Raw genomic sequence first — 72,089 nt, 5'->3', positions numbered from 1 at the left:
TTGTCAGAGCAGGAGTCTCTCTAGAGACTCCAGGTGCTGGCAGAGAGAAGTCTTTGCTGTCCCTGAGACTTCAAACAACAGGAGGCAAGCTCTAAATCAAGCCCTTGGAGATTTCTTCACAACATGGAAGGCACACAAAGTCCAGTCTTTGCCCTCTTACTCTGGCAGAAGCAGCAACTGCAGGATAGCTCCACAAAGCACAGTCACAGGCAGGGCAGCACTTCTCCTCAGCTCTTCAGCTCTTCTCCAGGCAGAGGTTCCTCTTGATGTCCAGAAGTGATCTAAAGTCTGTGGTTTTGGGTGCCCTTCTTATACCCAGTTTCTCCTTTGAATTAGGCCTACTTCAAAGTAAAGTCTCTTTGGAGTGTGAAATCCTGCCTTGCCCAGGCCAGGCCCCAGACACTCACCAGAGGGTTAAAGACTGCATTGTGTGAGGGCAGGCACAGCCCTTTCAGGTGCGAGTGACCACTCCTCCCCTCCCTCCTAGCACAGAAGGCTCATCAGGATATGCAGGCTACACCCCAACTCCCTTTGTGTCACTGTCTAGTGTGAGGTGCAACCAGCCCAACTGTCAAACTGACCCAGACAGGGAATCCACAACCGGGCAGAGTCACAGAAATGGTATAAGCAAGAAAATGCTCACTTTCTAAAAGTGGCATTTTCAAACACACAATCTTAAAATCAACTTTAATAAAAGATGTATTTTTAAATTGTCAGCTCAGAGACCCCAAACTCCACATGGCCACCCGCTCCCAAAGGGAATCTACACTTTAATCAGATTTAAAGGTAGCCCCCATGTTAACCTATGAGCGGGACAGGCCTTGCAACAGTGAAAAACAAATTTAGCAATATTTCACTGTCAGGACATATAAAACACATTACTATGGGGGTGATTCTTACCTGGCGGGCGGCGGAGGTTGCCCGCCAAAGTACCCCCGCCAGAACACCGCACCGCGGTCGTCAGACCGCTGCGGTGATTCTGGGTTTTCCACTGGGCTGGCGGGCGACCGCCAAAAGGCCGCCCGCCAGCCCAGTGGAAAACAACCTTCCCACGAGGACGCCGGCTCTGAATGGAGCCGGCGGAGTGGGAAGGTGCGACGGGTGCACTTGCACCCGTCGCGAATTTCACTGTCTGGAATGCAGACAGTGAAATTCAAAGTGGGGCCCTCTTATGGGGGCCCCTGCAGTGCCCATGCCATTGGCATGGGCACTGCAGGGGCCCCCAGGGGCCCCACGACACCCCATACCGCCATCCTGTTCCTGGCGGCAGAGCCGCCAGGAACAGGATGGCGGTATGGGGTGTCAGAATCCCCATGGCGGATGGAGGATTCTTTTGGCCAGCGGAAAACCGGCGGGAGACCGCCGGTTTTCCACTTCTGACCGCGGCCAAACCGCCACGGTCAGAATGCCCTGCGGGGCACCGCCAGCCTGTTGGCGGTGCTCCCGCCAACCCTGGCCCCGGCGGTCCATGACCGCCGGGGTCAGAATGACCCCCTATATGTCCTACCTCAACCATAGACTGCACCCTGCCCTTGGGGCTACCTAGGGCCTACCTTAGGGGTGCCTTACATGTAAGAAAAGGGTAGGTTTATGCCTGGCAAGTGGGTACACTAGCCAAGTCGAATCTACAGTTAAAACTGCACACACAGACACTGCAATGGCAGGTCTGAGACATGATTACAGAGCTACTTAGTAGCATTTGATTTACAGGCCCTGTCACCTCTAGTGCACTTTACTAGGGACTTACTAGTAATTCAAATATGCCAATCATGGATAAACCAATTACATACAATTTTACCCTGAGAGCATATGCACTTTAGCGCTGGTTAGCAGTGGTAAAGTGCTCACAGTTCAAAAGCCAACAGACACAGGTCAGAAAAAATCGGAGGCAGGAGGCAAAAAGATTGGGGATGACCCTGCATAAGCAAAAAAAGTCCAACGGTGATGCAATTTTATTTGTGTATATAAATGTATTGCTGTGTGCATCAACTTCGATTAATCTAGTGTTAACCATATACCATATTAAAAATGTATGGCTCAAGTAAAAGGAATTCCACTTAGACACCAATAAAAGTAAGAAAGAGAAGTTCTGAATGTTATTATATAAATGAATGGAAAGAAAGGGAAAGCAAAAATGATAAAGTGCATCTATAAAATAATAGAGTGAACAAAGGAACACAATTCCCAACATATCATCAATAAATATAGTATTATCATAAAAATAACATGAATGTTGGTCCTTTAATGCAGTAAAATGAAAGCATGTGCAAAATAATGTAAAATTGTTCATCGATATCAATTAAATAAAATACTATAATATGAAACTGTTGAAAGAGTATTGATGGCAATTACTAGCTACAAAGATATCACATAATATCAGCCTCTGTACTGTTATAAACAATAATGTGTCATATCTGGATGTGTGAACAGTGGCGATTGGTGGCAAATTACACTGGAGTGGCACAAAACACATACACAAAAAACTACACATAACATACACAATAACAAACATACCAATATAAATAAAAAAAAAATCACTTACTTTAGTCGATGTTCTGCAGCATGTCCTCCGAGGGCAAAGCCTACAGCCAACTACCTCATCCAATCAAAACGCTGTTTCATTGCAGCTAAGCAGCATGAAAAAATGTTTCTTGTTGAGTCCTCAGAACTCAAAATTGTATTGTCATGAAATTTCAGAACAAGGGCTAGAGTGCTACCTTTAGGTGGTATCGTTATCATCTTCACTTCGTTCAGGAGCAGACCTGCTATCAAATAATTATTAGGTTGCAGCTAAGCAGACCTACCAGATGCCAACCTAAGTAAGGGCTGTGGTTTCGATTTCCCTATTTTAACACGTCTCAGCCATCAGACCCATTTTAGAGGGTAATCAAATGTCCTCATTAGGCTCATTAGGCTCCTGAATATATTCAAACCAATGGTAGCATTGTGTACCTCCTGAGGCAAAAGTTAAGATCTGAAAGTAAGGTGGATGCACAAACAATACTCAGATAACAGTATATCTTGGCCAGTTCAATAACATCTGTCCAAATATTCCAGCTGAGAGTGCACTTCACAATTTCAAATTTTTGGTTTTATTTGTGATGAGGGCTAAATAGTAAATGGTATTTAGGAGGACAAAGGGTGTACCAGCAGCTGAAATCCAAGTGTAGTTTCACTTAAAAGTAAAAGAGCCAGTAAACATTAGTAGAGAGAGGTGAAATTCAGCCAAATTTGCAGGAAATTATGTGTTTCTTCTGCGCTGCACGGAAGAGCTGTTAACCTGTCGGCAGTCAAGGACATAACGGTTACGTCCTTGGCTGCGGCGCTCAGGCGCCAAGGACGTAACCTTTACGTCCATTGACTGGCTCATGGGGGGAGCGCCCCCAGGGCAGAGATGGAAGGGAAATTGTTTACCCTTCCACCCCTCCTGACCTCCTGTGGCATCGGATGATGTCAGCTCCACTCAGAGGCCTGCCCCTCAGATCGGAGGAGAAATGCAAAAGCATTTCTACTCAGATCACATGGAGGGGCCAAGAGTGGCATCAAAGGAAAGGAAAGGCCTTTCCTTTCCATTGATGTCTTTCGCAGCATTTCTGCCGCCCGATCGCATCCACTAGACACCAGGTAGGTTTTTTTGGGGGCGTTTATGCATAAGGGGAGTGGCCCCTTGGGCAAGTTTCACTCTCCTGGGGGCAAAATTAAATCTAGGAGGTTTCTGCCCCCCTTCGGGGCAGATCACCTATTTTTATTAGGCCAATCTACCACCAAGGGGGCAGAAACAACTGGACACCAGGGATTCTTTTTTTGTTATTGTCAGTTTCACGTGAGGGGAGCGACCCATTAGGCAAGGGTCACTCCACTGGGGGGTGGGAATGGGATTTATTTTAGGCCATTTCTGCTCCCCTTGGGGGCAGATCAGCCTATTTCTATTAGGCTTCTCTGCCCTCCGCGGGGGCAGAAACCACTTTGGCACCAGGGATTGGTGTGCGTATATGTGTGTGTTTTGTTGGGGGGGCAGTCCCTTGGTCAAGGGTCGTTCCCCATGGGGACTCATTACTGTTGTCCATATCTGCCCACTTTGGGGGGAGATCGGCGTATTTTTGGAAGGCCCATCTGCCTCTAAGGGGGTGGGGGCAAAAAGCCCACCAGAAACCAGGGAAAATTTGTTTTTCAAAATAAGAGTGTGCCCCCACTCCAAATAAATGGGCCAAAGTTATTCTGCCCACCAGTGGACAAATGGGGCAATTACCCCTGATCCACACCTGGGGGGGGGGTCAGAAAGTCTACTAGATGCCAGGGATCTAAATAAAATATAGTGTGGTGGTGGCTACCAACCAGTATAGGAATGGTTATGCCCCCACTCCAGCTGAAGGGGGTAACAGTCTTTCAGCTCTCTCCTACACACTAAAACATCTTAGCCCATGACAAGCAAGAGAACATTTGATTATTTGGGGTTTTGGTTTTACATTTGGGCCACGAGAGCCTGGCTAACTCTCAAAATCGTTCCACTTGGCATGGTGGGGGCTGCACTTTTTGGACTTTGGGTCGCTGCCATGTAGAAAAATCCACAAGACCTAGACACATCTGAAAATTAAACATCTGGGTGAGTCCAGGGCGGTGAGCTCCACATGCACCACGCACCATTTTCTTACCCACAATGCCCTGCAAACCTCCAACTTTGCTGGAAATCACAAATTTTGTCCCCATTTTTTGGATAGAACCGTCCAGAATCTGCAGGAATCCACAAAATTCCTCCCACCCAGTATTGTCTCATCTATACTGATAAAAATTCTGCCCCACTTGTCAGCCTAAAAATGTTTTTTTTTCAAACTGCCCTTTTGGACCCGCTTTGGTTCCCCCTCAATTTCTACATGTTTTTGGCTCTTCCCTGCCACATGCACTTGGCCCACCTACAGAAGTGAGGTATAATTTTTACAGGGTGACCGAGGGGAATATTGGGTGGTAGGAAATTTGTCCCGGTGCAATGATCCCACACAGAAATGTGGGAAAAAAGTGATTTTTTTTAGCTAAATTTGAGGTTTGCTGAGGATTGTGGGTAAGAAAACACTGGGGGATTCACGCAAGTCACACCTCCCTGGACTCCCTCGGGTGTCTAGTTTTCAGAAATGTCTGGGTTTGGTAGGTTTCCCTGATGGCTGCTGAGCCCAGGATCAAAAACGCAGGTGCCCCCGCAAAAACAGGTAGTTTTGTATTTGATAATTTTGATGTGTCCAGATAGTGTTTTGGGGCATTTCCTTTTGCAGGCAGTAGGTCTACCCACACAAGAGAGGTGCCATTTTTATCAGGAGACTTTGGGAAACGCTTGGTGGAAGGACATTTGTGGCTCCTCTCAGATTCCAGAACTTTCTGTCACCAAAATGTGAGGAAAAAGTGTTTGTTTGGCCAAAGTTTGAGGTTTGCAAAGGATTCTGGGTAACAGAACCTGGCGAGAGCCCCACAAGTCACCCCATCTTGGATTGCCCTAGGTGTCTAGTTTTAAAAATGCATAGGTTTGGTAGGTTTCCCTAGGTGTTGGCTGAGCTAGAGGCCAAAATCTACAGCTAGTCACTTTGCAAAGAACACGTCAGATTTCAATGTAAAAATAGGATGTGTCCATGTTGCGTTTTCCTGTCGCGAGCATTAGGCCTACCCATGCAAGTGAGGTACAATTTTTATCGGGAGACTTGGGGGAACACTGAATTGCAAAACATGTGTTATTGCCCCTTGTCTTTCTCCACATTTTTTCCTTCCAAATGTAAGACAGTGTGTAAAAAAGACGTCTATCTGAGAAATGCCGTGTAATTCACATGCTAGTATGGGCACCCCAGAATTTGGAGATTTGCAAATATCCACTACTTCTCAACACCTTGTCTTGCGCTCATTTTGGAAATACAACGATTTTCTTGATACCTATTTTTAACTTTATAATTCAGCAAATTAATTGCTGTATACCCGGTATAGAATGAAAACCCATTGCAAGGTGCAGTTCATTTATTGGCTCTGGGTACCTAGGGTTCTTGATGAACCTACAAGCCCTATTTATACCAGCAACCAGAAGAGTCCAACAGATGTAACGGTATATTGCTTTAAAAAATCTGACATTGCAGGAAAAAGATACAGACTAAAACGTGGCGAAAAAGGTCTGTTTTTTTCACCTCAATTTCAATATTTTTTTATTTCAGCTGTTATTTTCTGTAGGAAAACCTTATAGGCTCTACACAAATTATCCCTTGGTGCATTCATAATTTTGCCTACTTTTCAGAAATGTTTAGCTTTCTGGAATCCAGCATTGGTTTCACACCCATTTCTGTCACTAACTGGAAGGAGGCTGAAAGCACAAAAATAGTAAAAATGGGGTATGTACCAGTAAAATGCCAAAATTGTGTTGAAAAATTGGTTTTTCTGATTCAAGTCTGCCTGTTCCTGAAAGCTGGGAAGATGGTTATTTTAGCACCGCAAATGCTTTGTTAATGCCTTTTTCCAGGGAAAAAAAACACAAGCCTTCTTCTGCTGCACTTTTTGTTCTCATTTTTTTTAAAAACAAACTGAATTTTCGCTGTATTTTGGCTAATTTCTTGGTCTCCTTCAGGGGAACCCACAAACTCTGGGGACCGCTAGAATCCATATCATGTTGGGAAAAAGGGATGCAAATTTGGCGTGGGTAGATTATGTGGGCAAAATGTTATGAGGGCCTAAGCGCAAACTGCCCCAAATAGCAAAAAAAAAGGCCTGGCACCTGAGGGGGAAAAGGCCTGGCAGCGAAGGGGTTAAGTACATATTGAACAATGTGGGCTCAAGCACACAACCTTGTGTCAATCACTCTACTGTCATATTTCGTTCTGTGCTAGTGCCTGTTTTACCTATTCCAACTGGCACTGACGTTTCCTCATTGAATCTCTGAATTAGCCTAAGGTAACCTCCCTCAATACCCATGCCTGCTAGCGGTCTTACTTTATCAACATCACAAAAGTAATACATTAAGCAACACTAATATTTTTCCCACTTGGATGTACTCTGAAAGTAAAGAGCACAGATTTGTGGTATTATCCACAGCAATCTACAACCTGCCTGTTCCAGTGGTAATATGGCCATGCTGTTGACCAAAATCAACAGATGTTTCCAAATTATTTTGGCAAATAGCTCACCTTCCCCAATAAGAAGTGATTTAATTTGAAAATATGACCTTATCTGCCTTTTATGAATGGCAGCATGATGGTTCCCTTACCACAACACACAAAGGGTTATTAGCCAAACACTGGGTTTAATTTCAACACAGAAGCAGGAATTCTATTTAGTCCATGAACTCCAGAGGTTTTATTAGACTTAATTAGCTCAACAATTTCTTTTTGCATAAGTATTAGGGATATATTTAAACACATCAGTAGGACGATTTTGATTTAAAAAATGATCATTTCCACAGAGGTCATTAAAAAGCTTAATCCGTTGTTGACACATAATGGAACAGCCTAGTTCAGATTTGAGCCTTTCATGCCATGTAAAACAAGTGACCACATTTCCCTATCATTCTTAGATTTGAAGGTCAAAATCATATTCACCCAGAGCTTAACTCTATAGTTATACTCCAGCTTAGCTTTTGCTATACACTACATACTGTAGGCCTGCCTTAGATGGTTAAAGGCTCCTTTCAGAGGTATATTGTATTTTCTTTTAAACACCCTTTTGCAAGTTGACTAGTTCTCCTGTACATCCTTGAACAATCGTTATTAACCCACCTCTTGGATGAATAAGAATGGTAGGAACAGGAATCAATACCCAAGACCCTGTCTTCTTAGGGGATACATCTGATGTGGATTGACTACGCCCCCCTAATTCCTGCAAATTTAGCGTTCCATACTTGTCACCTCAAAGACCTTTAATCAGCTTGGGTGGTCCCACTTTAAGTGTTTCACCCTGCATTCCTAAAGCAATTCCTAATCTAGCTCTGGATGTTGATTCTGGCACGCCTACTTGTAGTATTCCACCTGCTTCAGGGAACTTATTGTCCCGGAACGTGGCAGGCATCAAGAGCAAACTGTTTGACTCTGAGTGGGGGGCTTATGTTGAATCCTACTCCATCTGCATGTTCCAGGAAATAGACAAGGCTATTGTGTGTATAGACAAGGCTATTGTTCATTTACTAAAAAGGCAATTCAATCTCCTAGGGGAAGGGCGATCGGGGGCCTATGTACTTGGGTCAAGCTGCCTGAGATGAGTAGGGTAAAGGAAATTGCTGTTGACTCCTGTGACATTTTAGCCATACGAATACGGCCAAACTCTGGTACTCCTGTGTTATGCATTAATATCTATAACAGACCAGGCCCTTCTAACCAACAGTCTGACACTATCCATCTGTTGCATAATTTTTTATCTGAAACTCATTCTAAATATCGTGTTATCATCGCAGGCGACCTAATGTCCAAATTGAACTTGACTCAGCCTTTGTTGAGTCCACTCAGGCTGAAGATGTAGTGTGGAATGTCCCCCCGCTTCCAATTCAATCTATGCCACTCATTTCCTCCCCCAGGGCATCACAGATAATAGACCTTGTACTTACATACGGCCTTCATTTTGGAAATGGCTGATTTCCAAACGATAACCCTGCTAGGCCCACCTTTTTCAGAGGATGCTATAGCAGTTTTCTGGATTACATTATTTTAGATCTACGAGTTTGGCATCTTATAACTAATGTAGAGGTGGGTCTTCCCCGTACTAGTGACCATGCCCCTTTACAAATTGCATACAACACAGCTCTAGTTTCTGAGCACGCTCTGTCTACTGTTTTGGTTGATCCCAATGATTTGTTGGAACTGTCCACTAATAGGCGTGTGGTAAAGTGGCCCTCGTTTTTTAAATCTAATCTGCTTAACAATAAGCTTTGCGCCATGGTGTCTTGTCACCAGCTCATTGAGGTTTCCACCGCATTATCTTCCTCAGAAATTATGTCTTCCCATGTAGCTTTTTTTGCGGAACTCAAGGAGCTTTTTACTAAATCTTCTAAAACCCAATTGAAATCCTCTGCACCTAAGTGCAAATGGTTCGACAAAAAGTGTCGGGTGGCCAAGAATCTTCTGTCCAAAGCTTTAAAGTTAAAGAACCGGGATGCCATTATACATGCGAGAAGAAACTATGTGTCCACCCGCAAGTTATCGAAACTCAAATATGAGGAAAATTTATGGGAGCATCTGGCAGAGGCGGCCAGTGCTCGCGATGCCAAACTCTTTTGGACCTTGGTTTAGTGTAGTGATCCTGCCCTGTCATTTACTCCTGAATGTCATATTGATTCAGAAACTTGGTTCTCCTATTTTGGGGAATTGTACGGCTCTCGGTTGGATTCTGACAATATCTCTACAGATTTTGCACTGTGCCAGCCTGATGCGCCGCCCTTTACTCTAAAAGAAACAGAGATGGCAATCTATGCTCAAAGATCTGGTAGGGCCCCTGGCCCAGATGGTATTCCCTCGGACCTGTACAAATCAGATCTATCTGTATGGACCCTGTACATCAATAGGGTATTGAATACTGCCATGGCAACTCGATCCTATCCGGTTTCGTGGAAGATGGCAATTATTGTCCCCATTCACAAAAAAGGAGACAAGAGCTCCCCAGGGAACTATAGACCTATTAGTTTATTAGATAACTTTCAGAAAATATTTTCGTTCCAGTTGTTATCTAGATTAAAACGCTGGATAACGCAAAATCAGGTCTTGAGTCATCTTCAGGCGGGATTTAGGGACAAGGTCAGTACCATCGATCAGATCTTCCGATTTACCACCATCAAGTGGAAGATCGTAGACGCAGATCAAGGCCACTTATTTGTGGCCTTTGTTGACTTGAAATCTGAGTTTGACCTTGTCCCGTGCGCCAAGCTCTGGGAGGTCCTCAGCACTACTGGTGTTCCGGGTTCTATGATTAATATTATCAAGGATCTTTATTCTGACAACTGTGCCAAAGTTTGCTGGGGTGTGACTGGCGATCTGACTCCAGCTTTTCCAACAGCACGTGGTGTGAAGCAGGGGTGCGTTCTGGCGCCCACCCTGTTCCTTTTGTTTATTAATGCTTGTTTGCCATACCTTTCAGATTGCCAAAGTGATGCCCCTAGCTTGGGTGGGCATAAGTTCCCTTGTCTTTTGTTTGCGGACGATACTCTGCTACTTTCGCGTACTGCTATGGGCCTTTCTAGACTGCTCTCCAGATTTATGGAGTTTTGTATCGACCATGGGCTGTCAATTAATTCATCAAAAACAAAATACATGGTCTTTGGGGACACTAGGCACAAAATGAAGAGGCCTGTATATTTAGAAGGTGTTCCCTTGGAAAGAGTGGGCACCTTTGATTATTTAGGTATTAAAGTGGAAGACTCACATCTCTGGCATGCTCATCACCAAAAATCTCTATTGTGCCTGAAGCAAAGGGCAGGCGGCATTGCAAGATTTGCCTCTAGATATCCCAAATTTGCAATATCCCCTGCCCTCGAAATATACAAATCTCAAGCTAGGGGGGGCGCCCTATATGGCGCTGAACTTTGGGGCCACTGCAATTTGGTGAACTTGGCAAGGGCAGAAAACCAGTTTTTAAAAATGCTGCTAAAGGTCCCCTCTAGCACACCATCTCTGCCCATCCGAATGGACCTAAACCTTTTTTCAATTTCGCAGATTGCTGCTTTAAGGCCTCTGCTGTTTTGGATTCAGCTATGGACAACAGATGCCTTAATTCCCTTTCGCTGTGGGCTTCTTAATTTGGTGGGCCGTGATTCTACTATCAGAATTAAATGGTGTGTTTTTGTTGAACGATCTTTCACCCAGCTCGGCCTAGGGTCCTATTGGCAGGATCCTATCTCCATTCCTAAAAATGCTGCACAGCTGTTAAAGGGCGCTTTCTGGCATAATGTCCAGATTGGCCAATTTGCCAGTTCTGTTCCGCTGTCTATGTCTGACAATTTCTTATCTGTCATATGCCATTACGAATTTGAGCCTTTCATGGACGCAGTGTTATCTCCATTTGCTCGTGCCCTTTTTATTAGGTACAGAATTGGGTCTCTCCCTTTGTGCTCCTTAACGTATAAATGGTCCAGTTCCATTAATAGATCTAAATTCTGCCCAATGGGTTGCAAAAGTGAAGAGTCTGTTTCACATGTTTTTTTTCATTGTCATGCATATTACAAACAAAGAGCTCTTTGGCTCATCCAGCTTTGTAAACAAATAGGGGTCACATCTTGTTCTCATGCTGAGAGAATTTTAAAATGTGATTCATCCGTCCAGATAGTTTTATCAGTGGCAACATTTCTCGAATCAATCTGGCGGTTGAGATTAGCAATCTTAAGGAACAAGACTGGGTAATTAATTCTTAGCCTTATTTTTGTATATTTATTGAATTTGGATGAATGATTTTAGTTTTTACCTTGTAGGACAAAGACATTGGTGCACTATATTATTGATTATTTACTGATCTATGGAACCTGTCTTTTGTTTTTATGTTGAGAGGTTTTAAAAATGTGATTCATCCGTCCAGACAGTTTTATCAGTAGCAAAATTTCTCGAATTAATCTGGCGGTTGAGATTAGCACTTTTAAGGAACAAGACTGGGTAGCCAATTCTTGATTTATTTATGTATATTTATTGAATTGGATGCATGATTTTAGCTTCTACCTTGCAGGATATAGATACTGGTTTGCTATATTATTAATTATCTATGGAATCGGTTTTTTGTCGACTGGACTTTTTCATTACTAAGAGGTGTTCATCCTGTTGTTCATTTTGCTTGACTTTTAAACTTTTCTTATTTTCTCTTAAATTCCTTAGTGTGCTTTTATTTACAGTGCTCTCTTGCTTTTAAAAAGAAAAAATCTTTGATGTGTATTGTACTTTTATGGTATATTTTTACTTACTGAAATAAAGTTAAATGAATGAATGAGGAACCAATATCTCTTCTGAGTAGACCATTTTCTTTCAAGTATTTCCAAAAGTGACCAGTTTGAGCATTCCAGAAGGATTTGTGGTCAGCACCATCCTCTATCACTTTGAGAAGGTGCTGTTATCCATCTTTGATGAAAAAGTAATTCCAAGGTTCCAATAATAAACTAATCAGGCAGAACAATTGATTAATTTTCCATGTTATAGCTTAAGCAGACTACCGACCCTTATATGCTCACTTTACCTAGGCCACATATATAAATTATTTAGACATAGAGATCACTCTCTATGTTTACTTCAATATGAGCATCAGTTATAGATGGAAATGTGCATAAAGGTGTAGAAAATAGGAAATATTGGTATCATTGGACCAAACTGGCTATTGTCTTTACTTCTAATAAAAATGCTTAAAAACAATACTGAGTGAAGGGCACCTTTCTTCTCTAGCAAGGTTTACCTTCTTCTGGAACACTGGATTGCATACTACATGTTTTTCATTACCAGCCATACAGTCAGATGGGTAAGACAACACTTCAGTAATATGGAATTGACATCCCTAGCTGCTAAATAGAGAGTCAGCATATAAGTTTCACAAAGACCCTAAACCACCTATACATTTTCCAATTTATCAGAATTACTTAAAGTAATCAGAGTTATCCATCAATTCAAAATTGCCAACAGAGTATCAATAGCAAAGACTAGCAAAGACATAAAGATTCCCAGGTCAGTTTCAATTGCATAACCAGAACACCCTTGGTACAGGGTGGGGGCAAGGAATGGTCTGACTCATACACTGTAAATTCATATCAGGACTGTGAGAAGTTTGGTTATGGGTTGAGGGGGTGAACCTCTACTCAAGCAACAACCACAATCTTTTGTCAAGGTGAACCACCAAAAGTCACCAAATTAACCCCTGCTTAACCTTCTGGTAGCTTGCCACAAAAGGAGTCAGGCTTAACGTATAAGCAATGTGTTAAGTACTTATACACAACTCAAATCGTAACCAAGTGAACACACAACACGAGAGAAATCACATACCAATCCATAAGATAGAGTAAACTTTATTTTAAAGAATGAGACCATAATGACAAAAACTCAATCTGTAGAACCATAAGTATGTAATTTCAAAGATTTCTGAGAAAGTAGCGCTCAAAAGCAAATAGTCTCAATCATGGTTATCTGTACATGCTAGACTGGGACAAAGTCACAAGTTGAGTCTGACTGTGATGGAGCACGTGCCGGACACAGGATCAAGTTTGGCCCACTGAGAAGGTAACTTGTGTTCTTGAATTTACTATGCGAAGTCTGTGTCGACTTGTGCTGTACCACATAGAGGATATAGAACAAAAGGTGTTCTATGAGAAATTATTAATACAAACATTAATCGCATTCCATTTTGGTCAACATAATGATCCAAATGAAAGCATATCAGAACAATTTTGACACAGGATCAAGTTTGGCCCACTGAAAAGGTAACCTGTGTTCTTGGATTCAAGATGTGAAGTCTGTGTCAGCTTGTGCTGTACTGTATGGAGAATACATAGTACAAAAGGTCTTCCAGAAAAAAGTATTTATATAAACATTATTAGCATTCAGTATAGGTCAACATAATGATCCAGTTGAAAGCGTATCAGAACAATTTGCAAACAAACAATCTGGATGAAGAAATCCACAAGAAAAAATGAATTGATAGCGTATTGTTATAAATGCAAACAAACATCTATTTATGTACAAAAAATATAAATAAGTTCACATTCTTACACAAGTAGTTTCTTCACCGTCTTTTTCACAAACTAGCCAACATATACAGTAATATAAAGGAATGTAGCACTGGTGCTGGCTCAGTTACAATACCTATATATACAACTTAGGGATCTGCTGAAGTGTAAAGTCCTCCTCACCATCAGAGATAATAATCACGAGTTCAAGGTGGTTTTATGCTGAATTAACTGTAGTTAGAAAGGACCCATGGTCGAAGTTTGGGTCACACTTGGCCATAGGGTCCACGAAACCATCATCAGGGCTCAGTGTCAAAAAGGCAGCATCAAACCACAATGCCTCCGACTGCTCAGTCTCTAATATCCCTTGTATTCCTATTACCGCAATGACAAAGAAAACTTAGGAGAACAAATAACAAACATTAACAAAATTATGTGAACGAAAATGGGAATATACAGTTTATTACATTATATCACATAATCCTTCAATTTGGAAGACATTTTTCAGTATCATATACTTTTCCTAATTCCTAGCATACTGTTATTGGAACAATTGCCTTGTTTTCTGAACATTCAGCAACTTTGTTTATGGTCTCAGTAGTGTTCTGATTAGGTTCTCACAACACATGTCTGTATCATTTGCTCTAAACACAGGTATATTACTATCATCTCTGCTGCATTTAGCCTTTCCGTCAGGCTCCGCTTCATTATTTGGGTGCTGCTGCTTCCTAAACTAATCACTACGCATGGATACTCTTTTGAGAGTCCACACTGTTCCACCTTGTTCTCTAACAGGCCTCTGTCACAACTGTAGGGTCAGACCACTCTTCAGTATCATTTCCAGTATCAAGTATTTGTTTCAATCTGACAAAATCTCTTATCTTTACACAATAAATACTCATTCTTTTTCCCCTTTATTTTCATTGAGGTTTTCATCCTATGTTGATACATATCCACAGCATTTCTAATTTCATTGCAGTTAACCTCAATGTCTTTCCTCACTTAGGGCCAGATGTAGCAAGGGTTTTGCGAGTCGCAAACGGCGAAAATCGCCGTTTGCGACTCGCAAAAGCCTCCATGCTATGTAGAAATGCATTTTGCGAATCGGATCCGACTCGCAAAATGCATTTCCGACTCGCAAATAGGAAGGGGTGTTCCCTTCCTATTTGCGAGTCGCAATGCAATTCATTTTCATTTGCGACCGCAATTGCGGTCGCAAATGAAAGCGCAGTTACCATCCACTTGAAGTGGATGGTAACCCAGGCGCAAACGGGAAGGGGTCCCCATGGGACCCCTTCCCCTTTGTGTCTGGATAAAAAAAAAAAAAATCAGGGCAGGCGGTGGTCCAATGGACCACTACCTGCCCTGAAAAATACCGAAACTAAAGGTTTCGGGTTTTTTTTCAAAGTGCAGCTCGTTTTCCTTTAAGGAAAACGGGTTGCACTTTGAAAAAAAAAAAACTGCTCTATTTAAAAGCAGTCACGGACATGGTGGTCCGCTGTCTCCAGCAGGCCACCATCCCCGTGAGTGCCCTGAATCTCTATGGGGTCGCAAATTGCGACCCACCTCATTAATATTAATGAGGTGGGTCTTTGCGACCCCATAGCGAGTCGCAGACGGTGTCTGAGACACCGTTCTGCATAGCAAATTGCGAGTTGCAATTTGCGAGTCGGAAGGACTCGCAAATTGCAACTCGCAATTTGCCACCTACCTACATCTGGCCCTTATTCTTTAACCACCAAGGCACATGTTGGAAACCCACTTTGTCTCACCCTCAAAAGCTCAATGGGGTAAGCAAAGTTACAAAAGTGGATGTAGATCTGTTAGTGAGCAAAGTGGCTTAAAAAATAATTTAGTCCATTTTTTCTACTGCCTCTACAAAAAATTTCAAAACAAGCACATGAGACCACAAAAACAGAGATTGGTATGTTATCAACTCACACTATACATAATAGAAACCTCCTAGTTATGTAGGTCCACGCTCTAAGTTACATTGGTACCAATGGTAAAATCCCAGCTCCATATCTTCCTCTTCATCACCAAATCAAGGCATGATTTCATTCTTGGCGGTAAGGATACTCCCCTTAAGCACAAGCTTCGGCCTACTCTGCCTCCACTGTGATTAATCCCCTATGAATCCCCTTCGGAGCAAAGGCTATCAGAGGCTGACCTTTCAGTACACCCATCTATTTTAGATGGGAATAATGACAGGTCAGTTTTCTTTTTTCTTCTTTTTTTTTTTTCTTTTTCTGCAAGGTGCGTTCGAAGTGTCGATGATCACCAATATTGAAGTCTAAGAATTCCTTTAGCCGCACACTCATGTGCTGTATATACAAAGGATTATTCAGCAAACCACGCTCAAATGTCCAATTCGTCTGAACTCTCTGGAGTACTCTATCCTTAATCACTAATTCCAGTGGGTTATGATCCGCCATAAAGCAAGGGTATAACTTAATCTCTAATTCACCTAGGAATATTGGAGACACAAAAAAATAATCCAATCTAGCAAATTTCCTATGTGGTGCAGAAAAATAAGTATATCCCGGTTTAGGGCCTTCCAGAGCTAACCATGCATCTATTAATCCAACTAGTAATTCAAATATGCCAATCATGGATAAACCAATTACATACAATTTTACCCTGAGAGCATATGCACTTTAGCGCTGGTTAGCAGTGGTAAAGTGCTCATAGTTCAAAAGCCAACAGACACAGGTCAGAAAAAATCGGAGGCAGGAGGCAAAAAGATTGGGGATGACCCTGCATAAGCAAAAAAAGTCCAACAGTGATGCAATTTTATTTGTGTATATAAATGTATTGCTGTGTGCATCGACTTCGATTAATCTAGTGTTAACCATATACCATATTAAAAATGTATGGCTCAAGTAAAAGGAATTCCACTTAGACACCAACAAAAGTAAGAAAGAGAAGTTCTGAATGTTATTATATAAATGAATGGAAAGAAAGGGAAAGCAAAAATGATAAAGTGCATCTATAAAATAATAGAGTGAACAAAGGAACACAATTCCCAACATATCATCAATAAATATAGTATTATCATAAAAATAACATGAATGTTGGTCCTTTAATGCAGTAAAATGAAAGCATGTGCAAAATAATGTGAAATAGTTCATCGATATCAATTAAATAAAATACTATAATATGAAACTGTTGAACGAGTATTGATGGCAATTACTAGCTACAAAGATATCACATAATATCAGCCTCTGTACTGTTATAAACAATAATGTGTCATATCTGGATGTGTGAACAGTGGCGATTGGTGGCAAATTACACTGGAGTGGCACAAAACACATACACAAAAAACTACACATAACATACACAATAACAAACTTACCAATATAAATAAAAAAAAAATCACTTACCTTAGTCGATGTTCTGCAGCATGTCCTCCGAGCGCAAAGCCTACAGCCAACTACCTCATCCAAACAAAACGCTGTTTCATTGCAGCTAAGCAGCATGAAAAAATGTTTCTTGTTGAGTCCTCAGAACTCAAAATTGTATTGTCATGAAATTTCAGAACAAGGGCTAGAGTGCTACCTTTAGGTGGTATCGTTATCATCTTCACTTCGTTCAGGAGCAGACCTGGTATCAAATAATTATTAGGTTGCAGCTAAGCAGACCTACCAGATGCCAACCTAAGTAAGGGCTGTGGTTTCGATTTCCCTATTTTAACACGTCTCAGCCATCAGACCCATTTTAGAGGGTAATCAAATGTCCTCATTAGGCTCATTAGGCTCCTGAATATATTCAAACCAATGGTAGCATTGTGTACCTCCTGAGGCAAAAGTTAAGATCTGAAAGTAAGGTGGATGCACAAACAATACTCAGATAACAGTATATCTTGGCCTGTTCAATAACATCTGTCCAAATATTCCAGCTGAGAGTGCACTTCACAATTTCAAAAACATTTTTTTATTTGTGATGAGGGCTAAATAGTAAATGGTATTTAGGAGGACAAAGGGTGTACCAGCAGCTGAAATCCAAGTGTAGTTTCACTTAAAAGTAAAAGAGCCAGTAAACATTAGTAGAGAGAGGTGAAATTCAGCCAAATTTGCAGGAAATTATGTGTTTCTTCTGCGCTGCACGGAAGAGCTGTTAACCTGTTGGCAGTCAAGGACATAACGGTTACGTCCTTGGCTGCGGCTCTCAGGCGCCAAGGACGTAACCTTTACGTCCATGGACTGGCTCATGGGGGGAGCGCCCCCAGGGCAGAGATGGAAGGGAAATTGTTTACCCTTCCACCCCAGCCCCTCCTGACCTCCTGTGGCATCGGATGATGTCAGCTCCACTCAGAGGCCTGCCCCTCAGATCGGAGGAGAAATGCAAAAGCATTTCTACTCAGATCACATGGAGGGGCCAAGAGAGGCATCAAAGGAAAGGAAAGGCCTTTCCTTTCCATTGATGTCTTTCGCAGCATTTCTGCTGCCCGATCGCGATGCGATCGGGCAGCAGAAATGCCCACTAGACACCAGGGAGGTTTTTTTGGGGGGGTTTATGCATAAGGGGAGTGGCTCCTTGGGCAAGTTTCACTCTCCTGGGGGCAAAATTAAATCTAGGCAGTTTCTGCCCCCCTTCGGGGCAGATCACCTATTTTTATTAGGCCAATCTACCACCAAGGGGGCAGAAACAACTGGACACCCGGGATTCTTTTTTTGTTATTGTCAGTTTCACGTGTTGGGAGCGACCCATTAGGCAAGGGTCACTCCACTGGGGGGTGGGAATGGGATTTACTTTAGGCCATTTCTGCTCCCCTTGGGGGCAGATCAGCCTATTTCTATTAGGCTTCTCTGCCCTCCGCGGGGGCAGAAACCACTTTGGCACCAGGGATTGGTGTGCGTATATGTGTGTGTTTTGTTTGGGGGGGCAGTCCCTTGGTCAAGGATCGCTCCCATGGGGACACATTACTGTTGTCCATATCTGCCCACTTTGGGGGGAGATCGGCGTATTTTTGGAAGGCCCATCTGCCTCGGGGGGGGCAAAATGCCCACCAGAGACCAGGGAAAATTTGTTTTTCAAAATAAGAGTGTGCCCCCACTCCAAATAAATGGGCCAAAGTTGTTCTGCCCACCAGTGGACAAATGGGGCAATTACCCCTGATCCACACCTCCGGGGGGGCAGAAAGTCTACTAGATGCCAGGGATCTAAATAAAATATAGTGTGGTGGTGGCTACCAACCAGTATAGGAATGGTTATGCCCCCACTCCAGCTGAAGGGGGTAACAGTCTTTCAGCTCTCTCCTACACACTAAAACATCTTAGCCCATGACAAGCAAGAGAACATTTGATTATTTTGGGTTTTGGTTTTACATTTGGGCCACGAGAGCCTGGCTAACTCTCAAAATCGTTCCACTTGGCATGGTGGGGGCTGCACTTTTTGGACTTTAGGTCGCTGCCATGTAGAAAAATCCACAAGACCTAGACACATCTGAAAATTAAACATCTGGGTGAGTCCAGGGCGGTGAGCTCCACATGCACCACGCACCATTTTCTTACCCACAATGCCCTGCAAACCTCCAACTTTGCTGGAAATCACAAATTTTTTCCCCATTTTTTGGATAGAACCGTCCAGAATCTGCAGGAATCCACAAAATTCCTCCCACCCAGTATTGTCTCATCTATACTGATAAAAATTCTGCCCCACTTGTCAGCCTAAAAATGTTTTTTTTTCAAACTGCCCTTTTGGACCCGCTTTGGTTCCCCCTCAATTTCTACATGTTTTTGGCTCTTCCCTGCCACATGCACTTGGCCCACCTACAGAAGTGAGGTATAATTTTTACAGGGTGACCGAGGGGAATATTGGGTGGTAGGAAATTTGTCCCGATGCAATGATCCCACACAGAAATGTGGGAAAAAAGTGATTTTTTTTAGCTAAATTTGAGGTTTGCTGAGGATTCTGGGTAAGAAAACACTGGGGGATTCACGCAAGTCACACCTCCCTGGACTCCCTCGGGTGTCTAGTTTTCAGAAATGTCTGGGTTTGGTAGGTTTCCCTGTATGGCTGCTGAGCCCAGGATCAAAAACGCAGGTGCCCCCGCAAAAACAGGTAGTTTTGTATTTGATCATTTTGATGTGTCCAGATAGTGTTTTGGGGCATTTCCTTTCGCAGGCAGTAGGTCTACCCACACAAGAGAGGTACCATTTTTATCAGGAGACTTTGGGAAACGCTTGGTGGAAGGAAATTTGTGGCTCCTCTCAGATTCCAGAACTTTCTGTCACCAAAATGTTAGGAAAAAGTGTTTTGTTGGACAAATTTTGAGGCTTGCAAAGGATTCTGGATAACAGAACCTGATGAGAGCCCCACAAGTCACCCCATCCTGGATTCCACTAGGTGTCTAGTTTAAAAAAATGCACAGGTTTGGTAGGTTTCCTTAGGTGCCGGCTAAGCTAGAGGCCAAAATCCAGAGCTGGGCAATTTGCAAAAAACAGCTCTGTTTTCGTTGGGAAAATGTGATGTGTCCATGTTGAGTTTTGAGGCATTTCCTGTTGCGAGGACTAGGCTTACCCACACAAGTGAGGTACCATTTTTATCAGGAGACTTAGGGGAATGCTGGGTGGAAGGACATTAGTGGTTCCTCTCAGATTCCAGAACTTTCTGTCACCAAAATGTGAGGAAAAAGTGTTTTTTTGGCCAAAGTTTGAGGTTTGCAAAGGATTCTGGGTAACAGAACCTGGCGAGAGCCCCACAAGTCACCCCATCTTGGATTGCCCTAGGTGTCTAGTTTTAAAAATGCACAGGTTTGGTAGGTTTCCCTAGGTGATGGCTGAGCTAGAGGCCAAAATCTACAGCTAGTCACTTTGCAAAGAACACGTCAGATTTCAATGTAAAAATGGGATGTGTCCATGTTGCGTTTTCCTGTCGCGAGCATTAGGCCTACCCATGCAAGTGAGGTACCATTTTTATCGGGAGACTTGGGGGAACACTGAATTGCAAAACATGTGTTATTGCCCCTTGTCTTTCTCCACATTTTTTCCTTCCAAATGTAAGACAGTGTGTAAAAAAGACGTCTATCTGAGAAATGCCGTGTAATTCACATGCTAGTATGGGCACCCCAGAATTCGGAGATTTGCAAATATCCACTACTTCTCAACACCTTGTCTTGTGCTCATTTTGGAAATACAACGATTTTCTTGATACCTATTTTTAACTTTATAATTCAGCAAATTAATTGCTGTATACCCGGTATAGAATGAAAACCCATTGCAAGGTGCAGCTCATTTATTGGCTCTGGGTACCTAGGGTTCTTGATGAACCTACAAGCCCTATTTATACCAGCAACCAGAAGAGTCCAACAGATGTAACGGTATATTGCTTTAAAAAATCTGACATTGCAGGAAAAAGATACAGAGTAAAACGTGGAGAAAAAGGCCTGTTTTTTTCACCTCAATTTCAATATTTTTTTATTTCAGCTGTTATTTTCTGTAGGAAAACCTTATAGACTCTACACAAATTATCCCTTGGTGCATTCAGAATTTTGCCTACTTTTCAGAAATGTTTAGCTTTCTGGAATCCAGCATTGGTTTCACACCCATTTCTGTCACTAACTGGAAGGAGGCTGAAAGCACAAAAATAGTAAAAATGGGGTATGTCCCAGTAAAATGCCAAAATTGTGTTGAAAAATTGTTTTTTCTGATTCAAGTCTGCCTGTTCCTGAAAGCTGGGAAGATGGTTATTTTAGCACCGCAAACGCTTTGTTAATGCCTTTTTCCAGGGAAAAACCCACAAGCCTTCTTCTGCTGCACTTTTTGTTCTCATTTTTTTAAAAAACAAACTGAATTTTCTCTGTATTTTGGCTAATTTCTTGGTCTCCTTCAGGGGAACCCACAAACTCTGGGGACCGCTAGAATCCATAGCATGTTGGGAAAAAGGGATGCAAATTTGGCATGGGTAGATTATGTGGGCAAAAAGTTATGAGGGCCTAAGCGCAAACTGCCCCAAATAGCAAAAAAAAAGGCCTGGCACCTGAGGGGGAAAAGGCCTGGCAGCGAAGGGGTTAAGTACATATTGAAAAATGTGGGCTCAAGCACACAATCTTGTGTCAATCACTCTACTGTCATATTTCGTTCTGTGCTAGTGCCTGTTTTACCTATTCCAACTGGCACTGACGTTTCCTCATTGAATCTCTGAATTAGCCGAAGGTAACCTCCCTCAATACCCATGCCTGCTAGCGGTCTTACTTTATCAACATCACAAAAGTAATACATTAAGCAACACTAATATTTTTCCCACTTGGATGTACTCTGAAAGTAAAGAGCACAGATTTGTGGTATTATCCACTGCAATCTACAACCTGCCTGTTCCAGTGGTAATATGGCCATGCTGTTGACCAAAATCAACAGATGTTTCCAAATTATTTTGGCAAATAGCTCACCTTCCCCAATAAGAAGTGATTTAATTTGAAAATATGACCTTATCTGCCTTTTATGAATGGCAGCATGATGGTTCCCTTACCACAACACACAAAGGGTTATTAGCCAAACACTGGGTTTAATTTCAACACAGAAGCAGGAATTCTATTTAGTCCATGAACTCCAGAGGTTTTATTAGACTTAATTAGCTCAACAATTTCTTTTTGCATAAGTATTAGGGATATATATTAAACACATCAGTAGGACGATTTTGATTTAAAAAATGATCATTTCCACAGAGGTCATTAAAAAGCTTAATCCCTTGTTGACACATAATGGAACAGCCTAGTTCAGATTTGAGCCTTTCATGCCATGTAAAACAAGTGACCACATTTCCCTATCATTCTTAGATTTGAAGGTCAAAATCATATTCATCCAGAGCTTAACTCTATAGTTATACTCCAGCTTAGCTTTTGCTATACACTACATACTGTAGGCCTGCCTTAGATGGTTAAAGGCTCCTTTCAGGGGTATATTGTATTTTCTTTTAAACACCCTTTTGCAAGTTGACTAGTTCTCCTGTACATCCTTGAACAATCGTTATTAACCCACCTCTTGGATGAATAAGAATGGTAGGAACAGGAATCAATACCCAAGACCCTGTCTTCTTAGGGATACATCTGATGTGGATTGACTACGCCCCCCCAATTCATGCAAACTTAGCGTTCCATACTTGTCACCTCAAAGACCTTTAATCAGCTTGGGTGGTCCCACTTTAAGTGTTTCACCCTGCATTCCTACAGCAATTCCTAATCTAGCTTTGGATGTTGATTCTGGCGCACCCACTTGTAGTATTCCACCTGCTTCAGGGAACTTATTGTCCTGGAACGTGGCAGGCATCAAGAGCAAACTGTTTGACTCTGAGTGGGGGGCTTATGTTGAATCCTACTCCATCTGCATGTTCCAGGAAACTTGGGCAACGGATTGTGTGTATAGACAAGGCTATTGTTCGTTTACTAAAAAGGCAATTCAATCTCCTAGGGGAAGGGCGATCGGGGGCCTATGTACTTGGGTCAAGCTGCCTGAGATGAGTAGGGTAAAGGAAATTGCTGTTGACTCCTGTGACATTTTAGCCATAGCAATACGGCCAAACTCTGGTACTCCTGTGTTATGCATTAATATCTATAACAGACCTGGCCCTTCTAACCAACAGTCTGACACTATCCATCTGTTGCATAATTTTGTATCTGAAACTCATTCTAAATATCGTGTTATCATCGCAGGCGACCTTAATGTCCAAATTGAACTTGACTCAGCCTTTGTTGAGTCCACTCAGGCTGAAGATGTAGTGTGGAATGTCCCCCCGCTTCCAATTCAATCTATGCCACTCATTTCCTCCCCCAGGGCATCACAGATAATAGACCTTGTACTTACATACGGCCTTCATTTTGGAAATGGCTGATTTCCAAACGATAACCCTGCTAGGCCCACCTTTTTCAGAGGATGCTATAGCAGTTTTCTGGATTACATTATTTTAGATCTACGAGTTTGGCATCTTATAACTAATGTAGAGGTGGGTCTTCCCCGTACTAGTGACCATGCCCCTTTACAAATTGCATACAACACAGCTCTAGTTTCTGAGCACGCTCTGTCTACTGTTTTGGTTGATCCCAATGATTTGTTGGAACTGTCCACTAATAGGCGTGTGGTAAAGTGGCCCTCGTTTTTGAAATCTAATCTGCTTAACAATAAGCTTTGCGCCATGGTGTCTTGTCACCAGCTCATTGAGGTTTCCACCGCATTATCTTCCTCAGAAATTATGTCTTCCCATGTAGCTTTTTTTGCGGAACTCAAGGAGCTTTTTACTAAATCTTCTAAAACCCAATTGAAATCCTCTGCACCTAAGTGCAAATGGTTCAACAAAAAGTGCCGGGTGGCCAAGAATCTTCTGTCCAAAGCTTTAAAGTTAAAGAACCGGGATGCCATTATACATGCGAGAAGAAACTATGTGTCCACCCGCAAGTTATCGAAACTCAAATATGAGGAAAATTTATGGGAGCATCTGGCAGAGGCGGCCAGTGCTCGCGATGCCAAACTCTTTTGGACCTTGGTTTTGTGTAGTGATCCTGCCCTGTCATTTACTCCTGAATGTCATATTGATTCAGAAACTTGGTTCTCCTATTTTGGGGAATTGTACGGCTCTCGGTTGGATTCTGACAATATCTCTACAGATTTTGCACTGTGCCAGCCTGATGCGCCGCCCTTTACTCTAAAAGAAACAGAGATGGCAATCTGTGCTCAAAGATCTGGTAGGGCCCCTGGCCCAGATGGTATTCCCTCGGACCTGTACAAATCAGATCTATCTGTATGGACCCTGTACATCAATAGGGTATTGAATACTGCCATGGCAACTCAATCCTATCCGGTTTCGTGGAAGATGGCAATTATTGTCCCCATTCACAAAAAAGGAGACAAGAGCTCCCCAGGGAACTATAGACCTATTAGTTTATTAGATAACTTTCAGAAAATATTTTCGTTCCAGTTGTTATCTAGATTAAAACGCTGGATAACGCAAAATCAGGTCTTGAGTCATCTTCAGGCGGGATTTAGGGACAAGGTCAGTACCATCGATCAGATCTTCCGATTTACCACCATCAAGTGGAAGATCATAGACGCAGATCAAGGCCACTTATTTGTGGCCTTTGTTGACTTGAAATCTGAGTTTGACCTTGTCCCGTGCGCCAAGCTCTGGGAGGTCCTCAGCACTACTGGTGTTCCTGGTTCTATGATTAATATTATCAAGGATCTTTATTCTGACAACTGTGCCAAAGTCCGCTGGGGTGTGACTGGCGATCTGACTCCAGCTTTTCCAACAGCACGTGGTGTGAAGCAGGGGTGCGTTCTGGCGCCCACCCTGTTCCATTTGTTTATTAATGCTTGTTTGCCATACCTTTCAGATTGCCAAAGTGATGCCCCTAGCTTGGGTGGGCATAAGTTCCCTTGTCTTTTGTTTGCGGACGATACTCTGCTACTTTCGCGTACTGCTATGGGCCTTTCTAGACTGCTCTCCAGATTTATGGAGTTTTGTATCGACCATGGGCTGTCAATTAATTCAGCAAAAACAAAATACATGGTCTTTGGGGACACTAGGCACAAAATGAAGAGGCCTGTATATTTAGAAGGTGTTCCCTTGGAAAGAGTGGGCACCTTTGATTATTTAGGCATTAAAGTGGAAGACTCACATCTCTGGCATGCTCATCACCAAAAATCTCTATTGTGCCTGAAGCAAAGGGCGGGAGGCATTGCAAGATTTGCCTCTAGATCTCCCAAATTTGCAATATCCCCTTCCCTCGAAATATACAAATCTCAAGCTAGGGGGGGGCGCCCTATATGGCACTGAACTTTGGGGCCACTGCAATTTGGTGAACTTGGCAAGGGCAGAAAACCAGTTTTTAAAAATGCTGCTAAAGGTCCCCTCTAGCACACCATCTCTGCCCATCCGAATGGACCTAAACCTTTTTTCAATTTCGCAGATTGCTGCTTTAAGGCCTCTGCTGTTTTGGATTCAGCTATGGACAACAGATGCCTTAATTCCCTTTCACTGTGGGCTTCTTAATTTGGTGGGCCGTGATTCTACTATCAGAATTAAATGGTGTGTTTTTGTTGAACGATCTTTCACCCAGCTCGGCCTAGGGTCCTATTGGCAGGATCCTATCTCCATTCCTAAAAATGCTGCACAGCTGTTAAAGGGCGCTTTCTGGCATAATGTCCAGATTGGCCAATTTGCCAGTTCTGTTCCGCTGTCTATGTCTGACAATTTCTTATCTGTCAAATGCCATTACGAATTTGAGCCTTTCATGGACGCAGTGTTATCTCCATTTGCTCGTGCCCTTTTTATTAGGTACAGAATTGGGTCTCTCCCTTTGTGCTCCTTAACGTATAAATGGTCCAGTTCCATTAATAGATCTAAATTCTGCCCGATGGGTTGCAAAAGTGAATAGTCTGTTTCACATGTTTTTTTTCATTGTCATGCATATTACAAACAAAGAGCTCTTTGGCTCATCCAGCTTTGTAAACAAATAGGGGTCAGATCTTGTTCTCATGCTGAGAGAATTTTAAAATGTGATTCATCCGTCCAGATAGTTTTATCAGTGGCAAAATTTCTCGAATCAATCTGGCGGTTGAGATTAGCAATCTTAAGGAACAAGACTGGGTAATTAATTCTTAGCCTTATTTTTGTATATTTATTGAATTTGGATGAATGATTTTAGTTTTTACCTTGTAGGACAAAGACATTGGTGCACTATATTATTGATTATTTACTGATCTATGGAACCTGTCTTTTGTTTTTATGTTGAGAGGTTTTAAAAATGTGATTCATCCGTCCAGACAGTTTTATCAGTGGCAACATTTCTCGAATTAATCTGGCGGTTGACATTAGCACTTTTAAGGAACAAGACTGGGTAGCCAATTCTTGATTTATTTATGTATATTTATTGAATTGGATGCATGATTTTAGCTTCTACCTTGTAGGATATAGATACTGGTTCGCTATATTATTAATTATCTATGGAATCGTTTTTTTGTCGACTGGACTTTTTCATTATTAAGAGGTGTTCATCCTGTTGTTCATTTTGCTTGACTTTTAAACTTTTCTTATTTTCTCTTAAATTCCTTAGTGTGCTTTTATTTACAGTGCTCTCTTGCTTTTAAAAAGAAAAAATCTTTGATGTGTATTGTACTTTTATGGTATATTTTTACTTACTGAAATAAAGTTAAATGAATGAATGAGGAACCAATATCTCTTCTGAGTAGACCATTTTCTTTCAAGTATTTCCAAAAGGGACCAGTTTGAGCATTCCAGAAGGATTTGTGGTCAGCACCATCCTCTATCACTTTGAGAAGGTGCTGTTATCCATCTTTGATGAAAAAGTAATTCCAAGGTTCCAATAATAAACTAACCAGGCAGAACAATTGATTAATTTTCCATGTTATAGCTTAAGCAGACTACCGACCCTTATATGCTCACATTACCTAGGCCACATATATAAATTATTTAGACATAGAGATCACTCTCTATGTTTACTTCAATATGAGCATCAGTAATAGATGGAAATGTGCATAAAGGTGTAGAAAATAGGAAATATTGGTATCATTGGACCAAATTGGCTATTGTCTTTACTTCTAATAAAAATGCTTAAAAACAATACTGAGTGAAGGGCACCTTTCTTCTCCAGCAAGGTTTACCTTCTTCTGGAACACTGGATTGCATACTACATGTTTTTCATTACCAGCCATACAGTCAGATGGGTAAGACAACACTTCAGTAATATGGAATTTACATCCCTAGCTGCTAAATACAGAGTCAGCATATAAGTTTCACAAAGACCCTAAACCACCTATACATTTTCCAATTTATCAGAATTACTTAAAGTAATCAGAGTTATCCATCAATTCAAAATTGCCAACAGAGTATCAATAGCAAAGACTAGCAAAGACATAAAGATTCCCAGGTCAGTTTCAATTGTATAACCAGAACACCCTTGGTACAGGGTGGGGGCAAGGAATGGTCTGACTCATACACTGTAAATTCATATCAGGACTGTGAGAAGTTTGGTTATGGGTTGAGGGGGTGAACCTCTACTCAAGCAACAACCACAATCTTTTGTCAAGGTGAACCACCAAAAGTCACCAAATTAACCCCTGCTTAACCTTCTGATAGCTTGCCACAAAAGGAGTCAGGCTTAACATATAAGCAATGTGTTAAGTACTTATACACAACTCAAATCGTAACCAAGTGAACACACACCACGAGAAAAATCACATACCAATCCATAAAATAGAGTAAACTTTCTTTTAAAGAATGAGACCATAATGACAAAAACTCAATCTGTAGAACCATAAGTATGTAATTTCAAAGATTTCTGAGAAAGTAGCGCTCAAAAGCAAATAGTCTCAATCATGGTTATCTGGACATGCTAGACTGGGACAAAGTCACAAGTTGAGTCTGACTGTGATGGAGCACGTGCCGGACACAGGATCAAGTTTGGCCCACTGAGAAGGTAACTTGTTTTCTTGAATTTACTATGCGAAGTCTGTGTCGACTTGTGCTGTACCACATAGAGGATATAGAACAAAAGGTGTTCTATGAGAAATTATTAATGCAAACATTAATCGCATTCTATATTGGTCAACATAATGATCCAAATGAAAGCATATCAGAACAATTTTGACACAGGATCAAGTTTGGCCCACTGAAAAGGTAACCTGTGTTCTTGGATTCAAGATGTGAAGTCTGTGTCGGCTTGTGCTGTACTGTATGGAGAATACATAGTACAAAAGGTCTTCCAGAAAAAAGTATTTATATAAACATTATTAGCATTCAGTATAGGTCAACATAATGATCCAGTTGAAAGCATATCAGAACAATTTGCAAACAAACAATCTGGATGAAGAAATCCACAAGAAAAAATGAATTGATAGCGTATTGTTATAAATGCAAACAAACATCTATTTATGTACAAAAAATATAAATAAGTTCACATTCTTACACAAGTAGTTTCTTCACCGTCTTTTTCACAAACTAGCCAACATATACAGTAATATAAAGGAATGTAGCACTGGTGCTGGCTCAGTTACAATACCTATATATACAACTTATGGATCTGCTGAAGTGTAAAGTCCTCCTCACCATCAGAGATAATAATCACGAGTTCAAGGTGGTTTTATGCCGAATTAACTGTAGTTAGAAAGGACCCATGGTCGAAGTTTGGGTCACACTTGGCCATAGGGTCCACGAAACCATCATCAGGGCTCAGTGTCAAAAAGGCAGCATCAAACCACAATGCCTCCGACTGCTCAGTCTCTAATATCCCTTGTATTCCTATTACCGCAATGACAAAGAAAACATAGGAGAACAAATAACACACATTAACAAAATTATGTGAACGAAAATGGGAATATACAGTTTATTACATTATATCACATAATCCTTCAATTTGGAAGACATTTTTCAGTATCATATACTTTTCCTAATTCCTAGCATACTGTTATTGGAACAATTGCCTTGTTTTCTGAACATTCAGCAACTTTGTTTATGGTCTCAGTAGTGTTCTGATTAGGTTCTCCCAACACATGTCTGTATCATTTGCTCTAAACACAGGTATATTACTATCATCTCTGCTGCATTTAGCCTTTCCGTCAGGCTCCGCTTCATTATTTGGGTGATGCTGCTTCCTAAACTAATCACTACGCATGGATACTCTTTTGAGAGTCCACACTGTTCCACCTTGTTCTCTAACAGGCCTCTGTCACAACTGTAGGGTCAGACCACTCTTCAGTATCATTTCCAGTATCAAGTATTTGTTTCAATCTGACAAAATCTCTTATCTTTACACAATAAATACTCATTCTTTTTCCCCTTTATTTTCATTGAGGTTTTCATCCTATGTTGATACATATCCACAGCATTTCTAATTTCATTGCAGTTAACCTCAATGTCTTTCCTCACTTAGGGCCAGATGTAGCAAGGGTTTTGCGAGTCGCAAACGGCGAAAATCGCCGTTTGCGACTCGCAAAAGCCACCATGCTATGTAGAAATGCATTTTGCGAGTCGGATCCGACTCGCAAAATGCATTTCCGACTCGCAAATAGGAAGGGGTGTTCCCTTCCTATTTGCGACTCGCAATGCAATTCATTTTCATTTGCGACCGCGATTGCGGTCGCAAATGAAAGCGCAGTTACCATCCACTTGAAGTGGATGGTAACCCAGGCGCAAACGGGAAGAAGTCCCCATGGGACCCCTTCCCCTTTGTGTCTGGAAAAAAATAGTAATAATTCAGGGCAGGCAGTGGTCCAATGGACCACTACCTGCCCTGAAAAATACAGAAACTAAAGGTTTTGGTTTTTTTTTCAAAGTGCAGCTCGTTTTCCTTTAAGGAAAACGGGTTGCACTTTGAAAAAAAAAAACTGCTCTATATAAAAGCAGTCACGGACAAGGTGGTCCGCTGTCTCCAGCAGGCCACCATCCCCGTGAGTGCCCTGAATCTCTATGGGGTCGCAAATTGCGACCCACCTCATTAATATTAATGAGGTGGGTCTTTGCGACCCCATAGCGAGTCGCAGACGGTGTCTGAGACACCGTTCTGCATAGCAAATTGCGAGTTGCAATTTGCGAGTCGGAAGGACTCGCAAATTGCAACTCGCAATTTGCCACCTTCCTACATCTGGCCCTTATTCTTTAACCACCAAGGTACATGTTTGAAACCCACTTTGTCTCACCCTAAAAGCTCAATGGGGTAAGCAAAGTTACAAAAGTGGATGTAGATCTGTTAGTGAGCAAAGTGGCTTAAAAAATAATTTAGTCCATTTTTTCTACTGCCGCTACAAAAAATGGCAAAACAAGCACATGAGACCACAAAAACAGAGATTGGTATGTTATCAACTCACACTATACATAATAGAAACCTCCTAGTTTTGTAGGTCCACGCTCTAAGTTACATTGGTACCAATGGTAAAATCCCAGCTCCATATCTTCCTCTTCATCACCAAATCAAGGCATGATTTCATTCTTGGCGGTAAGGATACTCCCCTTAAGCGCAAGCTTCGGCCTACTCTGCCTCCACTGTGATTAATCCCCTATGAATCCCCTTCGGAGCAAAGGCTGTCAGAGGCTGACCTTTCAGTACACCCATCTATTTTAGATGGGAATAATGACAGGTCAGTTTTCTTTTTTCTTCTTTTTTTTTTTTCTTTTTCTGCAAGGTGCGTTCGAAGTGTCGATGATCACCAATATTGAAGTCTAAGAATTCCTTTAGCCGCACACTCATGTGCTGTATATACAAAGGATTATTCAGCAAACCACGCTCAAATGTCCAATTCGTCTGAACTCTCTCTCTCTCTATCCTTAATCACTAATTCCAGTGGGTTATGATCTGCCATAAAGCAAGGGTATAACTTAATCTCTAATTCGCCTAGGAATATTGGAGACACAAAAAAATAATCCAATCTAGCAAATTTCCTATGTGGTGCAGAAAAATAAGTATATCCCGGTTTAGGGCCTTCCAGAGCTAACCATGCATCTATTAATCCAACTAGTAATTCAAATATGCCAATCATGGATAAACCAATTACATACAATTTTACCCTGAGAGCATATGCACTTTAGCGCTGGTTAGCAGTGGTAAAGTGCTCATAGTTCAAAAGCCAACAGACACAGGTCAGAAAAAATCAGAGGCAGGAGGCAAAAAGATTGGGGATGACCCTGCATAAGCAAAAAAAAGTCCAACGGTGATGCAATTTTATTTGTGTATATAAATGTATTGCTGTGTGCATCGACTTCGATTAATCTAGTGTTAACCATATACCATATTAAAAATGCATGGCTCAAGTAAAAGGAATTCCACTTAGACACCAACAAAAGTAAGAAAGAGAAGTTCTGAATGTTATTATATAAATGAATGGAAAGAAAGGGAAAGCAAAAATTATAAAGTGCATCTATAAAATAATAGAGTGAACAAAGGAACACAATTCCCAACATATCATCAATAAATATAGTATTATCATAAAAATAACATGAATGTTGGTCCTTTAATGCAGTAAAATGAAAGCAAGTGCAAAATAATGTAAAATAGTTCATCGATATCAATTAAATAAAATACTATAATATGAAACTGTTGAAAGAGTATTGATGGCAATTACTAGCTACAAAGATATCACATAATATCAGCCTCTGTACTGTTATAAACAATAATGTGTCATATCTGGATGTGTGAACAGTGGCGATAGGTGGCAAATTACACTGGAGTGGTACAAAACACATACACAAAAAACTACACATAACATACACAATAACAAACATACCAATATAAATTAAAAAAAAATCACTTACCTTAGTCGATGTTCTGCAGCATGTCCTCCGAGCGCAAAGCCTACAGCCAACTACCTCATCCAAACAAAACGCTGTTTCATTGCAGCTAAGCAGCATGAAAAAATGGTTCTTTTTGAGTCCTCAGAACTCAAAATTGTATTGTCATGAAATTTCAGAACAAGGGCTAGAGTGCTACCTTTAGGTGGTATCGTTATCATCTTCACTTCGTTCAGGAGCAGACCTGGTATCAAATAATTATTAGGTTGCAGCTAAGCAGACCTACCAGATGCCAACCTAAGTAAGGGCTGTGGTTTCGATTTCCCTATTTTAACACGTCTCAGCCATCAGACCCATTTTAGAGGGTAATCAAATGTCCTCATTAGGCTCATTAGGCTCCTGAATATATTCAAACCAATGGTAGCATTGTGTACCTCCTGAGGCAAAAGTTAAGATCTGAAAGTAAGGTGGATGCACAAACAATACTCAGATAACAGTATATCTTGGCCTGTTCAATAACATCTGTCCAAATATTCCAGCTGAGAGTGCACTTCACAATTTCAAAATGTTTGTTTTATTTGTGATGAGGGCTAAATAGTAAATGGTATTTAGGAGGCCAAAGGGTGTACCAGCAGCTGAAATCCAAGTGTAGTTTCACTTAAAAGTAAAAGAGCCAGTAAACATTAGTAGAGAGAGGTGAAATTCAGCCAAATTTGCAGGAAATTATGTGTTTCTTCTGCGCTGCACGGAAGAGCTGTTAACCTGTTGGCAGTCAAGGACATAACGGTTATGTCCTTGGCTGCGGCGCTCAGGCGCCAAGGACGTAACCTTAACGTCCATGGACTGGCTCATGGGGGGAGCGCCCCCAGGGCAGAGATGGAAGGGAAATTGTTTACCCTTCCACCCCAGCCCCTCCTGACCTCCTGTGGCATCGGATGGTGTCAGCTCCACTCAGAGGCCTGCCCCTCAGATCGGAGGAGAAATGCAAAAGCATTTCTACTCAGATCACATGGAGGGGCCAAGAGAGGCATCAAAGGAAAGGAAAGGCCTTTTCTTTCCATTGATGTCTTTCGCAGCATTTCTGCTGCCCGATCGCGATGCGATCGGGCAGCAGAAATGCCCACTAGACACCAGGGAGGTTTTTTTGGGGGGTTTATGCATAAGGGGAGTGGCCCCTTGGGCAAGTTTCACTCTCCTGGGGGCAAAATTAAATCTAGGCAGTTTCTGCCCCCCTTCGGGGCAGATCACCTATTTTTATTAGGCCAATCTACCACCAAGGGGGCAGAAACAACTGGACACCAGGGATTCTTTTTTTGTTATTGTCAGTTTCACGTGAGGGGAGCGACCCATTAGGCAAGGGTCACTCCACTGGGGGGTGGGAATGGGATTTATTTTAGGCCATTTCTGCTCCCCTTGGGGGCAGATCAGCCTATTTCTATTAGGCTTCTCTGCCCTCCGCGGGGGCAGAAACCACTTTGGCACCAGGGATTGGTGTGCGTATATGTGTGTGTTTTGTTTGGGGGGGCAGTCCCTTGGTCAAGGGTCGCTCCCCATGGGGAAACATTACTGTTGTCCATATCTGCCCACTTTGGGGGGAGATCGGCGTATTTTTGGAAGGCCCATCTGCCTCTAAGGGGGGGGGGGGGAAAGCCCACCAGAGACCAGGGAAAATTTGTTTTTCAAAATAAGAGTGTGCCCCCACTCCAAATAAATGGGCCAAAGTTGTTCTGCCCACCAGTGGACAAATGGGGCAATTACCCCTGATCCACACCTGGGGGGGGGGGAGGGGGCAGAAAGTCTACTAGATGCCAGGGATCTAAATAAAATATAGTGTGGTGGTGGCTACCAACCAGTATAGGAATGGTTATGCCCCCACTCCAGCTGAAGGGGGTAACAGTCTTTCAGCTCTCTCCTACACACTAAAACATCTTAGCCCATGACAAGCAAGAGAACATTTGATTATTTGGGGTTTTGGTTTTACATTTGGGCCACGAGAGCCTGGCTAACTCTCAAAATCGTTCCACTTGGCATGGTGGGGGCTGCACTTTTTGGACTTTGGGTCGCTGCCATGTAGAAAAATCCACAAGACCTAGACACATCTGAAAATTAAACATCTGGGTGAGTCCAGGGCGGTGAGCTCCCCATGCACCACGCACCATTTTCTTACCCACAATGCCCTGCAAACCTCCAACTTTGCTGGAAATCACAAATGTTGTCCCCATTTTTTGGATAGAACCGTCCAGAAGCTGCAGGAATCCACAAAATAACACCCACCAAGTATTGTCTCATCTATACTGATAAAAATTCTGCCCCACTTGTCAGCCTAAAAAATTTTTTTTTTCAAACTGCCCTTTTGGACCCGCTTTGGTTCCCCCTCAATTTCTACATGTTTTTGGCTCTTCCCTGCCACATGCACTTGGCCCACCTACAGAAGTGAGGTATAATTTTTACAGGGTGACCGAGGGGAATATTGGGTGGTAGGAAATTTGTCCCGGTGCAATGATCCCACACAGAAATGTGGGAAAAAAGTGATTTTTTTTAGATAAATTTGAGGTTTGGGTTAGAAAACACTGGGGGATTCACGCAAGTCACACCTCCCTGGACTCCCTCGGGTGTCTAGTTTTCAGAAATTTCTGGGTTTGGTAGGTTTCCCTGTATGGCTGCTGAGCCCAGGATCAAAAACGCAGGTGCCCCCGCAAAAACAGGTAGTTTTGTATTTGATAATTTTGATGTGTCCAGATAGTGTTTTGGGGCATTTCCTTTCGCAGGCAGTAGGTCTACCCACACAAGAGAGGTACCATTTTTATCAGGAGACTTTGGGAAACGCTTGGTGGAAGGAAATTTGTGGCTCCTCTCAGATTCCAGAACTTTCTGTCACCAAAATGTTAGGAAAAAGTGTTTTGTTGGCCAAATTTTGAGGTTTGCAAAGGATTCTGGATAACAGAACCTGATGAGAGCCCCACAAGTCACCCCATCCTGGATTCCCCTAGGTGTCTACTATAAAAAAATGCACAGGTTTGGTAGGTTTCCTTAGGTGCCGGCTAAGCTAGAGGCCAAAATCCACAGCTGGGCAATTTGCAAAAAACAGCTCTGTTTTCGTTGGGAAAATGTGATGTGTCCATGTTGTGTTTTGAGGCATTTCCTGTTGCGAGGACTGGGCCTACCCACACAAGTGAGGTACCATTTTTATCAGGAGACTTAGGGGAATGCTGGGTGGAAGGACATTAGTGGTTCCTCTCAGATTCCAGAACTTTCTGTCACCAAAATGTGAAGAAAAAGTGTTTTTTTGGCCAAAGTTTGAGGTTTGCAAAGGATTCTGATTAACAGAACCTGGCGAGAGCCCCACAAGTCACCCCATCTTGGATTGCCCTAGGTGTCTAGTTTTAAAAATGCACAGGTTTGGTAGGTTTCCCTAGGTGTTGGCTGAGCTAGAGGCCAAAATCTACAGCTAGTCACTTTGCAAAGAACACGTCAGATTTCAATGTATAAATGGGATGTGTCCATGTTGCGTTTTCCTGTCGCGAGCATTAGGCCTACCCATGCAAGTGAGGTACCATTTTTATCGGGAGACTTGGGGGAACACTGAATTGCAAAACATGTGTTATTGCCCCTTGTCTTTCTCCACATTTTTTCCTTCCAAATGTAAGACAGTGTGTAAAAAAGACGTCTATCTGAGAAATGCCATGTAATTCACATGCTAGTATGGGCACCCCAGAATTCGGAGATTTGCAAATATCCACTACTTCTCAACACCTTGCCTTGTGCTCATTTTGGAAATACAACGATTTTCTTGATACCTATTTTTAACTTTATAATTCAGCAAATTAATTGCTGTATACCCGGTATAGAATGAAAACCCATTGCAAGGTGCAGCTCATTTATTGGCTCTGGGTACCTAGGGTTCTTGATGAACCTACAAGCCCTATTTATACCAGCAACCAGAAGAGTCCAACAGATGTAACGGTATATTGCTTTAAAAAATCTGACATTGCAGGAAAAAGATACAGACTAAAACGTGGAGAAAAAGGCCTGTTTTTTGCACCTCAATTTCAATATTTTTTTATTTCAGCTGTTATTTTCTGTAGGAAAACCTTATAGGCTCTACACAAATTATCCCTTGGTGCATTCAGAATTTTGCCTACTTTTCAGAAATGTTTAGCTTTCTGGAATCCAGCATTGGTTTCACACCCATTTCTGTCACTAACTGGAAGGAGGCTGAAAGCACAAAAATAGTAAAAATGGCATATGTCCCAGTAAAATGCCAAAATTGTGTTGAAAAATTGGTTTTTCTGATTCAAGTCTGCCTGTTCCTAAAAGCTGGGAAGATGGTTATTTTAGCACCGCAAACGCTTTGTTAATGCCTTTTTCCAGGGAACAAACCACAAGCCTTCTTCTGCTGCACTTTTTGTTCTCATTTTTTTTAAAAACAAACTGAATTTTCGCTGTATTTTGGCTAATTTCTTGGTCTCCTTCAGGGGAACCCACAAACTCTGGGGACCGCTAGAATCCATAGCATGTTGGGAAAAAGGGATGCAAATTTGGCGTGGGTAGATTATGTGGGCAAAAAGTTATGAGGGCCTAAGCGCAAACTGCCCCAAATAGCAAAAAAAAAGGCCTGGCACCTGAGGGGGAAAAGGCCTGGCAGCGAAGGGGTTAAGTACATATTGAACAATGTGGGCTCAAGCACACAACCTTGTGTCAATCACTCTACTGTCATATTTAGTTCTGTGCTAGTGCCTGTTTTACCTATTCCAACTGGCACTGACGTTTCCTCATTGAATCTCTGAATTAGCCGAAGGTAACCTCCCTCAATACCCATGCCTGCTAGCGGTCTTACTTTATCAACATCACAAAAGTAATACATTAAGCAACACTAATATTTTTCCCACTTGGATGTACTCTGAAAGTAAAGAGCACAGATTTGTGGTATTATCCACAGCAATCTACAACCTGCCTGTTCCAGTGGTAATATGGCCATGCTGTTGACCAAAATCAACAGATGTTTCCAAATTATTTTGGCAAATAGCTCACCTTCCCCAATAAGAAGTGATTTAATTTGAAAATATGACCTTATCTGCCTTTTATGAATGGCAGCATGATGGTTCCCTTACCACAACACACAAAGGGTTATTAGCCAAACACTGGGTTTAATTTCAACAGAGAAGCAGGAATTCTATTTAGTCCATGAACTCCAGAGGTTTTATTAGACTTAATTAGCTCAACAATTTCTTTTTGCATAAGTATTAGGGATATATTTAAACACATCAGTAGGACGATTTTGATTTCAAAAATGATCATTTCCACAGAGGTCATTAAAAAGCTTAATCCCTTGTTGACACATAATGGAACAGCCTAGTTCAGATTTGAGCCTTTCATGCCATGTAAAACAAGTGACCACATTTCCCTATCATTCTTAGATTTGAAGGTCAAAATCATATTCACCCAGAGCTTAACTCTATAGTTATACTCCAGCTTAGCTTTTGCTATACACTACATACTGTAGGCCTGCCTTAGATGGTTAAAGGCTCCTTTCAGGGGTATATTGTATTTTCTTTTAAACACCCTTTTGCAAGTTGACTAGTTCTCCTGTACATCCTTGAACAATCGTTATTAACCCACCTCTTGGATGAATAAGAATGGTAGGAACAGGAATCAATACCCAAGACCCTGTCTTCTTAGGGGATACATCTAATGTGGATTGACTATGCCCCCCCCAATTCCTGCAAACTTAGCGTTCCATACTTGTCACCTCAAAGACCTTTAATCAGCTTGGGTGGTCCCACTTTAAGTGTTTCACCCTGCATTCCTAAAGCAATTCCTAATCTAGCTCTGGATGTTGATTCTGGCGCGCCCACTTGTAGTATTCCACCTGCTTCAGGGAACTTATTGTCCTGGAACGTGGCAGGCATCAAGAGCAAACTGTTTGACTCTGAGTGGGGGGCTTATGTTGAATCCTACTCCATCTGCATGTTCCAGGAAACTTGGGCAACGGATTGTGTGTATAGACAAGGTTATTGTTCGTTTACTAAAAAGGCAATTCAATCTCCTAGGGGAAGGGCGATCAGGGGCCTATGTACTTGGGTCAAGCTGTCTGAGATGAGTAGGGTAAAGGAAATTGCTGTTGACTCCTGTGACATTTTAGCCATAGCAATACGGCCAAACTCTGGTACTCCTGTGTTATGCATTATTATCTATAACAGACCAGGCCCTTCTAACCAACAGTCTGACACTATCCATCTGTTGCATAATTTTTTATCTGAAACTCATTCTAAATATCGTGTTATCATCGCAGGCGACCTTAATGTCCAAATTGAACTTGACTCAGCCTTTGTTGAGTCCACTCAGGCTGAAGATGTAGTGTGGAATGTCCCCCCGCTTCCAATTCAATCTATGCCACTCATTTCCTCCCCCAGGGCATCACAGATAATAGACCTTGTACTTACATACGGCCTTCATTTTGGAAATGGCTGATTTCCTAACGATAACCCTGCTAGGCCCACCTTTTTCAGAGGATGCTATAGCAGTTTTCTGGATTACATTATTTTAGATCTACGAGTTTGGCATCTTATAACTAATGTAGAGGTGGGTCTTCCCCGTACTAGTGACCATGCCCCTTTACAAATTGCATACAACACAGCTCTAGTTTCTGAGCACGCTCTGTCTACTGTTTTGGTTGATCCCAATGATTTGTTGGAACTGTCCACTAATAGGCGTGTGGTAAAGTGGCCCTCGTTTTTGAAATCTAATCTGCTTAACAATAAGCTTTGCGCCATGGTGTCTTGTCACCAGCTCATTGAGGTTTCCACCACATTATCTTCCTCAGAAATTATGTCTTCCCATGTAGCTTTTTTTGCGGAACTCAAGGAGCTTTTTACTAAATCTTCTAAAACCCAATTGAAATCCTCTGCACCTAAGTGCAAATGGTTCGACAAAAAGTGCCGGGTGGCCAAGAATCTTCTGTCCAAAGCTTTAAAGTTAAAGAACCGGGATGCCATTATACATGCGAGAAGAAACTATGTGTCCACCCGCAAGTTATCGAAACTCAAATATGAGGAAAATTTATGGGAGCATCTGGCAGAGGCGGCCAGTGCTCGCGATGCCAAACTCTTTTGGACCTTGGTTTCGTGTAGTGATCCTGCCCTGTCATTTACTCCTGAATGTCATATTGATTCAGAAACTTGGTTCTCCTATTTTGGGGAATTGTACGGCTCTCGGTTGGATTCTGACGATATCTCTACAGATTTTGCACTGTGCCAGCCTGATGCGCCGCCCTTTACTCTAAAAGAAACAGAGATGGCAATCTGTGCTCAAAGATCTGGTAGGGCCCCTGGCCCAGATGGTATTCCCTCGGACCTGTACAAATCAGATCTATCTGTATGGACCCTGTACATCAATAGGGTATTGAATACTGCCATGGCAACTCGATCCTATCCGGTTTCGTGGAAGATGGCAATTATTGTCCCCATTCACAAAAAAGGAGACAAGAGCTCCCCAGGGAACTATAGACCTATTAGTTTATTAGATAACTTTCAGAAAATATTTTCGTTCCAGTTGTTATCTAGATTAAAACGCTGGATAACGCAAAATCAGGTCTTGACTCATCTTCAGGCGGGATTTAGGGACAAGGTCAGTACCATCGATCAGATCTTCCGATTTACCACCATCAAGTGGAAGATCGTAGACGCAGATCAAGGCCACTTATTTGTGGCCTTTGTTGACTTGAAATCTGAGTTTGACCTTGTCCCGTGCGCCAAGCTCTGGGAGGTCCTCAGCACTACTGGTGTTCCGGGTTCTATGATTAATATTATCAAGGATCTTTATTCTGACAACTGTGCCAAAGTCCGCTGGGGTGTGACTGGCGATCTGACTCCAGCTTTTCCAACAGCACGTGGTGTGAAGCAGGGGTGCGTTCTGGCGCCCACCCTGTTCCTTTTGTTTATTAATGCTTGTTTGCCATACCTTTCAGATTGCCAAAGTGATGCCCCTAGCTTGGGTGGGCATAAGTTCCCTTGTCTTTTGTTTGCGGACGATACTCTGCTACTTTCGCGTACTGCTATGGGCCTTTCTAGACTGCTCTCCAGATTTATGGAGTTTTGTATCAACCATGGGCTGTCAATTAATTCAGCAAAAACAAAATACATGGTCTTTGGGGACACTAGGCACAAAATGAAGAGGCCTGTATATTTAGTAGGTGTTCCCTTGGTAAGAGTGGGCACCTTTGATTATTTAGGCATTAAAGTGGAAGACTCACATCTCTGGCATGCTCATCACCAAAAATCTCTATTGTGCCTGAAGCAAAGGGCAGGCGGCATTGCAAGATTTGCCTCTAGATCTCCCAAATTTGCAATATCCCCTGCCCTCGAAATATACAAATCTCAAGCTAGGGGGGGGCGCCCTACATGGCGCTGAACTTTGGGGCCACTGCAATTTGGTGAACTTGGCAAGGGCAGAAAACCAGTTTTTAAAAATGCTGCTAAAGGTCCCCTCTAGCACACCATCTCTGCCCATCCGAATGGACCTAAACCTTTTTTCAATTTTGCAGATTGCTGCTTTAAGGCCTCTGCTGTTTTGGATTCAGCTATGGACAACAGATGCCTTAATTCCCTTTCGCTGTGGGCTTCTTAATTTGGTGGGCCGTGATTCTACTATCAGAATTAAATGGTGTGTTTTTGTTGAACGATCTTTCACCCAGCTCGGCCTAGGGTCCTATTGGCAGGATCCTATCTCCATTCCTAAAAATGCTGCACAGCTGTTAAAGGGCGCTTTCTGGCATAATGTCCAGATTGGCCAATTTGCCAGTTCTGTTCCGCTGTCTATGTCTGACAATTTCTTATCTGTCAAATGCCATTACGAATGTGAGCCTTTCATGGATGCAGTGTTATCTCCATTTGCTCGTGACCTTTTTATTAGGTACAGAATTGGGTCTCTCCCTTTGTGCTCCTTAACGTATAAATGGTCCAGTTCCATTAATAGATCTAAATTCTGCCCGATGGGTTGCAAAAGTGAAGAGTCTGTTTCACATGTTTTTTTTCATTGTCATGCATATTACAAACAAAGAGCTCTTTGGCTCATCCAGCTTTGTAAACAAATAGGGGTCAGATCTTGTTCTCATGCTGAGAGAATTTTAAAATGTGATTCATCCGTCGAGATAGTTTTATCAGTGGCAAAATTTCTCGAATCAATCTGGCGGTTGAGATTAGCAATCTTAAGGAACAAGACTGGGTAATTAATTCTTAGCCTTATTTTTGTATATTTATTGAATTTGGATGAATGATTTTGGTTTTTACCTTCTAGGACAAAGACATTGGTGCACTATACTATTGAGTATTTACTGATCTATGGAACCTGTCTTTTGTTTTTATGTTGAGAGGTTTTAAAAATGTGATTCATCCGTCCAGACAGTTTTATCAGTGGCAAAATTTCTCGAATTAATCTGGCGGTTGAGATTAGCACTTTTAAGGAACAAGACTGGGTAGCCAATTCTTGATTTATTTATGTATATTTATTGAATTGGATGCATGATTTTAGCTTCTACCTTGTAGGATATAGATACTATTTCGCTATATTATTAATTATCTATGGAATCGTTTTTTTGTCGACTGGACTTTTTCATTATTAAGAGGTGTTCATCCTGTTGTTCATTTTGCTTGACTTTTAAACTTTTCTTATTTTCTCTTAAATTCCTTAGTGTGCTTTTATTTACAGTGCTCTCTTGCTTTTAAAAAGAAAACATCTTTGATGTGTATTGTACTTTTATGGTATATTTTTACTTACTGAAATAAAGTTAAATGAATGAATGAGGAACCAATATCTCTTCTGAGTAGACCATTTTCTTTCAAGTATTTCCAAAAGGGACCAGTTTGAGCATTCCAGAAGGATTTGTGGTCAGCACCATCCTCTATCACTTTGAGAAGGTGCTGTTATCCATCTTTGATGAAAAAGTAATTCCAAGGTTCCAATAATAAACTAACCAGGCAGAACAATTGATTAATTTTCCATGTTATAGCTTAAGTAGACTACCGACCCTTATATGCTCACTTTACCTAGGCCTCATATATAAATTATTTAGACATAGAGATCACTCTCTATGTTTACTTCAATATGAGCATCAGTAATAGATGGAAATGTGCATAAAGGTGTAGAAAATAGGAAATATTGGTATCATTGGACCAAACTGGCTATTGTCTTTACTTCTAATAAAAATGCTTAAAAACAATACTGAGTGAAGGGCACCTTTCTTCTCTAGCAAGGTTTACCTTCTTCTGGAACACTGGATAGCATACTACATGTTTTTTATTACCAGCCATACAGTCAGATGGGTAAGACAACACTTCAGTAATATGGAATTTACATCCCTAGCTGCTAAATACAGAGTCAGCATATAAGTTTCACAAAGACCCTAAACCACCTATACATTTTCCAATTTATCAGAATTACTTAAAGTAATCAGAGTTATCCATGAATTCAAAATTGCCAACAGAGTATCAATAGCAAAGACTAGCAAAGACATAAAGATTCCCAGGTCAGTTTCAATTGCATAACCAGAACACCCTTGGTACAGGGTGGGGGCAAGGAATGGTCTGACTCATACACTGTAAATTCATATCAGGACTGTGAGAAGTTTGGTTATGGGTTGAGGGGGTGAACCTCTACTCAAGCAACAACCACAATCTTTTGTCAAGGTGAACCACCAAAAGTCACCAAATTAACCCCTGCTTAACCTTCTGGTATCTTGCCACAAAAGGAGTCAGGCTTAACGTATAAGCATTGTGTTAAGTACTTATACACAACTCAAATCGTAACCAAGTGAACACACAGCACGAGAAAAATCACATACCAATCCATAAAATAGAGTAAACTTTCTTTAAAAGAATGAGACCATAATGACAAAAACTCAATCTGTAGAACCATAAGAATGTAATTTCAAAGATTTCTGAGAAAGTAGCGCTCAAAAGCAAATAGTCTCAATCATGGTTATCTGGACATGCTAGACTGGGACAAAGTCACAAGTTGAGTCTGACTGTGATGGAGCACGTGCCGGACACAGGATCAAGTTTGGCCCACTGAGAAGGTAACTTGTGTTCTTGAATTTACTATGCGAAGTCTGTGTCGACTTGTGCTGTACCACATAGAGGATATAGAACTAAAGGTGTTCTATGAGAAATTATTAATACAAACATTAATCGCATTCCATATTGGTCAACATAATGATCCAAATGAAAGCATATCAGAACAATTTTGACACAGGATCAAGTTTGGCCCACTGAAAAGGTAACCTGTGTTCTTGGATTCAAGATGTGAAGTCTGTGTCGGCTTGTGCTGTACTGTATGAAGAATACATAGTACAAAAGGTCTTCCAGAAAAAAGTATTTATATAACCATTATTAGCATTCAGTATAGGTCAACATAATGATCCAGTTGAAAGCATATCAGAACAATTTGCAAACAAACAATCTGGATGAAGAAATCCACAAGAAAAAATGAATTGATAGCGTATTGTTATAAATGCAAACAAACATCTATTTATGTGCAAAAAATATAAATAAGTTCACATTCTTACACAAGTAGTTTCTTCACCGTCTTTTTCACAAACTAGCCAACATATACAGTAATATAAAGGAATGTATCACTGGTGCTGGCTCAGTTACAATACCTATATATACAACTTATGGATCTGCTGAAGTATAAAGTCCTCCTCACCATCAGAGATAATAATCACGAGTTCAAGGTGGTTTTATGCCGAATTAACTGTAGTTAGAAAGGACCCATGGTCGAAGTTTGGGTCGCACTTGGCCATAGGGTCCACAAAACCATCATCAGGGCTCAGTGTCAAAAAGGCAGCATCAAACCACAATGCCTCCGACTGCTCAGTCTCTAATATCCCTTGTATTCCTATTACCGCAATGACAAAGAAAACATAGGAGAACAAATAACAAACATTAACAAAATTATGTGAACGAAAATGGGAATATACAGTTTATTACATCATATCACATAATCCTTCAATTTGGAAGACATTTTTCAGTATCATATACTTTTCCTAATTCCTAGCATACTGTTATTGGAACAATTGCCTTGTTTTCTGAACATTCAGCAACTTTGTTTATGGTCTCAGTAGTGTTCTGATTAGGTTCTCACAACACATGTCTGTATCATTTGCTCTAAACACAGGTATATTACTATCGTCTCTGCTGCATTTAGCCTTTCCGTCAGGCTCCGCTTCATTATTTGGGTGATGCTGCTTCCTAAACTAATCACTACGCATGGATACTCTTTTGAGAGTCCACACTGTTCCACCTTGTTCTCTAACAGGCCTCTGTCACAACTGTAGGGTCAGACCACTCTTCAGTATCATTTCCAGTATCAAGTATTTGTTTCAATCTGACAAAATCTCTTATCTTTACACAATAAATACTCATTCTTTTTCCCCTTTATTTTCATTGGGGTTTTCATCCTATGTTGATACATATCCACAGCATTTCTAATTTCATTGCAGTTAACCTCAATGTCTTTCCTCACTAAGGGCCAGATGTAGCAAGGGTTTTGCGAGTCGCAAACGGCGAAAATCGCCGTTTGCGAGTTGCAAAAGCCTCCATGCTATGTAGAAATGCATTTTGCGAGTCGGATCCGACTCGCAAAATGCATTTCCGACTCGCAAATAGGAAGCGGTGTTCCCTTCCTATTTGCGACTCGCAATGCAATTCATTTTCATTTGCGATCGCGATTGCGGTCGCAAATGAAAGCGCAGTTACCATCCACTTGAAGTGGATGGTAACCCAGGCGCAAACGGGAAGGGGTCCCCATGGGACCCCTTCCCCTTTGTGTCTGGAAAAAAAAAATAAAAATCAGGGCAGGCAGACCACTACCTGCCCTGAAAAATACCGAAACTAAAGGTTTCGGGGTTTTTTTCAAAGTGCAGCTCGTTTTCCTTTAAGGAAAACGGGTTGCACTTTGAAAAAAAAAACTGCTCTATTTAAAAGCAGTCACGGACATGGTGGTCCGCTGTCTCCAGCAGGCCACCATCCCGTGAGTGCCCTGAATCTCTATGGGGTCGCAAATTGCGACCCACCTCATTAATATTAATGAGGTGGGTCTTTGCGACCCCATAGCGAGTCGCAGACGGTGTCTGAGACACCGTTCTGCATAGCAAATTGCGAGTTGCAATTTGCGAGTCGGAAGGACTCGCAAATTGCAACTCGCAATTTGCCACCTACCTACATCTGGCCCTTATTCTTTAACCACCAAGGTACATGATTGAAACCCACTTTGTCTCACCCTCAAAAGCTCAATGGGGTAAGCAAAGTTACAAAAGTGGATGTAGATCTGTTAGTGAGCAAAGTGGCTTAAAAAATAATTTAGTCCATTTTTTCTACTGCCGCTACAAAAAATGGCAAAACAAGCACATGAGACCACAAAAACAGAGATTGGTATGTTATCAACTCACACTATACATAATAGAAACCTCCTAGTTTTGTAGGTCTACGCTCTAAGTTACATTAGTACCAATGGTAAAATCCCAGCTCCATATCTTCCTCTTCATCACCAAATCAAGGCATGATTTCATTCTTGGCGGTAAGGATACTCCCCTTAAGCGCAAGCTTCGGCCTACTCTGCCTCCACTGTGATTAATCCCCTATGAATCCCCTTCGGAGCAAAGGCTGTCAGAGGCTGACCTTTCAGTACACCCATCTATTTTAGATGGGAATAATGACAGGTCAGTTTTCTTTTTTTTTCTTTTTTTTTTTTCTTTTTCTGCAAGGTGCGTTCGAAGTGTCGATGATCACCAATATTGAAGTCTAAGAATTCCTTTAGCCGCACACTCATGTGCTGTATATACAAAGGATTATTCAGCAAACCACGCTCAAATGTCCAATTCGTCTGAACTCTCTGGCGTACTCTATCCTTAATCACTAATTCCAGTGGGTTATGATCCGCCATAAAGCAAGGGTATAACTTAATCTCTAATTCGCCTAGGAATATTGGAGACACAAAAAAAGAATCCAATCTAGCAAATTTCCTATGTGGTGCAGAAAAATAAGTATATCCCGGTTTAGGGCCTTCCAGAGCTAACCATGCATCTATTAATCCAACCTCCCTTTGCATATTCTTAAGAGCCTGAAAAACTCTAGGCTTCCGCCCTCGATATTTATTCCTTCTAATATCTCTTAGGCTCTGTGCCCCATCCCATGACCCATTAAAGTTAAAATTGCCACTGATAATGTATGGTGCGGGCCAAAGTGTTAGTTCTACAGATATAAAATCAAATAATGAGGGGTCATCTTCCACTGAGCCATATAATGAACATAACGTAAATCTAACATTAGAACTAAACACTCCATTATTACCCACCTACCAATTGTATCTACTTTCTGCAGATTAACAATGCAGCTAGTACTAGCAGCCATGATTGCAACCCCCTTTGTTTTGGTCATCTGTTCGGTACACCCTAATAACCGCAAACCCAGGCTTTCTAACAATTTCCTATCTGCCTTTTCTACATGTGTTTCTTGCAGGAAGTAAATATCTGCTTTTACCATTCTCAAATCATCTGCGCTTTTTTTCCTCTTCCGGGGGGTATTTAACCCACATTGCTATCCTAATACTTGACATGTGTACAATCTCAATTGATGATATTTGACTAACTTGGGTGGTTTAGCCTTACACCTAACCAGTGACCAACTTACATTGGTAGAATCATACATAACGCTACACATCTTTTTGGGTACAAATTTTTCTCTTTTCCCCTGTCCCCTACTCCAAACTGAGCTTGTGCCCACCCCTATCCCCCATCTCCCCCAAACCCCCCTGACACCGCCCTCACCCTTCCCCCCAAAAAAACCCACTCCCTCTCCCTCCCCCACCCCCTGTGAGACAGTCAGACCACCATTGGCCTAAATGTTGGTGTCGCCTAGGTGCCTCCTGCCGCCCACCACCCCCACCCCCTGGGAACCGGCCTCTTACGCTACCCTCAAGGACATCAAGACTACATAAATTCTTCACATCATATTAAATTACAGCCCAAGCAAATACTCTTTAGCCTGAACCTCTGAATTAAATACTCTAGTTTTCCCATTGAACACAGTTTTAAGACGAGCATGAGCAAGTAAATATGCCTCTCCCCCTTTATCTTGAAAGGGCTTAATCAGCTGCCGCAGTCTCCACCTTCGCTCCACAGTAACATGACAGTAATCGGGTCGAGTGAAAAAGTTGCTCCGCCACCACTGCGCAGGGCGTCGGGACGGGCTTTTTCATATATAGACTGTCTCAAAAGATAGATCCCAAAATAGACCAGAATAGCTCTAGGATGTTTAGACGCCTCTCTGTGGCCTTCCTGGCATACTAGTGGGTACCTATGTACCCTCTGGACTTCAGCTTCCCAGTCGGAAAGCTCTGGAAACGCTTCCTGCAATACTCTAATCATATAGGCCCCAATATTGCTGCCTTCTGCTTCTTCTTTGATGCCAAGGAAGCGCAAATTATTCCTCCTTTGCCTATTTTCTTGATCCTCTAGCTTCCACATAATGTCAGTTAATTGTCTTTCATGCGTTGTAGTTTGCGCTCTCAGAGCCTCAATCTCTCCTTCAACGCCCGACGTCCTCTCTTCCATTGAACTTAGTTTTCCCTCAATTTCTGTGCAGGATATGACCACCTTACACACTGTTCCTTGTAGCTGTTTTGTAGCCAACCGTGCTCTGCGGCTTTCTGCTCTTTTCTCAGTTTGTAGCTCCTTATTTAATTGTATATAGACTGTAGCACTTCAGAATCTGTATGTCGATCATCAATTGTATGGGCTGGGCCACATACTGATTCATCAGCCATTTTAGTTGCATTCTGGGAGGGATGGGCCTCTACTGTACTCATAAGATTTGTACCTGAATAGTCCCATTTGAGAGCTTTCAGGGTCTGGGCTGAGGGCTCTGCATTATCTCTACTGGGGTCCAACCCCTTGCTTTTCCGCCGCCGCTGTCGCACCGTGGACTTTGCAAGGGATAAAAAGCTAGCAGATTCAGAAGAGATACTATCTCTACTTTCACTTGACCCTAGATCACTGTTAGTAGAGTCTGAGTCCTCTGTTAAAGGATTAAATTTGTCCCCTCCATCTTTGGACAACTCTGGCACCCTTGCAGAATCCTTTGATGTACAGATAGCTTCTTGAGTGACTTGGGGTAGGACACAATTTCCCTGTTCTTTGAATCCGAATTGAGGAGTCCCTTCGAGGGCCGTATATGTCTCTACATTCTTTGGCCTTACGGACTCCTCTCCCCCCTTGAGCACTGCACTCTCAGCGACTTTCAAGGACATAGAAGTTTGCTGCCAGTCCGTAGGGAGGTCCTTCTCTTGACTTCACCCTCAGGAGGCTCTTTCACTTCTCTATCATCCACCTGTTTCATGCCTACTGTCGATTGCATTCCTACTTGGGTGGGGGGGGAAATGTGCAAGATTGCCCTCTTGTATGCCTCCCTTCCAAAAGCCCGTAATTGTAGGCTGTGTTTTCTTTCCCCCGGGGGCAGACATTAGAGGGGCATTGTTTTTGGCTTCTCTACTTGTCCCCATAGCCTGTTTCCTGCTTATTTTCCCAAGCGTTAGGGTTGGTCTTTTATTACCGGTGGCCATTTCGCCACTAGATTTTTTAGCCTGGGCAGCTTGTGTCCCTTCTCCTTTCCCCCCAATGTTTCGACTGTTTTTGGGTGCCATGATAACCATAAGATTGCTAATAATTAAATCACAAGTTCTCTCCAAACGTACTAGCCCAGTTCGCGCACTCAACAACAATGCGCCAAAGGTTTTCAAGAAACAGAAATTCACAAACTTTAAGTAGGCTTGGCTGTACATATCCTGATGTCTAATCCAGTTCAATTCTGAGCACAGTTTTCAGTCTGGGTATTTCAAAAGATCATTACTCCTACAAGCTCTAGCTTAACAATCTATTACTACTTTTAGCACCATCCCATAGTCCCATTCATGTAATGTCCATGCATAATGCACTATGCAAGAGCCAACTCACAAAAAGGGATCAGAGAGCCCACCAAGTTCGTAAATTGATAGTCAGTAGTCCTGCAAAAAAAGGGGGGGTGCTGGTCCCATAGAAGATAGAGTAGTATAGCCCTTATGGAGCCTTTGCAACAGACCCGGTACCTGGTTGCATTTGTTGCCCAGCCACTTCTGGATATCCTCCTGGGGTTTTAGTCCTTTTGTTTCTCACAATCCTACTGCTTCTTACATCCCAGGAACGGGGAGGGGGGGCACGGGGCCCCAAACTGATGCCGATGGTACCGATGGTGTAAAAAAAGCGGGGTCAGCTTTAATCAAAAAGAAATCCAAGCAAAACATGCTGACAGGCCGGTGCTCCTAGGCGTGACCTGGCCTCGGTGTGCAGGGGACTCCGCGATCCGCACGGAGCGGCGAGGCGGTGGCGTCTCAGCGACCTCGCTCGCTCTGCGCAGAGAAGACGCGAGGAGCCCTGGCCGCATAGTGCCCTCCGATATGCCCTCCAATACGGGCGGAAAAGAAAAACAAGGTGCAGCATTCTCCTGGGCTGAGGAACGTCCTCAGCCCACTCTCAACCTTCGTTCGAGCCGGCACCGGAGGTGGGCGTGGCGTAGCATGAACACGATCACGCTAACGCCATCTGCCTCAGCACTCAACAGGTCAGTTTTCACTGCCTGTCACCGCCAGGAAATTCATGGTGGTAAGGACATAAATGCTCCCCACTCCAGAGGAGAGAATTCCCATGATTCCCATGGCCAGGGGAACAATTTTATTTTCAAAAAGAAAATCCCATTTCAGGTATAAATGACCAGGCGCTTGGCATTCATTTATACATTTGGCAGGCAGTCCCTCCACTAGGGCATGTAGTAATTTACTCCATCAACCTGGTGAAACAACGGTCCGTCCATCATTAATCATGATCTACATCAGACCCTTACTCTCCTCCAAAAACACTTTTGCATTCTCTGCTGAAATGGACTTTTTTTACATTCACAACACATTTTATCTATATCAGAACATTTTTAAAGATTGATTAATGTGATTGACTACTGTATTTATAGCAAGACAAATTATTTTTTTCTTTTTCACGTCCCACTTTCAACATATATTTTCTTTTAACATTGCTATGGCAGTGACTTGAATTTTGGGATCACCTCTTATTTCTTGAACAAAACATTTAGAATGTTCCACCATTTTTGCTATTTCTAAATCTGCATCGAATGGCATGTCCGCAACAAACTATAACCTTTCTTATACTTTTTTGTTGTTGGTTTTCATTAGAATTTGTTAAGGTAACACTTGCTTATAGCTAATGTGCTCAAAATCACATGTGCTCTAAAGTGATCTTAATGCAGAAACATAATCTTCAGTTACTTTCTCATCACCCTGCTTCCTGGAACAAAATATATAATGGTCCATTTTCACATCAATTTTATTTTTTGTCTGTAACGCAAATGCGTTTGTTCTGCTGCATATTCATTTATGTTAATGTTGACTATTTTTTCCAAAGAAGGTAGAATTTTTAATTCTTCTAATCTAAATCCACCTAAGTATTGCTTTAATAACTACAGTTTTCTATCAGGTCGACATTAATTCAGTTATAATACATCTACATAAGAAAGAACCCCCCCCCACCCCATGTTTCCCAAGCCGTAGGTGGGTCGCCAGGTGATGGTAGAAATGATGGAGGTGGCTTAATGCTTGACTCTGCGAGATGAGAAAATGAATGTAATAAATGAACAAAAGTATAATAGACATCCTCATCAAATGGAAAATAACCATTATTGAATGCCTGTATGATTATGCTTAAATCCAGTTGAGAGATGGGAGCAGGTCCTCAGCAAAGGCGTAAACAAACCCTCAATAAGCCACTATTGATGTGGTAAAACAGGAAAAACATAGTTATTGTGGAAATCCTTGTATTTTAATACATTGGATAAAGTGAATGTGTTTTTTTTTCTCTTAAACAAGAAAATTCTGTTACATGAGTATTGAAATCAGGATTCCGTGGTGTGTTGATGAAATGAGACACAATTACCTTGAGCCAAAAATAAAATGGTGATGGAAGTTTGTATTAAATTCTCTTGTGTGGCTGTAAATATCAATAATGATCAGGCCAAATTAAAATGGTGGTCATGGTAATGACGATAACACTCGTTGACGTATGCAAGAAAATCGCCTAAGGGAGCCAATTTACACCCCATCTCAAACATCCACTACAGTTATGCCATCCCTTAAGGGAGATGCGCCGGGTAAAGTGACATCGCCAGAATCATGAAAAGTAGTGAGCGCACAAAGCAGGTAAGGCTGGAAGAATAGTTTCATGTTCATTAGTGCTCTTATTACTTTCCTCGGTCGTTAGCAGTGTTGTACCGGAAAAAAACTCATTGTTCACAACAGGGATGATGGAGGAGTAGATGTTTGCGCAGGTTTAATAATTATATTAATAATTTGATATCCTCTGTTCTTGGGTGATGACAATCACTGCATGGCAATCAGACCTACCTACGGTGTTTCTCGAGATTAGCAGTCAGTGTTGATTTCATCCTACCTTTTGCCTCGTCAATAAAGCTTTAACAAGCTCAATATAAGCTCAATATAAGATCTAAACCCAGAGCTCCTGTTGTGCTGTAGGGGACTTGCTGTCTTTTATTTATAAATATCAATGCTGGTGCAGTGAATCCAATTTGCTCTGTGTTGTCCACAAGTGTTAACCCTCTGTGTAGCTACTGATTACAAAACAAAAAAGCAAAAAAGAAAGTAGGAAATAAAAGGAAAAGAGAAATATCGAAGAAAATGGTTGCAATGCCTACATGTGGAATTTGCACAAGATTTTGAAATTAATATTGTGGTCCTAAATCCTAGTCTGGCTGAGCGATATCTCAGCAAGGTGAACTGTGCAATTTTAAACTCACTGGTTGCAGACTTTCACGTAGTGTCTTCCTCTGTAATTCCACACGCAGTTTTCTCCTGAAGTGAACACAGTAAGGAGAATCTGAGCAGCTAAGCACAACTCTAATCAGAAATAAACTTACAAGAAAGCCAACTAAGTCCTAGACCACTGTGTTATTCCTTATTCAAGATCTCCAGCCGTGTAATTGCACAATGGTAAGAACACGTGCCCTGATATCTCCATATCCCCTGTACAGTGCAACTCAGAATAAAGGTTTAAAGGTAATTGAGACCCGTTTTTGCTATGGATGGTAAGGAATGAGAAGAAGTGGCAGAAAGAGAAGAAAAGAAGAATGATGGGAGTGGCACTGACAGAGGCAGACAAGAGTATGAAGGGAGTACAGAGTAGGAAAGGGTCGAGATGGGCAAAGCAGGAAAGGTCAGGGGTGGTTACGACAGAGCAAAGCAGGGCAGAGAAGGGAGGGAAAGGGAGTGTAAAAGAAAGGCAGGGAAAGGGGGTTGGACATGGTAGGGATGGTCAGGAAAAGCCAAGGTAAGGAAGAGCAGAACCAAGCAGGTAAGGGAGAGGAGGGTGGGGGAAGGGAAGGGCAACGGAAAGGAAAAAGAAAAGGAAAAGAGCTGTTTGGGGGCAAGAGCTGATGGCAGAAGATAATTAGTTGTGCTTTTGTGCTTATGAGAAGAAAAACATTGAAAACATCATACTCTGCAAAAACTACAAGACCTTAAAGGAAATACAACTGAATTTGAGCACCTGCCACTTTAATCACAGTACATTTTGGGCGGTGAGAGGCTTATTCACAAACACAGGGAGGTAATATTTCACCCTCGATAGGAGGTCAGGGACTAGGACAAGAATATCAGTTAGGACTACCCTGCCCTAGGTTTAACCTGAGTGCACCCAACTCCCACTGAAGGTTATCACATAGCATTTACATTTATATATGACATTTGGTGACACATCAGAGGGATGTGATAGATGAAAGCCAGGAAGACATCATCCAGATTGCCACCTGTGTTCTTCCCTTTCAAAATCAAAGACGAATTTTGAGGCCTAGCAACAGTGGAAGGCTGTTTAGAGAGTGTTAAGTAAACTTCACATACCATGGACAGAATTCCATATTATTTCAAAGCTATGGCTTGGTTGTGCTTGTTACATGGATAAACACCAAATTTCTGGTGATAATGGAGGAGATACTATCTGGAAACCTGTAGTGAAAACTCCACCATCTTTTGACGTTTTCTGATGGCACAAATAAATCAGAAATTAAATTCAGAGTCCCCACAGCTAAACCCCAATCACTGGCCTCTGGGCAAAGTACTTGTTAGCCTCTTGACATCTAAAAATCTAATTATTTGGGTATGCATCCAACCAAGTTTTTAGTAAATCGAAAAAAACGCCAAACACCCCTAAAACAGTAACACGGCCTTTATTACAAACATCTAACATCAGAAGCGGAAACATTTATATTTTTTTATTATGACTCCCAACCCCATCCCACCAAAGTAAAAGATAAAAAATTAGGTCAACTACACCAGGAGCCTCAGCTACCTCAAACAAAAATTTGCAGTAAAAATCAACGCTTTTTTTTTCCTTATGTTCTTGCACTTTGTGACAGCTTAAACTCTTAAACAATGACACACAGAGTTGGTGATTCCATGATCTCTAATTATCGTGGAACATTTTTTAACAAACTACACAAATTTAAAAATCAAATATCATTGCCCTTAAATGATCTAGGAGAAAATCTACAGGTGTCTGAATAACCTTCATCTCACTCTAAAATGACAAAGAAGAAGAATTCCCTACACAAGTTGTCTCACTGTTGTCAATACCGCCCTCTCAAACTTCTTTAAATCACTCCTTTCTTCCCAAATAATATCTGCAAAGTAAAACATTATTTGAAAGAAATGCCTAAAAGGCATTTTCTGGATTAGACCATAGGCAAAAAAAGTTGCTGCTTGCTTACAGCATTCTTGACATTATGTATACAGGTGGCAGGTGTCTCCTACTAACTCTTAGCATCATAATGATTTCAATTCCATCTCAGAAATGACTGGCAGTTCAAATATAGTGTATTCTCTCCTACACTAGATTCAAATGAAAGTGTCCAGTCTTCCTAACCATCAGATCAGAAACAAGATGTGGGGCACAGTGCCAGACTTATCTTTGAATTTACATGGAGCCGGGCATGGATTTGTGAATACCTTTTTTTTCTTTATAATTTTATTTATTGCCATTTATGATGAGAAATACAAAACAGCTGTCACAACTGTAAGTTGCAGGGGGGAGGGTGGGAGGGTTAGGGGGAATGAGAAAAGAAGAGGACTAGAGGTGAGGGAAGCATGGTACTTCTACAGGGCATAGCATAATAGTACTCACCGATACCGGAGGGTGGGAGGCAGTGACCACAGTGTATGGCCACTCTGCGCATAGGGAGAAGGTGGAGCATTACAATAAGTAGGCAGTCTCTGATGTAGCCCAGGAGAGCCACAATTGGAGTGCAAGGTAAGAGGTGACCAGTGATATCGCCTATGGCAGAGAAAACTCCCTCCCAGAATCTTGCTACCCTCGTCCATCCCCATGCTAAATGTTTAAAGGTGGCCCATGGAAAAGAGCATCTCAGGCAGTTCACACCTGCAGTGAGCCCCATGGCAAAAAGTTGTGAGAGGTTGTGGTACATTCTCTGTAGAATCCTGAAGGGTATTAAGTCTCAGCCTATAGTTGGGTGAGAGGAGTGCTGTCTGTCCAGAACGGTTAGACCATTGTGCATCAGTGAGAAGAGGGCCAATATCTGGTACCCATGAGGTGCGTGCAATAGGTAAGGGGACTGGAGCAGAGGTCTGCATGATTGAGTATAATCGGGTAACCAGTTTGTGGGGTGATGAGTTTGTGAGAATAGGCTCTAATTCCAGAAGCGGTGGTGGGGACGCTGGAAATGTTTTATGTAATGCACCAAAGGCAGCCCCGAGTTGGTGGTATAGAAGTATTTCCCGGACTGGGGGGGAGGAGCTAAGATGGTGACCACAACAGATGCATTGTCATGAGCTTTGCTTGCGGCCCACCGAATTCCTGCCTAATCCTCTGAATACTGACCCAGCAAGCCTGAGGGACCCTTCTGGCCACCCCGGTGCTGGGTAGGAGTCCCCGGTTCTGCAAAAGAACTCACACCTGCCTTCCGAGAGATGACAAGCATGGTGATGTGAACAGAGTGAGGGGCCTGAGGCTACACTATAAGGTGCAACTGCTGTGCAAAAGGTGAGTCCGAAGTACAGCCTTGACAGAGGTGAAAGCAGTGAGGTGATCATGTGCGGAGGCAACTGATCAGCAGCCACTTGACCTGTGTGGCTCACAGGGGACTTTTGGATGCACTACACAGCTACAACTATCAGGGCCATGCACCCCAGCCTGATCAGCTGTAGAAGGAGTTGGGATCTAGGACCCAGAGGCAGGCGTGGACCCACAGCGAACACCAGCAACAGATCAAGGGGCTACCCGGCTGATGGGTAAAACAGAGGCCAGGTAGCCTGACTACAAGAACACGTTGCTGCCAGGGCCCTGGTGGTCCTGGTTGGGGATGGTGAGACTTCCATAAGAGGCACAGAAAGCTTTGAATAGCCCACTGGAACAGATGCAGAGGCCCTCTCAAGGTGATGAAGTACTATGGTCTGAGACGTGTGGCCCTGGGGGCCTGGTAAGTCTGTGACCTTGGGATCACATCGAACAACTAGAGGTGAATGTGTGGCTCATGTGCAGCCCAGTCCCAAAGTGGGCAGGCCCAGAAAAGTGAATGAAACCTGAGGCCCATGCGCTCCCCAGACTGTGACAGAAAAGTTCCCCGGTAGGTGGTTGGGTCCCCCAGAGAAGCACACGTAGATGAAACAGAAGACAGACGAAGTACAGACACTGGTGACTCATTGTCTGACCCTAGCTGGGGCTGGAAGGCCCCCCAACCGGAATTGCTTGTGGCCCTTGAGACCAGTGGAGAACTACAGTGGAAGCCCCAGAGAAGCCAGGGCCCCCTGCCCACTGGGGATATTGCTTGCCACCTGGGGGCTGCTAGATTTTTCTAAGATCATATGCCTTGTGATTGTGTTACCCTGATGGAGCAGCTGGAGCCTCACCACTGTGCGGGGACCCACAGGGCTCATATCATGTGCAGTCTTTCTTGCCCGGCCTGGAGGACCTAAGAAATTGGACCTAGCTGTAGCCAAGCACCCTTTACGGTCCCAGTGATCCCCTCTGGGTATTCTGGGGTGTGCATACCTGTTGGACCCACACCCACAGGCCCAGAGACTGGGAACTACGGCACCTGATTGTCCACTACATGGCCAGACCAACCCAGCTGACATGGGGAAACCGGGAATTAAGCCAGTAGGCATGCAGCAGAGCACAGGTGAACAATCACACCCTTCACTTCAGCCATCAGAAGAGTTGGATAACCCACTTCCATCCACATCCACCTAGATATAATCCTATGCCATCGCTGACATGAAAGACACTCAACAAGGTATTAGTGCAGTGTCGAGAGGTCTTGGACTGCTACAGGCAGATCACCGTAAGCTGAATAATTGTGTGAAACTGGTGGAGACCACAATAGAGGAACTACAACCCAGCATGAAGCATTGGTGGGCCCAGTGGCAGTCCTAGCAGAGAAGGTGCATGTCCTGAAAGATAGGGCAAATAATGCAGGGGGGCAGAACCTTTGCAACAACATCCAATTTATGGGACTCCCCGAGGGAGTAGAGGGGGATGACATGGTTGCTTACCTGGAGCAATGGCTTCAAGGAGAGGTGGCCCCTAATCTATTCACACAGTTCCTTGCCATGGAGTGGGCACCCAGGGTGCCGGGTTGCCCTCCTGCTCCTGGTCGACTGCCCCATCCAGTGGTGGCCAAACTGTTACATTTCCAGGACAGAGACACAATACTCCAGAGGACAAGGACTGCTGGCCCCTTCACGGTAGACAACAGTAAAGTTTCTGTTTTCCCTGAATTCATTGCAGCTGTGCAGTTGAGGAATGCTTCCTTTCTAGAAGCGAGGAAGGCACTTAGGAAGGAAGGTCTGTATTGCTCCATGATGTTCTTTGCTGGGATGAGGATTGTGTTGGATGGCACAAGACACTTCTCTGATGAACCGGGGGTAGCGTTGGAATGGATTGAGGCCTATAAAGCAAGTACTTCCCTGCCAGCGACCAGACACCACCTGGCAGCCCCGAGAGGCAGAGCAAGGAAGTGCCCAAGAACATCAATGAGAAACCAAACTTTGAACTGACTGACAATGGCCCAAACTGAACAGGGTCATGCAGCTGCACTCTAGGCCATAGCAGTGCTTGCACTGATTAGAGAGTCAGACATGGACTCAGACCCACCCTCAGGTGGGAAATCAGAGAATTCACCCTCTGCACCTCTTGTTGTGACTTCACAATCGATGGATGAGCTAGGCTGATACGCACAGGGATGGAATGGAAGCACCTCATCCATAGGAATCACAAGGCAAGTTGTTAGCTGGCATGTTGGTAAACTTCTGCCAGAGAGGCTGGGAGGGGGGCTGCAGAAAAAATCGAAATCCTTTGTACTTACTTGTGGTCGGGATGGGAGGGTGGGGGTTCCTTTATGTGGGGAAAGCTATGTACACACAACATGTCCCTATTAAAGGGCTGTTGAAGTGAAACCTCTCACATTAGGTAAAGGCTTACTCCCCTCTAGATCACCTCCTTCTAAATGGTCGGACGTAATGACACCAAACGTACATTCCAATTTCTTAGTTTGGTCAGTAGGCCGTTGCTTAGCTGCTCTTGGGTACATTTACAATTAAGTGACCTTGTTATGTATTATTTTTGTTTTTTCTCAGGATGCTTATGGTCTTTATGGAATGGGGATGGAGTGGAGGAATGCCCATGGGGTGTGGTGGGAACAAAAGAAATAATATTCATAGATATTTAAAAAGATGGCGGGGACAAGTAGCTATGCTGAAGGAAACACACCTGACTGGGGGGGGGGAGGGTGGAGTGACTGAGATGCAGATGGTGAAGCCAGGTATAATGCTACTCCCTGTATGATCTGGGGGCACAGATTTAGATCAGGACAGGGACAACTTTTGAACTCCTCAATTCAATCACTAGCCATGAAGGCAGCTATGTTTTTATTAGTGGTGGCCAGCAAACTCCGCTACGCCGGCGGAGTGCACAGAGTTTTTGCCACTCCGTACTCCTCTTAGAGTGCTGAGTTTGGCAAACCCCCCCCCCGTAGCAGAGTTTACTGGCATGTATCTTTAATAAATTAATCCCCACTGGCCTCCTGCTAAACAAAAGCACTTCCCTAAAATAGTTCTTGGAACTCTGTATTTACTCTTTGCACTCCGACTTCCTGTAAGCAACAATGTAAACCTCCCATCATCTTAGTGACAAGACCAAAAGTGGCCTATGCACACAAGTCATAGTGTAGGACAGAAGAGGATAGGGGTGGAAACAAAAGTAGGACTCTAAAGGAAGCAGAGAATGATGGCATCACTCAGAGATGGAGAGTTTGCTGCGCAGGACTCAGGTGGCAGAAGGAGGGGACTCGCAGCGCAGCATGTGTGACACATCTTGAACTCGACTCCTACGCCCTGTGTGGCTCAGATGGCCTCCTAAAAACGCATGGCACGCTCCCAGGTGGACCCAATGTGAGTCAGTAGCACCATGCCCTGTTTCTTCTGGGCACCACGTATTGCACCAGCACCTGCCACAATCAAGTCAACGTGGCTCCAAAGGCCGCAACAGCGAGGCCACAGCAAACATCGGTGAAATTCGGCGTTGGCTGGTGCTCCTGCCCTTGCACCCCGCACCTGGAGCTGGCAGGTCAAACAATGGCAGCAGAAAGCCCGGGAGCTCTGAGGGCCACCCGATCCAGCCAAGCCGTGAGCACGGGTAGGCGGCATTGCCGATCACCTCACCAGCAGCTCAGGGAGCACCCTGGCGGCTCCTAAATACATTTGTGGGAAACAATGTCCTGTAGCAAGGCCGCTGCATCAGGAAATAATTGTGTTGAGTCGGCTGACCTGCAGGTGAGTGAAGGATGATGTTTTGGCTGGCAGAAGCCTCTAAGTAAGAGGCCATCTTGCGACCCAGTTTGGCTCTATCCCCTGATTTGTGAAAACTTTACAGCACTTTAGTTTATACCCAGAACTTCCCAAAAATGCTGGATATGTTTTGATTTAACATTTGTTTATCTCTATTGTGCCTGTAGACGGGTCTAAATGCTTTAAAAGGGTATCCTTGCAGTGCTCCTCTACTCTAGGGCCATCAGTAAGCCTGGATTTCATTAGGCATGTGGTTGCTCTCTTGCCCTCATGGATATGCTTGGTTTGAAGTCACACTATTTAACTCTTTCTGCTGGGGTGTCTAGCCCAGTCAAACAGGTAAAAAACAGAGAAGTTAAGTGTACCTTAGGGCATAGAAGGGTCTAGGGTTATAACCCCTGGGAAGTTCCATGCCCATTCTTATCCTTCTGTGAACCTCTTTACCAGCTCCAACAAGCATATGGTTTATTCTCTGCTTACTGCCTTCATTTAAGGTTTATATGTGTTACATCATTAACACATTTATTTGAAAGAATATTGTTGAACTCCAGGAAAGAAAATTTATGCAGGGCACAAGTCAAAGGTACACATCAGTAGGCAGCGTCTACACACTATTTTCACAGGGTGGAAGTTGTCCACCCTGCAAAGAAGTTAGCCCCCCCTCCCCCACAGAAATATGCTGAACTTGTCCAGATGCAATTTTCAGACAACGGGACACATTTAGCAGTGCATGCACATTGTCTGCTTTTGCTCCATGGAGCAACGTGCAGGCAGCCACGGGGATCAGATTCCAGCTGGACACAAAACAAAGGCCGTAATTAAGGGCCATCAGGCCTCCTTTTCTTTGAGTATCTTGGCTCAGAGCTATCTGGAGCCTCACACCAAATCCCTTAAGTTACTGAGGCCGCAATACTCCCACAAGATGGCAGCCAGATGTGGCTGAGCCTCACTGGTGTTTGGGGGAAACACAGGTGAACAATGGAGTGTAAGTAGCCAGAAGGCAGACTGTGGGATGTACACCCTCTCCCACATCCTCCCTCTATAGAGACCCAGGACACTTGGAGACCAACTGGGCCAGTGCATGATAGGAGGCATGTGGAGGGGCCTCACTGGAGGTGGCACTAGGCTAGGAGATGCATTGGGACACCAGAGCTGATCCCCATCCCCCTGGGTTACTGAGGAGCTGCATATGGACTGCTGCAGTTGCTGCAAGCCAGCGGCTGTTGTTTGTGCCACTAAGATAAAGGGGTAGTGTGCAACCCTGAAATACTGTACTGGTCATTATTGGGCCGGGCGCTCTGGTCCCATCCCCGTGCTGTGGTGTCAGGGGCAATGACTAAAGACAAAAACCCCACACCACTCAGACAGGGAAAATTGGTCCGGTACACTACAGTGGTCGTATCACAAGCAGAACATAGGGGAATCATAGACTATGCAATACATTACAGCAGTGCTCTTGGCCCTCCAGTGGGAGAGGATAGGAGAGGTGCATTCAGAGATGTTACTCTGCATGCACAATGTAGAACAATGTTGCAGAATAGGGTAGGGCTACAGAGACCAGGATCACCGACCTGAAAGATGCTGTACATGTGCTTCCGAAGGATGCAGTTAGTGTACGGGCCACTGCTAAGGATGTGGTACGGGGACTGGAAGATTCTGTCAATTGCACACGGCGCAACAACCTGCAAAGGGGTTGAGGGTACAAACATGGTGGCATTTTTGGGCTGTTGATTGAAAATAACCCTTCTCCTGACAAGTTACCATTGTGTTTTGTTATAGAAAGAGAACATATAGTACTCAGCAGGACCTCCCCAAGACCCATTATGGTAAGATTGTTTTAACTTCATGACAATTCTAAAATCCTGGTGTTTCCAGAATATGTGCGTGAATTACAAAAGCAAGGTAACACCTTTGATTCTGTAAACAGCAAACTGTGGGCACTTCAACTGTAGTACATGCTTCTATTCCTGGCAAAGCGCAAGGTAATTTACCAGGGGAAATCACTCTTTTCCATGTGCAGGAAGGGGCTTGGGCATGGCCTGGAGGAATACCTGCAGCAATCAGGTCATGGGGGACACCGGCATGGCTGGAGCCTGGCCTGCGCTCACATTATGAGGATGGAACCCCACTAAAGGACACACAATTGGTCAGAGAAAAAGGCAGTTCCACGACACCCAGACACACGGGAATCCGCAACATGATTGACTGCACTTGTGGAGGCCGGAAGCCTCCACAGACACAGATTGGGTGCAACCAGTGGTGACTAAAAAGACCTGGAAGGCTGGGCCCACGGGAGAACCTTCTCCTGGGGTGAGAAACGAATAAACGGGTCACAGGGAATGTACACAATTACTGTTGTGATTGTTACACTGGAGCATGATTCAGAGCATCATTCGATTACCCCAACTGCCCAAGTCCCAGTCCCAAAGGGAAATATATCAGAGTTGGCATCATAGCCTAGAGCCACTGAGGAGATGGGAGTCCCATTTCACATCCTCTGGAACCCATTGGTGTAACTGGGTGTAAACATTGGAATTTTCCAAGTTTAGTTATTACTAGAGGTTGAGTGGTGATGAGCTACAGACCTCTCATACTCCACCTGAGAGTAGTTCAATTTAGTAATGTGGTTTCATGCTTGTGGGGGTCAGAGTGGGGTGGGGTTGGGTTTTGATGGGAGGGTGTTGGAAATCGCCCTTTCTGCAGGGCCCAGACTTTTGCCTTCACTTCCTCTTCGTTCTCTGACCTTGCTTTTGTTGGCTTTAGTACTCTGGGCACTTTTCCACTGCTAACCAGTGCTAAAGCACATGTGATCTCTGATGAAACATGGTAATATTGGTGTATCCAAAATTGGCATATTTAATTTACTTGTAAGCCCCTAGTAACGTGTGCCATATGTGCCCAGGGCCCATAAATGAAATACTACTATTGAGCATGCAGCACTGATTGTGCCTCCCACTACAGCAGACTTTCAAACATATCTCAAGACTGACACTGCAGAGCTTGTGTGTGCCGTTTTAAACTTCCATTTTGACCTGGCAAGTCCACCCACTTGCCAGACCCAAACCTTCCTATTTATTTCATATGTCACCCATATATTAGGCCCTGCTTAGCTCCAAACGCAAGATACTGTGTACTTAAAAAGTTGGACATGCACATTTAAGTTTAACATGTCCTGGTAGTGAAAAACTGCTATATTCTTTTTTCACTACTGCAAGGCCTATCTCTCCCACAGGGTAACATTAGGGTTATTGTGAAACATCATTTAAGTGTAACTTTCATTTGGGAAAATATTGGTGTTTCTGGACTCACAATTTAAAATCACAGTTTAATAAAGTCAGATTTTAAATTGCAAGCCTGAAAATGCCACTTTTAGAAAGTTGGCATTTTCTTAACCATTCTGTGCCTCTGCCTTTCTCTGAATACACATCTGGGATGGGGTGGAAACTGAACTTGTGCATTCCTTCTAGAATCTCTAGGGAGATTAGGGGTGACTTGATGGACCTTAATGGGCCATTAATTGGCTTGTTGGGGAGGCAGAGGTTAGCACTGCCTCACTTACACCAAAATAGGCTTGTCCTGACCACACACAATGGGAATTACAACCCTGTATTGTCACTCCAGTCAGGTTGGAGCCAGGACAGGGGAACTAGGGCATCTGTGCACCTCAGAGGCATGCCTAGAAGCTTCACCCACCTCCCACAACCTGGGCACCAAAGTATAAATACTAACCCCACCAAATCAGAATCCTACTGGAACCAAGGACGCTCTGCCAGGAAGAAAGACTGCTGTGCTGCCAGGAAGGACTGCCACTCTGCACCTGTACTGCTGTGTTGGCCTACTGCTTGCTGTGTGCTGTGCTGTAGGAGGAACTGTTACTTTTCTACTATCTTTGCTGTGTTGGCCTGCTGCTTTCTGCTTCTTGCCTACAGTGAGGACTGGACCTGTTCTCTACATCCTTGAACACAGAATTCTCCAAGGGCCTGTTGGATTGCCACCTGTTTTTGTGGTCTCAGGGATCTCAAAGACTGCTTACACCTGTCCTGGTGCTGCTGGAATCTGCCAACTATGAGTCTTACCCTTGCCTGAGATGTTCCTCTCCACTCCTGGGCCTCAGAAGTGGGTTCTGCAGCTGTTTACTACAAAAAAGATGCATCTTTCTAAGTGTGTGTAAAATGTTGCTGCATCGTTCCCTCAACGCCAACGCAGAAGCTGTTCGACGATGATGGATTTACAGACAGTGAGGTCCAATGACGATGCTCAGTGCAACTCAATTGTGATGCTTCGTATTCACTTCAGTGGAGCCCAATGATGACCCATTGACCCAACTGCATGGAAAATACAGATGCATTGTGCCCTCGCCATTGATGTTGTGCTCCATCAAAGGTAATGATTCAGCTGACCCTGTGTGGGTTTTGTAGCCAGCCTACCCTCTATCACTGTCAGCCTGGATTTTGGATATGCACTGGTCCCTTGTTACCTCAAGTTATCTTTTGACTGCTAGTGATTTCTAAGCACTGTTTTCACATTTAATTCTTAAACATGCATATCTCGACTTCTACTTAAATATTCTTTATTTTTCAAAACTAGTGTTGAGTCCTTTTTGTGGTATTTTTATTGCATTACTGTGTGTGTTGCACAAATACTTTTTCACATTGTCTCTTAAGTTAAGCCTGACTGCTCTGTTCCAAGCTCCCAGAGGGTGAGCACAGGTTAACTTAGGTTCCGTTTCTGACTTACGATGACTAGGATTTTGGTCCCTAGTTGGAGAGGGTGCATACCTCTGCCAACTAGCGACCCAATTTCTAACAGGGACTTGTTATTTTTACGAGCTCCAAATGTTCACAGAAGGGGCATCCATATACACAGCACAACACTCAGACACATGGCACAACCGAGACCCTTAGATAAAACAAGCCTAACGTTCTTGATGTATAATGTCAATGGTTTGGGCACCAAGATGAAGCGAGGACTAGTGACACAATACATAAGATGACTGAAGTCTGATGTGGTCCTCCTCCAGGAAATGCATCTATTGGGGATACAGTGCTGCTTTCTGGGAAGTAGGGCATATACCTCACTGTCCCACACCAGCTATACCTCTGCATCTAGGGGGGTTAGCCATACTGATAAAAAGAACCCCCCTACCCCCATTACAGGTGACCAAACATGGATAGGCCTCAATGGTAGGTTTGTGGGGGTACAGGGATTCTGGGGATAGACTGATTTAATCCTGATGAGTGTATATGCACCACCCAGACGACAGCCACCCACACTGGCTAAACTCTCTGGCATACTCCTATATGCAGCTTCCTCTTTACACATAGTGGGTGGGTTCTTTAACAATGTCATGGCTACAGACATTGATCACTCCAGGACCCCGGTTGCAGCCACCCAGGCCACAACCCTCACTCACTTTGCTGCCAAGATAGGATTATGTGATCCATGGCGGAGTAGACACCCAGTAGATAGATGATATTTGTACTTCTCCTGTGAACACAGGGTCTTCTCCAAGCTTGATTACGTGTTTGCTGCAGCTGAAGAGGTGGGTACGATTGAGCAAGTGGAATACATGGCAACAGGCCTGTTGGACCACTCCCCCCGTTAGTTAGGATGGGTCAATAAAAAGGACAAGAGTGGAAAAGGTGGAAATTAAATACATGGAACCTAAGAGATCAGTATGCCGCACTGGGACCCCAAGTTAACTCCAAGTTCTACTGAGGGATCTGTCACTTCCAAGAGGAGGCCTATAAGGCAGTTCTTCATGACAGGGCACATAAATCAGACAGTAAAAAAGGAGGGCAGTGGCAGAACTTGAGCATCTAGAGACCGAGCTCTGTCAGCTGGAATTGGCCCTGGCATCTCCGGTAGACCGTCCCGTTCTCAGGCAGATCACGATTCTACAAACTGATTATCAGGATCTAGCAGAAGAGGGGCACAGAAACAAATGCTGGCTAAGCTGCATCACCTGTACGAAACAGGCGATAAAGCAGGTAAGCTCCTAGCATGGTTGAGTAGGAGGGAAATGGAGGCCAGATGGAGGAGGTGCATTATCGGCCGGGTGGGAGCTTCCTGCAAAATAGACAAGCGCATAGCAGAGGTGTTTGCCGCTACTATAGGCTCACTCTATAAGGCCCGACCTCCTACACAACACTACCCAGATAACCAAAATTGGCCAAGGTCATCACCCCGCTGCTGGATGCGGAGTCCAGAGATCCCATTGAGGGAGACATCACATTGAGTGAGGTCCAGCCATTGCAAAACATAGGACATACATATCCCCGGGCCCAACGGTATCCCAGCAGAATTTTACAGGTGCTATGCTGGACTCCTGGGGGAAGTAGGGGAGACGGGGGGCATCATCACAGTGATACCTAAAGACAGTAAACCCAGGGAGCGCTGTGAGTCACATAGCCCAATTTTGTTACTTAATAACAAAGCCAAAATTCTTCACCACGATCCTTGCAACTCCTTGCAACAAGGCTTCTGTGAGTTATCATGCCCTCAAAAACACACCAACACCATTCAGGATTTATGCCTGGCAGGTCCGCATATCTCAATCTGTGGCACACTCATAAGTGGCTGACAGCAGTGCTGCAGAAAAGGCATTCGATGCTGGACATTGGCCCTTCCTTGAGCAAAAGCTACAGAAGTTTGGGTTTGATCTTTGATACCGGAAATGAGTAGTGGTGTTGTATCAGGCCCCTCTAGTAGCAGTGAGGGTGAATGGGGTGTTGTTGTTGGAGTTTCAGATTGATTGGGATGTCCCCTGTCCCCTCTCTTATTTGCACTTACCATAGGGTCCTTGGCCTGCATAGAGAAATCACTCCTGATTGAGGCGGTTTCAAGTTTCAACCACCAGGGAGGGGGAGGAGAAGATATCACTTTATGAGGATTTTCATATTTATTTCTGAACCTGAAATGGCGGCCCGGGTAGTCTTACAGATTTTTAAGGACTACGGCGCACTATCCCGCTATCGGATGAATTGGGAAAGGTCGCTGTTATATCAACCCGGGGGGCAGGTAGACCTGTTCTTGCTCCTGCAAAGACTGGTGGTGCCCGACTCCGAGTCATGATCATCAACACTGATTAAGTGCCCGAGCGAGGGCTGCTGTATTCAGAAGTGTCTTAAGTAAACACTTCTGTGCCAAATACTTAATGTTAAATTAAATTGGTTGTTTGTAGAGCCATACAACTCTCAGGTTATAGCGGGTAGCATGTCGGACCTCAGAGTGTTCGTCTGCTCAGCTATTAATTTTTTTTTACTGTTCAGTGTCACTCCCTGTGGCCATGCTGCCTCTAACCTAGGCTCATTGCTTGCTTTTTGCTCATGAGAAAGTGTTACTTATAGTTGTTGAAATGTCACTCACAGTTACACTGAAATTATGAAAATACCACCCCTAGCAATCTGAATCCTTGGCAGCTATGAAGATGTGAAGCTCTCACCCATTAATCTTAGTGACACAAGCAGCGCCCCTGAGAAATATGCACCAAATGCTGTCCTAAAGTACTGTACATTGCGACCGCTACTCTTCTCTGAGCATGTTCCATAAATGTTGCTGTCAAAACACATTTATTTGTTGTTGTCACCCTTGACATAATGCGGATTTTGTGAGCGTTCAGCACTCACTCAAGCAATTCCTTCATAAATCAACTGAAATCGAACAAAGGAACAGAATAGGAGCGAGAGCAAGGGCTTCTACATCACTGAAACACAATCTACAGAGTTTACAGAGTTGTGAAGTGCGCTAGGAATCAAAGCCCAGGAAAGACACTTGGTATAGTCGGATTCTCATATAGCCCTCCAGTGCTTGATGGGTTAAAAGAACTGGGTGGGGAGTGAACTGTATGAGGGCTTTGGTTCGAAATGTCTAAAATAAAAATTTGATAAAGAAAGTAAATTCCAAAGGAGATTGTTATCAGAATTGAAGCGCAAGGGAGTAACCTTTTCCTTTAGGTGTTTTTCAGTATCACTTTGTATGTAAGAGAGGAAATCACTTCCTCAGAACTCAAAATTGTATTGTCATGAAAGATCAGAACAAGGGCCAGAGTGCTACCTTTAGGTCATATTGTTATCCTCTTCACTTCCTTCAGGAGCAGACCTGGTATCAAATAATTATTAGGTTACAGCTAAACAGACCTACTAGATGCCAACCTAAGTAAGGGCTGTGGTATTGATTTCCATATTTTAACACGTCTCAGCCATCAGCCCCAGTTTAGAGGGTAATCAAATGTCCTCATTAGGCTCTTGAATATATTCAAACCAATGGTGGCATTTTGTACCTTCTGAGGCAAAGTTGTAAAGTTAAGATCTGAAAGTAAGGTGGATACACGAACAATACCCAGATAACAGTATGTCTTGACCTGTTCAATAACATCTGTCCAAATATTCCAGCTGAAAGTGCACTTCACAATTTCACAATTTGTGTTTTTTATTTGTGATGAGGACTAAATAGTAAATGGTATTTAGGAGGCCAAAGGGTGTACCAGCAGCTGAAGTCCAAGTGTAGTTTCACTTAAAAGTAAAAGAGCCAGTAAACATTAGTAGAGAGAGGTGATATTCAGCCAAATTTGCAGGAAATTATGTGTTTCTTCTGCACTGCCTGGAAGAGCTGTTAACCTGTTGGCAGCCAAGGACATAACGGTTACGTCCTTGGCTGCGGCGCTCACGTCCTTGGCTGCAGCGCTCAGGCGCCAAGGACGTAACCATTACGTCCTTGGACTGGCTCATGGGGGGAGCGAGCCTCGCCTCAGCGCCCCCAGGGCAGGGATGGAAGGGGAATCGTTTCCCCTTCCACCCCTGCCCCTCCTGACCTCCTGTGGCGTCGGATGATGTCAGCTCCACTCAGAGGCCTGCCCCTCAGATCAGAGGAGAAATGCAAAAGCATTTCTACTCAGATCACGTGGAGGGGCCAAGAGAGGCATCAAAGAAAAAGAAAGGCCTTTTCTTTCCTTTGATGTCTTTCGCAGCAGAAATGGCCACTAGACACTAGGGAGGTTTTTTTTTTGTTGGTTTATGCATAAGGGGAGCGACCCCTTGGGTAAGGGTCGCTCCCTTGGGGGCAAAACTAATTCTAGGCCGTTTCTGTCACCCTTGGGGGCAGATCACCTATTTTTATTAGGCCAATCTACCCCCAAGGGGGGCAGAAACAACTGGACACCAAGGATTTTTTTTTTGTTATTGTTAGTTTCACGTGAGGGGAACGACCCCTTAGGCAAGGGTTGCTCCCCTGTCGGGGGCAAATTTGTTTTAGGCCATTTCTGCCCCCCTTGGGGACAGAAACCTCTAGGCACCAGGGATATTTTTTGTTTTTTGTTTGGTTTTTTTGTTTGCTCCCCTGGGGCAAAATTATCTTTAGGCCATTTCTGCCCCCCGTGGGGGCAGATCAGCCTATTTTTATTGGGCTGATCTGCCTCCAAGAGGGGCAGAAACCACTAGGCACTAGGGATTTTTTTTGTTGCACCAAATTCACGCAAGGAGATTGACCCCTTAGGTAAGGGTCACTCCCCTAGGGGGGGAGGGATTTATTTTAGGCCATTTCTGCTCCCCATGGGGGCAGATCAGCCTATTTCTATTAGGCTTCTCTGCCCCCTGCTGGGGCAGAAACCACTTAGGCACCAGGGATTGGTGTGCGTATATGTGTTTGTTTTGTTTGGGGTGGCAGCCCCTCGGTCAACGGTTGCTCCCCATGGGGACACATTACTGTTGGCCATATCTGCCCACCTTGGGGGCAGATCGGCGTATTTTTGGAAGGCCCATCTGCCCCCAAGGGGTGGGCAGAAAGCCCACCAGAGAACAGGCAAAATGTGTTTTTCAAAATAAGAGGGTGGGGGTATGGCCATACCCCCACCCTAAATAAATGGGGCCAAAGTTATTCTGCCCACCAGTAGACACATGGGGCAATTACCCCCGATCCACACCCGGGGGCAGAAAGTCTACTAGATGCCAGGGAAATAAAAAAATAAGAAATAGTGTGGTGGTGGCTACCAACCAGTATGGGCATGGTTATGCCCCCACTCCAACTGAAGGGGTAACAGTCTTTCAGCTCTCCCCCACACATTAAAACATCTTAGCCCATGGCAAGCAAGAGGACATTTGATTATTTTGGGTTTTGGTTTTACATTTGGGCCATGAGAGCTTGGCTAACTCTCAAAATCGTCTCACTTGGAATGGTGAGGGCTGCACTTTTTGGACTTTGGGTTGCTGCCATTTAGAAAAATACACAAGACCTAGACAAATCTGAAAATTAAACATCTGGGTGACTCCAGGGTGGTGTGCTTCACATGTACCACGCACCATTTTCTTACCCACAATGCCCTGCAAACCTCCAACTTTGCTGGAAATCACACATTTTTTCCCAATTTTTTGGATGGATCCTTCCAGAATCTGCAGGAATCCACCAAATTCCTCCTACCCAGCAGTGTCTCATCCATACTGATAAAAATTCTGCCCCACTTCTCAGCCTAAAAATTTTCTTTTTTCAAACTGCCCTTTTGGACCCGCTTTGGTTCCTCCTCAATTTCTACATGTTTTTGTCTCTTCCCCGCCACAGGCACTTAGCCCACCTACACAAGTGAGGTATCATTTTTACAGGGAGATCGAGGGGAACATTGGGTGGTAGGAAATTTGTCCCGGTGCAATGATCCCACACAGAAATGTGGGAAAAAAGTGATTTTTTTTAGCTACATTTGTGGTTTGCTGAGGATTCTGGGTAAGAAAACACTGGGGGATACACACAAGTCACACCTCCCTGGACTCCCTTGGGTGTCTAGTTTTCAGAAATGTCTGGGTTTGGTAGGTTTCCCTCTATGGCTGCTGAGCCCAGGATCAAAAACGCAGGTGCCCCCGCAAAAACAGGTAGTTTTGTATTTGATAATTTTGATGTGTCCAGATAGTGTTTTGGGCATTTCCTTTTGCGGGCAGTAGGTCTACCCACACAAGTGGGGTACCATGTTTATCGGGAGACTTCGGGGATCGCTTGGAGGAAGGAAATTTGTGGCTCCTCTCAGATTCCAGCACTTTCTGCCACCAAAATATTAGGAAAAAGTGTTCTGTTGGCCAAATTTTGAGGTTTGCAAAGGATTCTGATTAACAGAACCTGGTGAGAGCCCCACAAGTCACCCCTTCCTGGATTCCCCTAGGTGTCTAGGTTTTAAAAATGCAAAGGTTTGGTAGGTTTCCTTAGGTGCCGGCTAAGCTATAGGCCAAAATCCACAGCTTGGCAATTTGCAAAAAACAGCTCTGTTTTCGTTGGGAAAATGTGATGTGTCCATGTTGTGTTTTGGGGCATTTCCTGTTGCGAGGACTAGGCCTACCCACACAAGTGAGATACCATTTTTATCGAGAGACTTAGGGGAATGCTGGATGGAAAGAAACTTGTGGCTCCTCACAGATTCCAGAACTTTCTGTCACCAAAATATGAGGAAAAAGTGTTTTTGGGCCAAATTTTGAGGTTTGCGAAGTATTCTGGGTAACAGAACCTGGTGGGAGCCCCACAAGTCACTCCATCTTGAATTCCCTTAGGTGTCTAGTTTTCAAAAACGTACAGGTTTGGTAGGTTTCCTTAGGTGCAGTCTGAGCTAGAGGCCAAAATCCACAGCTAGGCACTTTCCAGAAAACAGCTCTGTTTCCTTTGGGAAAATGTGATGTGTCCACATTGTAGTTTGGGGCATTTCCTGTATCAAGCACTAGCCCTACCCACACAAGTGAGGTACCATTTTTATCAGGAGACATGGGAGAACGCTTGGTGGAAGGAAATTTGTGGCTCCTCTCAGATTCCAGAACTTTCTGTCACCAAAATGTGAGGAAAAGGTGTTTTTTGACCACATTTTGAGGCTTGCAAAGGATTCTGGGTAACAGAACCTGATGAGAGCCCCACAAGTCACCCCATCCTGGATTTCCCAATGTGTCTAGTTTTAAAGAATGCACAGGTTTGGTAGGTTTCCTTAGGTGCCGACTGAGCTAGAGGCCAAAATCCACCGCTAGACACTTTCCAAAAAACAGCTTTGTTTTCTTTGGGAAAATGTGATGTGTCCATGTTGTGTTTTGGGGCATTTCCTGTTGCAGATGCTAGGCCTACGCACACAAGTGAGGTACCATTTTTATCGGGAGACTTCGGGGAATGCTTGGTGGAAGGAAATGTTTGGCTCCTCTCAGATTCCAGAACTTTCTGTCACCAAAATATGATGAAAAAGTATTTATGTGGCCCAAAGTTTGAGGTTTGCAAAGGATTCTGGGTAACAGAACCTGGGGAGAGCCCCACAAGTCACTCCATCTTGGATTACCCTAGGTGTCTAGTTTTAAAAAATGCACAGGTTTGGTAGGTTTCTTTAGGTGCCGGCTGAGCTAGAGGCCAAAATCCACAGCTAGGCACTTTCCAGAAAACAGCTCTGTTTTCTTTGGGAAAATGTGATGTGTCCATGTTCTGTTTTGGGGCATTTCCTGTCACCGGCACTAGGCCTACCCACACAAGTGAGATACCATGTTTATCGGGAGACTTAGGGGAATGCTGGGTGGAAGGACATTTGTGGTTCCTCTCAGATTCCAGAACTTTCTGTCACCAAAATGTGAGGAAAAAGTGTTTTTTTGGCCAAAGTTTGAGGTTTGCAAAGGATTCTGGGTAACAGAACATGGCGAGAGCCCCACAAGTTACCCCATCTTGGATTCCCCTAGGTGTCTAGTTTTAGAAAATGCACAGGTTTGGTAGGTTTCCCTAGGTGTCGGCTGACCTAGAGGCCAAAATCTACAGCTGGTCACTTTGCAAAGAACACTTCAGATTTCAATGTAAAAATGTGATGTGTCCATGTTGCGTTTCCTGTCACGAGCATTAGGCCTGCCCATGCAAGTGAGGTACCATTTTTATCGGGAGAACACAGAATAGCAAAACAAGTGTTATTGCCCCTTGTCTTTCTCCACATTTTTTCCTTCCAAATGTAAGACAGTGTGTAAAAAAGACGTCTATCTGAGAAAAGCCCTGTAATTCACATGCTAGTATGGGCACCCCAGAATTCAGAGATGTGCAAATATCCACTGCTTCTCAACACCTTGTCTTGTGCTCATTTTGGGAATACAACAGTTTTCATGATACCTATTTATTACTCTTTATATTTCACCAAATTAATTGCTGAATACCCGGTATAGAATGAAAACCCATTACAAGGTGCAGCTCATTTATTGGCTCTGGGTACCTAGGGTCCTTGATGAACCTACAAGCCCTATTTATACCAGCAACCAGAAGAGTCCAGCAGATGTAACAGTATATTGCTTAAAAA

The sequence above is a fragment of the Pleurodeles waltl genome, chromosome 6 (genome assembly GCF_031143425.1).
Source record: "Pleurodeles waltl isolate 20211129_DDA chromosome 6, aPleWal1.hap1.20221129, whole genome shotgun sequence".
NCBI classification, from domain to species: domain Eukaryota; kingdom Metazoa; phylum Chordata; class Amphibia; order Caudata; family Salamandridae; genus Pleurodeles; species Pleurodeles waltl.
The sequence above is the reverse complement of the archived record's forward strand: the minus strand, read 5'-3'. Positions refer to the sequence as shown.